This window comes from Rhineura floridana, chromosome 3 (genome assembly GCF_030035675.1).
Source record: "Rhineura floridana isolate rRhiFlo1 chromosome 3, rRhiFlo1.hap2, whole genome shotgun sequence".
NCBI lineage: Eukaryota > Metazoa > Chordata > Lepidosauria > Squamata > Rhineuridae > Rhineura > Rhineura floridana.
Genome location: NC_084482.1, coordinates 21,373,579 through 21,445,667, shown reverse-complemented (window position 1 = coordinate 21,445,667; position 72,089 = coordinate 21,373,579). Strand labels below are relative to the sequence as shown.

At 43.3% G+C, this 72,089-nt stretch overlaps 2 protein-coding genes across 2 annotated transcripts; one reads left to right on the top strand and one right to left on the bottom strand.

Annotated features, from left to right (window-relative positions):
* Positions 1-29,982: 29,982 nt before the first annotated feature.
* Positions 29,983-59,274, top strand: LOC133379508 (keratin, type II cytoskeletal cochleal-like). The gene is made up of 9 exons (XM_061614918.1): positions 29,983-30,858; positions 32,866-33,074; positions 42,257-42,317; positions 43,657-43,752; positions 47,117-47,281; positions 48,759-48,884; positions 51,545-51,765; positions 53,207-53,241; positions 57,331-59,274. Exons 1-9 carry the CDS (start codon positions 30,433-30,435, stop codon positions 57,519-57,521), a joined length of 1,530 nt encoding a protein of 509 aa, XP_061470902.1. The 5' UTR covers positions 29,983-30,432; the 3' UTR covers positions 57,522-59,274.
* Positions 59,275-63,305: 4,031 nt separating this feature from the next.
* Positions 63,306-71,582, bottom strand: LOC133382333 (keratin, type II cuticular Hb4-like). Its single transcript, XM_061622023.1, is given in 5 exon segments — positions 63,306-63,424; positions 65,400-65,431; positions 66,787-67,007; positions 69,270-69,395; positions 71,202-71,582. Coding segments are annotated over 5 exon segments (879 nt in total).
* Positions 71,583-72,089: the final 507 nt, after the last annotated feature.

The following is a 72,089-nucleotide window of genomic DNA, read 5'->3' as shown; positions in this document are numbered from 1 at the left end:
TATCTAATTAGGAAACTCAAATTCTGTAATCAGAATATGTTATGCACACTTAGTACTTTGCATAGTTTTTCATACTTTGTTCTATTTAAGCAAATCACACTTCCTCAAATCATGTTGGGAGGAGCAGGGGCAAGAATGAGAGAAAACAGTGAAGGGAAATGAAGATTGTTATATGGGTGAAAACTAATACCTGTAGGGGAGCATAACCTCTAGGGCTCTTGTTGCTTGTGCTTTCTGCAGTATTCAGTGTGACCGAGGAGATCTGGCTCAATGCTGTTTGGTTAGAGATGAGAGAGTGAGGAATATTCAGGTTTCCATTTTGTGTCACTTTTGTACGAGTTCAATCATGAGCTATTCCGTCCCATTTATTTAGGGTTTTAAAAAAATGCATTTAAATTGCAAATAATATTCCCTTAAAATACATATTTTGTCCATATGTCCCCTCTAAAATGCATATTTCATATATTTTTCTCTGCATTTCCTCATAGAATACTTATTTTTGTATATTATTTTTTTAAAAAACCTGCAGGACAGAGTTTTGTGAACTGCACAATGCAATTCTTAACTGTGTTCTGATCTGTGTATAAGTTCCAAGAACTGATACTTAGGTTAGTTTGTTTTAAAATGTGGACTGAGCAAAATTGTCCTCCATCCCTACCCTGATCCCATCTCCCAGCCAAAACTCTTTCTGCCATCCTTTCTAAAAATGAGCTAGATCTCCCTAGCCAATTTGATCCAGTTATTTATTTTCACATGCACACCACACCCTGAGTCTAGGAGCTACTGATAACCCTTTCCCCCAAATGTGTATACTGGTGTGTCCACAGCAGTAGGAACTTCTCAGCAATCATCCAAGCAAGTCTGAAGGGAAATGGTCCCAGTTATCCCTTCTTTGCACCACTTCTGACTCTCTGGTGGTTCCCCCCTTTTTTTACCCTAGTGATCTTTTTGTCCCCACAATTTAAGGAGCAGCCCTGTCCAGCTAGGAGAGTATCAGGGCAGACTGGGGATGCATGAAGTCTGTTGTGAATGGTATGTAAAAGACAGTCTATAGGACTAAACAATTTATGAGCCAATGTGGTGTAGTGGTTAAGGTGTTGGACTACGATCTGGGAGACCAGGGTTCAATTCCCTACATAGTCATGAAGCTCACTGGGTGACCTTGGGCCAGTCACTCCCTCTCAGCCTCAGAGGAAGGCAATGGTAAACCCCCTCTGAATACCGCTTCCCATGAAAACCCTATTCATAGGGTCGCCATAAGTTGCCATAAGCTCAGTCCGTTTCATTTTTCAAGCCCAGCACAGCCTGCCAACTGTGTACTGTAGCCAGCCAGGCATTTGACAACTTTCCTGTTTTGTAGTCCCAGGCAGGCAGCAAAACCAGGATGTTTATTGAGCCCACAGTGGGCTACCAAACATGTCTGGTGGGCCATGTTTGGCTTGATGGTTCACAAGTTAAATCAAGTAAGAAAGAGGCACAAATCAGATTCTGATTTATCATCTGTCAAATTCATGTGTCAAAGAACCTTAACAGGCTGCAATCTTCAAGAGGGAGAAGCCTCTCAAGGCAAACTGCATCCTTAACATGAATATTTTGGTTGGGAGGACACGGTGGTTTGAAATGAATTAACATGCTACGTTCCTGGGAGAGAATGGAGATGGAATGTTAAGTGGAACAAATGCACTGAATGGTCCTGGTGTCAAAGGCCTAAAAGGCAGGGCAGAGGATGGCAGGATTTACAGAGTTTTAATAAGTGCTCATGGACAGCAGTACAAAAGAGTCTCATAGGTGGTGTCCATTCTTCGATTGTCCATAGAAATGACAAATACTAGACTTTTCCTATACCATTTTAAGCGTTAGCTCTTGAGGCAAAACATCTAAGGAATTTTAAAAGAAGCAGAACAGTTTTGATAAAACTAGTGCATTTTTTGTGGGGTGGGGGGAGATATATTGGCAGGCAGAGTCCTGTATATGATTCCTTTTTTATATCACCGTTTTTCACCTAAAGAGAAATTAGAGGCATACAGGAATATCTCACTTTAACGTACTCAATGGGACCAGAGCGAGTACGTAAACCGAAAATGTCCTTAAAGTGAAGCACTACCTTTTAAAACTTTTTTTCCCTCTCCTTCATGCGGAGCCTCAAAGCCCCACGCTAAAGCCTCTGCTGCTGTGCTGCCGCGCCTCTCAGCTGATTGCGATCGCGCCTCCCAGCTGATTTGCGGTGGCGCAATCATGTCTATTTCCACCCCCATGCGCTAAAGCCTCTGCTGCTGCGCTGCATTTCTGGAGAAATACAGGCATATGGAGCATGTACGTTATAGCGAGGCGACGTTAAGTGAAGCGACGTTAAGCGGGGTATGCCTGTATTTGGAGGTTTCTCGTCATGAGAAACATCTGAAGATTTCCAAGTGAAACCAAAACAGTTTCATGAAAATTTTGCAGTAATCAAACTCCCACCAAACTCAAAAGGCCTTTGACAGGTTGAAACCTTTGAATAGGGTTGCCAGGTCAGAAGCATCCCAAACCCTGAGATTTCAGGGGTGGGCCCCAGTGATGTCACAGGGAAGGCCCTAGTGATGTCATTAATCATGATACATTAAGCATCAACCACAGTTGCTTGGAGCACACAATTCAAACAAAAACATTTCTCTGATTGGAAATTAAGAAAGAAATCTTAACTAAAAGATGGTGTTCCCAGGTCTATCTGAAGTGACGGAATTATACCTTCTCACCTGCTTAGGAAGCCTGGATAGGGAACATTAAATCTAGCCTACTTGCTTCTGGCAAGAAGGGTTTAAGTGCCCTCAGGCCAGGCCAGTCACCAGAAGGCCATTGTAGGAAGAAAGGAGCCTAGGGCTGTCGAGATGTTAGAAGGGAGCACTCAGGAGTAAAGATGGATGGCAATGAAGGCTGCAATTCTAAACACACTTACTAAGGCACTAAGCCCCATAGAACTAGATAGGACTTCTGAGTAGATATGGTTTGGATTATGCTGTTGGTAAAGTTTGACTAGGGATCCTCTGCAAACATATCCATATCCAAGCAGGGTTGGCAACCTCCTGACTGGAGTGCCCTGCCCCTGCCCTTTAACATGGCTGCTACAAACTTCTTTACAGACTTGACCCTTCACTTCAGAAAGAGGTTTGAGAAATGAGTAAGAGTAAGAAGATGCTCTACCCTTTCCTGCCTACCCTGTAAACTCACTTTGACAGCAAACCCAATTCCAGTGAGTAATAATTGACAGAGAGAAAGCACACATGGTTTGGTCTACCTTCACAGACAGTAGCTTGGGAATAATAGCAATTGTAGTCACACTTCCCAGTATGTGAATTCTCTTTTACTACTATTGGGCAAGAAATAAAGCATCGTGCAACCAACAAGGTACATCATCAGTGGGTTTAAGGGGGTTGAGCTGAGTGCATGGAACCATTGTTGTGCTTCTGTGGGTGGAAGGGAGTGAGGTTAATGGTAAAAGAAATGCAAACAGAAAAAGAAGAACAAAAGACAGTGATGATTTCCTAAATGCAATACTATACCAACCACAACAAGACTCCTGTGAATAAGGCAGAAAACTCAACATCCCACAACCAGTCAGTTTTCTTAACCAAAGGCCAAAACTAAGAAAATCCTGGCAGCCAGTCAGCCAAGGTCACAGAAATCCCCATGCAGCACAACCTGACCCAGGGGCTGCAGTTAGTGCAGAATGCTGTGGCAAGATTGCTGACATGAGTGAGACCCTAGCAGCGCATAATACTTCTGCTCTGAAATCTGTACTGGTTGCTGATTTGCTACCAGGCCGTTCAAGGTGTGTTTTCCATGTTATGGGTGCCACATACTGCTTGTTCTGCTCTTGTAAACAATCAGTCCTTTAGTGTGGCAGCACCTACGTTTTGGAACTTCCTGCCTATTGACATTAGGCAGACGCCTTCACTGTACTCTTTTCGGCACCTGCCGAACAAAATTTTTGTTTAAGCAAGTCTACCCAGACATTTTATATCTGTTTTTAATTCATTGTTGGTTTTATTATTTTGAATTTTTAAAAATACCTGTCTTTAACTGTTTTTGCCAATACTTTTATAGCTTCAATTCCTGCTGTAAACTGCTTTGAGGTTTTTTACAATAAAGTCGTATATAAATGTTGTAAATAAAATACATAAATAAATTTTGGAGTTACTGTGGCCCTTGGGTCTCCTTCCACTTTTAGAAACAAAGGAATCTGCCTTATACCGACACAAGCCATTTGGTACCATCTAGCTCAGTACTGATGACATGGACTAGCATTTCCTCTCCAGGATTCCAGGCGATAGCCTTTTCCAGAGATTGAAGTTTGAACCTTTGCATGCAAAGCATATGCCCTACCACTGAGCTACAGCCCTTCCCGTTTAAAAAAGTATATTTAAAAATTGTTCTTTTCAATTAACTAATGAATGCACAGGGTATTTGGGGCAGATCCACACCATTCATTTAAAGCACATTCAACACACATTTGAAGCACATGAATCCTACCACAGAATCATGGGAACTGTGGTTTGTTAAGGGTGGTGGGAACTATAACTATGAAGGGGAGACTACACTTCCCAAGATTATTTAGGTGAAATCATGCACTTTAAATTTGAATTGGATGTGCTTTAATTGTATTATGTGGATCTACTTCATAAACTTTGCCTGGAGATGTAAAATACATACAACCAATATAATAGTTTATTGTCAAAATCAGTTGGTTATTGCAGAACATTTTTAAAAAAATAAAATCAGTGTTAGTTTCCTACAAAATCAAAGCAGTGACACCTAAGTAAATAAATAAATAAGTAAGCCCTGCTTAATTGCTTTAAAAGTAGGATTGGAGGGACAGAGAAAGATTTACAACAAAAACACAATCCTTTGCTGTGTTCACTCAAAAGTCCCATTAACTTATAGCAGAATCCTAACCATGTCTACTAAAAAGTAAGTTCTACTGAATTCAATGGGGTTTACTTCCGGTTTGTGGGATTAGCATGGCATCTTTACTCCTAGAAAAACAAGTACAGGTTTAAAGCTTAATATTGGGAATGTTTTCAAAACAGTGTCCTCTTCAACAGCCCAGGAAAATTTAAACTTGTTTGACTCCTCATAATTAGAAAAGCATAACACATGGTGATGGCATTTAGATCTTCTGCACACACAGAGAGATTTTTGCTACTGTTGAAAGCTATACACTTACTCAGTTTATGAGATTTTCAGACAAGCAGGAAAAAAACAAGTTTTTTGCAATGGGGTCTAGCTATTGACTGGAGGTCAACAAATCCCTTGTCAGTCACAACCCTGAGTTCACTTATTGGCTACAAACCTGAAAGTGTGGCATTAGAGCAGCCAGCTATGAGCTCATTTAACAGAAGTTACGGGGGGTAACACGTTTTGATGTATATCTCTTGAACCAGACCACCTAGAAACTTAATTTTTTTAAAATGAAAGCTGAGAGTTCAGAGATTGAGGTGACTCGCCCTGAGACCTGGAGAGGACCCCAAAAACCCACAATCTCTGGGCAAAAACCAGAGCCCTGGCAACCCTACCTTTGAGGATTTCAACAACAATTCTGCTTAGTCACTGGCTCTTATGTGTAAATACATCTGTGCACCACCAGTTATAGCTCCAGAAGTGCCTTTCTAAGATTGTCTGTCCATATTGATTCATCTATATAATCTGATTTATAATCTTCATGCATTTCTTCAAGCCCTGGGGCCAAATTAATTTTAGGCTAGCCAGTCATGCCTTGAGCAACTGTGCAGAAAACAAAGCCTCATCTACTCTCAAGAGTGCCATTTCACATTTCAGTGGTGGAGTTGGGAAGCAAAGAGATTTCAGCAGAGAGGTTTCTAGGCCTACTCTTGAATATATTCCAGAATAAATTGAAGAAAGAAAGAAAGAAAGAAAGAAAGAAAGAAAGAAAGAAAGAAAGAAAGAAAGAAAGAAAGAAAGAAAGAAAAAGAAAGTATATTTTTAAGAGATTTGTTGTTGCTTTTTTTTATATCTCAGAAAAAATATATAGAAATGATATCAACATCCCTAACTCTGCTACAAGAACTCTGGGAATTGGGAATTGTGATTCTCAGTGTATTAACATGTCTAACAGAGGGCACTTCCAGACAATTACTGTTTTCAGATAGGAGTCAATCACATACTAGCAAATTCAGGTTGCACAGTTAAAGTTGATTTGAAGCTGTTGTATAGCAAACCCATCCCCCCCTCCAATCAGATGTTTTGCAATAAAGAAAATGACAGGAAAATGTACTGGAAAGTGTGGAATGTCATTTATTTATTATTTGATTTATATCCAGCCCTTCCTCCCATTAGGAGCCCAGGGCGGCAAACGAAAGCACTCAAAACATTTGGAAACATGATAAAAACAGACTTTAATATATATTAAAACAAAACATCTTTAAAAACATTTTTAAAAGCTTTCAAAACATCTTTAAAAAAAGGTTTAAAAATATATTTTTTAAAAAGAAGGTTTAAAAACATATTAAAATTTGTTTGACTCAATGTTGTTTAACCTTCCCGCGAATAAATCAGAATGAATGTTCCATGAACAGCTATTGTCATCTAACCTCCCCACAACCTTTGTGGAAAGGAATCAGGATAAATGCTCAATAAAAATGTTGTATGGGAGCTGCTAGAGAATGCTTTGCAACTTGACATTAGTTTCTTATGGATCCCTACATGTCCTTGTGGGAAACCATGGCAAATAAAATGGCTAAATGTCAGTTTACATTTGTAGTGTCACTATCACTTGATCATGAAGATTAGAAACAGCAAATTGTCACTGCCATAAGGGGTACAAACTTGCCTTTACAAAAAAAAGATATAAAAGGGGAACTTCTCAGAATGCTTGCCTCTGTGCTCAAGAGCATGGGGGAACTTGTCAATTTCAGTTTCTCTCAATTTCTCCTGCTTTCCAATATTGAGGTTCAGTTCTCCACATTTCCACAGCAGTTTGATTTTTTTTAAAGTGTACATGAAAATTCAACAGCATTTTAGTACAAATGTCTCCTAATATGCACATGCTTGTATGCAAATTTGCCTAATATACACATCTGCAAAGCAATTCCCCCTATATCTAATGCATTTTGTATGTTATCATGCATAAATATATTTTAATGCACACTTCATCTCAGTATATACTAGGGTTAGGGTTCGCTGCCTACTTCCAATCCGCTTGTATTCCAACAGTCTGTTGTTCCATCCTGATCCAACCTTTTTTTGTTCCCTCTTGCTTCGGTGCTTGCCGATTCGATCTGCTGGGTGTTTGGGTTTTTTTGATGGTGGGAAAAAAGGCATATTTTTTAACTTAAATAGCTATGTAAATGATCACAGTGTTCCACGTGGGTTTGTTCCCCTATTTATCACTCCTATACACTGACATAAATGCATCAATGTAGATGAAATTACAAAGATAATTACGTAAAATTGGGGGGAAATTTTAAAAAAGCCTGTACTGATTACAGCTGCAGCCCACTACAAGAAATCAGTGCCAGTTTGAAAAGACAGCCAACTGTCAAATTCAGTGGGAATCTGGTACAAAGTCCGATTTAGCGGATATTCTCCTCCATCCCTAGTATATACATTTTTGTATACATTCCTTGGCTGGAGAACTGGATTGCAAAATTCATAGAACTGTGAGTTTTAAGAGAAGGCTGTGCTTCGGTTCTCTCATTGTTTCGGAAGGTGCAGATCAGGTACCTTTGCATTTAAAATTCAAAATGAATCAAATTTCCCCATCATCCCTAGTGCCCAACACCAAATACCATGCTTGTGCAGGGTAGTTGTAGAATACGCACAATACTGCTACATCAATGTATCAAACATTGCTCTGAATGAGTATTACACAGGATGTGTGCATCCAGATTTTTTTTGCAGGGGGGCCTTTTTAAACAAAACAAAACAGAAAACACAATGCAGCCTCTGAGGTTCTAGTTTGAAATGTAAGACAGCACAGTGGGAGAAGGGCTTCTTTAATATCTCCCTGTTTTTATTTCTTGCTAAAAAATATCTCCCAAACCTGCTTTTTTACCTATGTGTGCTGGTTTTGACCTTTAAAGCCCTAAATGGCCTTGGACCAGTGTACCTGAGGGACCGCTTACGCCCATATGTACCTGTCTGGGATTTAAGATCATCTGCCTCTGGTCTTCTCTGCGTGCCTGGAGTGAAAGATGTTAGAGTGACAGGCATGCGGGAGGGAGCCTTTTCAGCTGTGGCCCCCAAGCTTTGGAATACCCTACCCCAAGAAGCCCGCTCTGCTCCCTCCCTGATGGTTTTCCAGAGACTTTTGAAAACCATCTTGTTCCGGAGAGCCTTTGGGAGGGACTGATGGGAGAGCCTGAGACTGTTTTTATGCTTTTTATTTTAACTTTTTACCTTTTAATCCCTTTAGTACCTCTCACCTATGTATGCATGTATATATAGGTATATATATATATTTGTGTGTGTGTATTGTATTTTATGTATTTTAATTGTATTTTATGTATTTTAATTGTATTTTATGTATTTTAATTTAATGTTTTTGTGTTCTTTATTGTGTACAATTTTATTATGTATGTGTGCGATTTTATTGTAAGCTGCCCTGAGTGCCCTATTACATGGTAGAAAGGTGGGATAGAAATATTTTAAATAAATAAATAATAATAAACATACGTATCCATAATAGCTGGTATAGCACAGTGGGGAGGAGAACCTGGCTGGGAGTCCAGAATCTGTGAGTTCAAATCCCTGCTCGTGTCTCCTGGGCATCAAGGGCCAGCTAAAGATCACCCCCACAGTGAGTGGCTCGGGGGTTACGTGCCCTGCCACCTGTGCAGCTGTGGGCAAGCTGCATAGTCCCCAGGAGCCCAGTTGCCCCCCAGCTGGCAGTTGCGGACAAGGAAGGGGCTAGCTTGTGTAGCTGTGGCAAGCTGAGCAGCCCCTAGCCAGCTGGGGAGGACTAGCCTCAGAGGGAGGCAATGGTAAACCCCCTCTGAATACTGCTTACCATGAAAACCCTATTCATAGGGTCACCATAAGTCAGGATTGACTTGAAGGCAGTCCATTTCCATTTTACGTATCCATATCTTTTCCGTGGGGGAAAAAGCAGCTGGGAACATGTGATCTTCAGCAGAAACATTGCAAAGGGAAAGGGTTTCAGCACATCCTTCTCACTGTGCTGGTTTCCATTTGTAGCAGGGCTGGCTCCAAAGGGCAGCCAGGTGGGGCACTGGCTGAGGGCCCCTGGGGATACAGGGCCCCTGAGGGACCCCTCTGCTCCCCTTTCACGATTCGCAGCAGGATCGCTGCCACGGATTGCACAGCGAGAGTTTTGGGGCTTCGCTGTTCCCTTGCTTAACCTACCTTGTTCTACGGTTGCACATGCAGTGCTGCCCTTAACAAAGATGGCGGCTGAGGTTTCCCTAAGGGGCTGAAGCCTCTGCCACCATCTTGGCTGATGGCACGCATGCGTGCTGTGTGCGTGCATCCCTGCCATGAGCCAAGGTGGCGGCAGAGGCTTCAGTCCGTTAGGGAAACCTTGGCTGCCATTTTTGTTAAGCGCTGTGTGTGCAACCGCAGAACAGCTGAGAAAGGTAGGTTAAACAAGGGAATGGTGGGGCGTGCGATCCATGGCAGTGATCCTGCCACGAATCACAGAAGGGGAGCGCCCAGGCAGGCTTGTGCCCAAGGGCCATGGCATGCCTGGGGCCGGCCCTGAATTGTAGCCTCAGAATCACAGTGCTAAACCTACCTAACACATTGCTTTGCCCTCATGAGGCTGAGCCATGGGTGAATTTAGAGAAGGGAGTTTCATTGTGGGTCAGCTACAAAGGACACCTGTGCTGTCAACATGTACTTTCTCAATTGATTGACTAGATCTTGATGGAAGATGGTATAATAGTAGCAGATTGTGTTGAGCTAAATGTGAGTATTCAGTGATTCCGCCATTCTGTAGTCCAAAGCTGGTAACCAAAATGGGGAACTGAACAACTACTTGGTGGCTATCATATGTATTTGTTGGGTTGCATTTGGTTTCGTGAGTCCTCAGTTATGCAGACCTGTCCCAACAGTCTTTGCACATGCTTGCTTAGAACAAATTCACCAGGGTACAAAAGTGAACCAGTCCCATATACGTTACAGCGAAATCAACCTGTATGCATGACTTTTCTCAAACATGCTTTGCTCATTCATGTTTGTAGGTACAAAGCAGAGATATTTCCTTGCATTCTTCTTCAGTTGTTGTGGTTGCAAAATCTGGTGCTGGACTGGACAGGCGAGGACAGAGGAAGGGAGGTTGCTGCTGGTTTTCCTTCATTCATTTCCCAGTAGCATTCTATTGAGCTAGTCTTCAGCTGGTGGAAACTGGTGTACCTCTGCTTCATCAATAGTGCTAGTCATTTGGGCAAAACACAATGAAGCTGAAATATCCATTCACATTTTTTCTGAGTGTTACATAGGACCATAAACATTGCCTTGCTGTGTCTCACTAATGGTCTGGCTAGACAAGTCCAGTATTTTTTACCAACAATCAATAGCTAGACTGCTCAAGTAGGGTTCAGACAAGGCATATATCCTTCTCCTTTGTTAAATACCACAATCAGGTTGTCAGTGATATACTGCCTATCACTACAGGTGGAGGTGGTACTTTTGGCTTTCTCATTCATGCAGCTGTGTCATTCATACACTCATCTCACCCTTTTTAGAAGCCTTTCTATGCTGATGGTCATTGAAGCTCTACATCCATGCGGTATGTTAAAAGGTGCTCTCCCTAGGCTTGGTACAGGGGATTGCTGCTGAAATTCTGCATTAAGTGAATGCAGAAGTCATGGGGAGGGGATTCTTCTCAGGAGGATTTTTAGTAGAATTTTGTAGTAGGGGCAGCCCACATGTCTCTAGGCATCTTGAGCCTTGATAACACCAATACTCTAAAAGCCATTGTGCTGTTCTTTGTTTTTGTTTGGATATTTGGAGATCTTTAGGAAATAAAACTTTTCCCAGGCTTTTCTGTCCAAGTGGAACTGTTGAAGTTTTTGGGATCGCAGGGGGTTGCTACAGTTTTGGGACTTGTTCTTCATGCTTGCTCCTGCAGTTCTCTATTGCCCATCTTTCATACTTTGCTTTAAAAAATACTAGCAGTCTCTAGTGTTGTTTTGCTAAAAAGGAAACTCACCCTGTAAAAATTGGTCCAGAAATTCCTTCTGTCTGAGAAATAAGAGTGCAAAACAACAGCATCCGGTGGCAGTTATGAATTCCATCATTTAATGCTGCACATAGCACAATCTCTACCTCGCCAAACCAGTATATGTAAATTGCAAACCTTTGCAATTATGGGGTTAGCAGCATACAAGTAATTGTGTACAGGATTGAAGGCAAAAGCATGTGCCATCTGAGTCATTTTGGGGGGGGGTTGTTGTTGTATGCCGTTCAAGTCGATTACAACTTATGGCGACCCTATGAATCTTTTTTTGGATATATTCATAGGGTTTTAATGGTAAGAGGCCCTGGTATTCCCAGGTGGTCTCCCATCCAATTACTAACCAGGCCTGACCCTGCTTAGTTTCTGAGATCAGACAAGATCGGGCGTATTCAGGGTAGCATGGCTATAGCCCTTTTGTTTGGGTAAAAGCCCTAAATCTTTCCCAAGGGTTCAGACTAGAATTGCTCACACCAAATAGATTTCAAGCATGTATCAGGTGGACCAAGCAAGGTTGGGGACAGAAGAGGGGGAAGAGGTTAGCATGAAAAGGAGTGGCTGGGATGGAGAGAATCCGATAGCAGAGCGCACCTGCTTTCTCCTTATGGGCATCCTATGGTATGGGCTGTATGTGATGCCCTGTCAAGAAGGCTAAGGGATTCTGACACAGTGAGGATAACATTAAAGAGGATAGAGGGCATTGTGGGGGCCCTGGGAGTGAGTTATCAGCCCCTCTTCAGCCTTGATTCACCATGTCATTTTGAAAAATACCATTAAAAATAAACTGCCAAAGCAATATGACACAAACAAACAAACGAAAACAATAAATGAAATAAATAAATAAAGCCTCAACTTAAAATGCCTGGGAAAAGAAAACATTTTTCACCTAGCACTGCATAAAGACGGCATTCAGCCTGCCTCTCTGAGGAGGGAGTTTGACAAAGGAGGCACCACAGCTGGGAAGGCCTCGTCTCCCATCACCACTTGTCTAATGACAGATTGGGGAGGTACACAGAGTAGGTGGCCAGTTGAAATGATTAGGCAGATTCATCATGGAGCAGATGGTCATTTCGATACCCTGATCCCAAGCCACTTTTCCCTGTGTGATAATCTGAGGCCTCCTACAGCAGGATCGATATAAAGAAAGCAGGGTGGCCATGTGTCATATTTTACAGAGGAAAGGACTATCCAGTCTAAGTCCAGTTTACAGGTAAAAGACCCAGAAGAAGGAAGAGCAAAGGGCCCTTGAGGTTGCCCATCAACAGATAGTTAGCAGCCACCTGGATAGCAGAATGAGTAGGCACACAAGTCACCTTGTCCCAGTCTTCCCCGCTATGGTGAAACATATTGTGTTTCTATTCAAATTATTTCTAATTTTTCATCTCTACACACATACATTTGCAAGTGAAACTTTTAAGCAACTCAAGTGTCCTCTTTTGTGGTGAAATATTTCCTCTTTTTTCATAATGTGTAAGTGGCTACCCTACAAGAAAAGGAAGGAGACAACACACCCCAAATGCCCAAAGTCTTGTCCAGACGAGGAGCTAGGATGATACTGATGAGGAAGTCAGGAAACGCAAGAGAGGTAGACAGGAAAGACCTTAGGCTTGTTTACAGTTTACAGAAGAAATGTCAGGATGAACGGATGTGATGCATGGGCAGTGGTAACCGAGCTGAAGCTTGAAGGATATGGAGCAGAGCAGAGCCTGAAGGTCAGCAGGCATTCTGCCTGCCAATTACAAGGGCTGATATGACAAATCCCTTGTTCCTTCTGCACTTGAAGAAGGTGCTGAGGTTTAAACCCACACAGCCCCAGATAGCTCATCACACTAGGACCCAGCTTCAAACCATGATGTTTGTGGTTCAAGATCAGAGTTCCTGACATAAGGCTATAGTAAGAACTGTAAACAAAGTGACAAGGACTGGAAATAGACTATCTGTTTCTAATTATTAACACTTGCGTGAGTAGTAGAAAATTCCAGGAGTGGTCTCTTACAGGCCCTGTTTCCTTACAGTGAACAAGAGCACCAGAGGCTTATAGTGTCTTTGCAGAATCTGTGGAAAGTTGATAAATTAAAAAGGCTTGTCTTGCAACTTTTTTAATGAGAGTATGCACTGAGACTATACCACTGTGCCCTAATGAGAAGCCTTCTTTGCATATGCATAAATGGAAATGTACTGCCTTCAAGTCGATTCTGACTTACGGCAACCCTATGAATAGGGTTTTCATGAGGCTAAGAGGCAGTGACTGGCCCAAGGTCACCCAGTGAGCTTCATGGCTAGGTGGGGATAGCATAAGCAAGCAGAATATTTGGGGGAGCATCTTCTTTTCAAAAAGTACCAGTATGAACAATGCAGACGTCACATTCCATCTGTTTCATGTTTAACTAGCTTGAGCTAATTTCCTACCTCTGTGTCTGACATATTGTCTGTCTAAATTCAAGCTGCTTCCAGCTGTCTCTCGGGGTCTCCCCCAATATCTGATGGGGGTGTTATTGCAAAGGCTGGATAGAAAGTAGTAGTCATAGAATCATAGAATTGCAGAGTTGGAAGGGGCCTATAAGGCCATTGAGTCCAACCCCTGCACAATGCAAGAATCCAAGTTAAAGCACACCTGACAGGTGGCTGTGCAGCTGCCTCTTGAATGCCTCCAGTGTTGAAGAGCCCACCACCTCCCTAAGTAACTGGTTCCATTGTCGTACCACTCTAACAGGTAGGAAGTTTTTCCTGACGTTCAGCTGAAATCTGGTTTCCTCTATTGAACCCATTATTCCTTGTACTGCACTCTGGGACGATCAGGAAGAGATCCTGGCCCTCCTCTTTGTGAGAACCTTTCAAGTACTTAAAGAGTGCTATCATATCTCCCTTCAGACTTCTCTTTTCACAGCTAAACATGCCCAGTTCTTTCAGTCTCTCCTTGTAGGGCTTTGTTTGCAGTCCCCTGATCATCCTTGTTGCCCTCCTCTGAACCTATTCCAGTTTGTCTGCATTCTTCTTAAAGACTATGCTCATATTGTTTACCATAAAGTGCAAGGTTACGCATAGTGATTAAGTTAATTCACAAAAATCTAGAAAGCCAAACTCATAACAGGATATTTGTGACAAGGTTGACACCTAAAGAGATGAAGAGATGTGGGTTTTATCACCTCAACTATTGCTACAGGCACCTGTGAGGAGACTGTGGTACAGTGTTAATGAAGACCTTCCATTCTCATTTTACAATGAAAGAAAACAACTGATCCCAGGTCAAACGGTAAAAAATGGAGCAGAGCTGTAAACATAACCCAGACCTTCTGGTCTGTCACATTCCAGAGCCTCTCCCTCTGTACCACACACTGTGCTTGTTATGTCCCTACAATACTTGGGAAAACATCTTGAGATCCAAACACCCCTACATCCACCCATTTGCACAGGAAATCCACCATGTAAACTTGCAGCACGCAAGAGGTTGTGCCTCCGGCTCCAAGGAAAAGAAGTGATCAAGCCACTCCTATAAAAACAAAAACAAAAGAAGAGTGCTGGGTAAAGAAGAGCAGCATGGGGGAGTGGGATGGCACAAACCTGGGTTCGCTGTTCTCGAATTTGGAGTTTACTTTGGAGAAAAGGGTAGTGCATTCTTATGATAATGTTATTAGTGGCTATTTACAGATTGAGTAGGCATTCAGAGTAGATATTTTGAGGGTGACCTCATCGTTCTGCTTACCTTTTCTGCCAAAATGATAACCAGCAAAGGCGTGACTGCTTAGGGTTCTGGGTCAAAATCTCTTGGTCCCTTATGCCAAGGATGGGTAAAGCTTCAGGGTTGTAAGTGCAGTGCTAGTCCTACTCAAAGGAGACCTGTAGACGTGGCTAATTTAGGTGCATTAATATTTATGGGTCTACTCTGAGTAGAATTTAGTTGGAGACAACTCTCAGTGTTTTGCAAACACAAAAGTAGTGTGTGGAAAAACATGGGTGATAGAATTGTGTATGTCTGTTCTGCTGACCTGAAAGGAGGATATGGAGATTTCCACTCCTTTATTATTCTGGGGGTTTGCTCAACCTTATAATCCATGTTTTTTATTAAGAGAATTTCTGAAATTAATTCTGGAATTGTAGCATGCAGTTAAGTGCAGGTTTTAAGGTACAACATCTGGGTCTTCCTCCATTAGTTAAGCACATGTGCACACTGATTAAAACTTTGCATGAAAAACAACCGAGATGTATCAGATGTATACAGGGCCGGCGCCAGGCATGACTGGGACATTGCGCACCAGCCTGCCCTGGGCCTGCGGCGCCATAGCCCAACTCCCACATGCAGGTGATGTAGGGCTAACCCTGCCATGGATCACAGACAGGGAGCTCCCAGGGACTCCCCCCAATACAAACAATGTGCTTCAATAAGCCCACTTGCACACCCCATCTACCTGTTGTGTTGCGTGAATGATGTTATCAACCAAGATGACAGCGGGAGCGTCAGCCCCTTAGGGAAGCCCCCGCTGCTATCTTAGGTGATGGCAGGCAGGCATGCACAGTGCGCACAGCATTCACACTGATTGGAGAGGTAGGTGGGGCGTGTATGCAGGCTTATTGAAGCCCACACTGTCTGTATGGGGGGATGCCTGGGACCTCCCTCTCCACGACCTGCAGCAGGGTTGGGTTCCAGGACCTGATGCTGCCACAGATTGCAGAACTGGACTGCCAACCTTCCACTCTAAAGAGGGGCCCATCAGGGGTCTCTCTGGGCCATAGGGGCCCTCAGCCAGGGTCCAACCTGGCCACCTTCTGATGCCAGCCCTGGATGTATAACTATATCTGCATTCTTTTTGTGAGGTTCTTTAGTGATGTCACATGCTCCTGAGTATCGGTGAATGTTATTTCTTGATCACTCAGCAGCAGGGCTGTGGAGTCAAGAGTCGGAAGCAATTTTGGGTGGAGTCGAAGTTGGTCGGTAGAAATGTACCGACTCCGGCTTCAAAATAAATTTTGATTGACAATTTTTTAAAAATATAAATTCAAAATGTCAAAGAAGCTTCCCATGAAGTCAGCTGTAGTTGAGCATTTCACCATAACTCAAGATGGAAAACATTTTGTGTGTCAGTGTATGACACAGGACCCAGATGAAGACAAATGCTGTGATGCCAAGATCAGTGCATATTCAGGCAGCGATAAAAATGCTCCTATGAGAGCTTCCAATTTAAAAAGACATTTACAGCCCGAGTTGGAAGCAATTTTGGGTGCAGTCGGAGTCGGACAGTAGAAAAATAGAGGAGTCGGAGTCGAAGGTTTGGCGTACCAGCTCCACAGCCCTGCTCAGCAGCTTTCAATACCATTGACCATGGTATCCTCCTGAATAGTTTTGATGAGACAGGCACTGGGGACATCGTTTTACAGTGGGGTAGCTGTCAGGTATCTTTAAGCTGGATTCCTCATTGAGCAGGGGATTGGACTTGATGGCCTTATAGGCAGAGCTTGGAAAAGTTACTTTTTTGAACTACAACTCCCATCAGCCCAATCCAGTGGCCATGCTGGCTGGGGCTGATGGGAGTTGTAGTTTAAAAAAATAACTTTTCAAAGCTCTGCTTATAGGCCCCTTCCAACTTACTATTCTATGATTCCAATCCTATTTCTAGGGTCAGTTTCAGAAGTTAGCATTGTGTGATTATCTTTTGGTCCCTTGGCAGTTGTGTTGTGGGGTGCCACAGGGTACTATTTTGTCCCAAATGTGTTTATATGTTCTATATGAAGCTGTCATTAGATCTGGGGAGAGATGTCATCACTACACTGATGATACCCAACTTTGTTTCTTTGTAACATATGAACTGGGAGAGGCTGTGCAAATCCTGGACCAGTGCTTAGACTTAGTGGTGGCTGTGGGCTTTTAAGAGGTTTGAGAAACGGAGTCTGAATCCTGGCAAGATGGAGGTGCTGTGGCTGGGTAGTCCTGAGTCCAGATAATTGGTCAATTAACTTCTTTGGGTGGGTCATAGAGCTTGGAAATTTTACTTTTTTAAACTACAACTCCCATCAGCCCCAGCCAGCATGGCCACTGGATTGGGCTGATGGGAGTTGTAGTTCAAAAAAGTAACTTTTCCAAGCTCTGGTCATACTCCCCCTGAAGGAGCAGGTTTGTTGTCTGGGGGTGCTCCTGGATCTATCTCTATTACTAGAGGCCCGGGTGACCTCAGTAGCTAGGAGTGCCTTTTACCAGCTTAAGCTCGTAAGACAGCTACCTGTGGTCACCTGACTGGTATTGTCCATGCTCGGGTAACTTCCAGTTTGTTCCACTGCCATGCACACTATGTGGCACTGCCCTTGAGGCTGACCTGAAAGCTACAGCAGCTTACCTGCTTTGGGGCAGGCTATCACCATCATGTTACGTCACTGCTGAACAAATTGCACTGGCTGCCAACTAGCTACTAGGCTAAGTCCAAGGTGTATTGGTGTACATTGCCCTATACAGCTTGGGACAGGGATACCTAAAAAAATGTCTTGCCTCTTATATACCCAACTGGTCACTGTGCTCTGTGGGAGAGGGCCTCCTGCAGACACCAACTTATCGGGAGGTCCATTCTCTACAATGTAGGTATTGGGCCTTTGCAATGGTGACACCTACCCTTTGGAACTCCCTCCCATTACATATCAGACACGTGCTGCCTCTATTGACTTTTAAGTTCCTATTGGAGACCGTCCTCGTTCAACAGTGGAGATCTTTATCCCAGTCTGTATCTAATATTGTTTTAATATATGAAGTTGTTTTAATTTCTTTTACATATGGAATTGCTTGTTTTTATTCTTGATATTTTTATTGTTAAATTGATTTGAGATATTTTATAGGAGGTGATCCATAAATGGAAGGCAAATAAATCAATAAAACATCATATCATGACAATAACGTTAATACAACCATACACACAACCACATTAAGATAACCTTTTTTGGGTGGTGTTTTATCAATGTATACAGGCGCACCCATTAATCTGTTAGAATAGAAACTATTGCTTCACACAAAAAGATTCTTGATACAACCATGCATTCCAACATCGAGTTTGCTTCCCACCCGCCCCAACACTTTTTTTTTGTACACACGCATGTACATCAGTAATGTAGAGAGGGGGAAAGACATGAAGGAACTGTAAGCTGCAGCAAAAGGTACATGCACAATGTTTTCTACAAAATTCAGGAATTAGACTAGATTAATGGGAAGAATTCCTAATATATTCATTCCACTTTGGAAACAGAATCAGGTATTTATTTCTGTTATATAGGCATGTCTTATATCTTAACTCATTTTGTGTTAGAAATTGTATGATTTGGGGTTTTTATCTTGCTTGTAACAGGTCAGTGATTATATAATACAACTTGATTGGATTTGCAACTAGGAGCTGCAAAATCTGGGAAGAAATTAAGATAAGAAGAATTTCAGAAGTATCCCTAAAAGAAATACAGCAAAGGTTACTTTTTGGGCTCACTTCTTCCCATCTTTACTTGCTTCTTCTGGTGTTTGGCAGACAGGAATCAAAATCCCTGTATGTGAGAGGAATGGAAATCCATCTCTCTCTCTCTCTCTCTCTCTCTCTCTCTCTCTCTCTCCTTGTATGATATATATATTTTTTAACAAATATATACAACATATGCTAAGAGTAAATTCATTCCCCATTGCACCATATCCACATGAGAGGGGAGATTTCAGCAGGCTTGTGGGACTCCTAAGGTTTGCAACAGTACTAAAAATATTTAGGAAAAAAACTACAGGGCACTACCCCTCCCCATATCAGCCCAATGAAGACGAAGCAGGCATGCTGGACACAGAATGTGGCTGACTGACTTTTGTGTGTGTGGAGGGAAACAGAAAACCATGGGGAGGGAGATGAAACGGACCATCCTGGAACTCTGAGCAGAAGTACTCCATGTTTCAGATCCCCGTTGTATTTTTAAAGAACCATCAATCTTCTACAGCAGGGTTGGGGAATCTTTGGCCTTCCACATATTGCTAAGCTGTAACTCCCATCATCCCTGGCTATTGGCCATGTTTGCTTAGGGCTGATGGGAGTTGTAGTTCAGCAATGTTTAGAGGGTCAAAGGTTTCCCTCTGGTCTACAGGTAGCCTTCTCCTGCTTGTGAGAAACAGAGAAATGTCCTCACAGAATGACAGCACTATACCACACATACTCTTGTCTAACCAGTTTCTCCCCGAGCCCATCTGTGGTTTCCTTCCAGGCAAGGAAGCCTCCATTTTGTTGCCCATCTCTGAGTCGTTTATTGTATACCAGAGGTAGGTGTGCTTCTGGGAGGGGAGTTTCTCTTGCAGACTCCTCTGAGGGTGTCATTAGCTTGTTTTCAGAATTTGCTGTACAGGAAATGCTGTACAGGTTTTCTACTTGGTTAAGACATCTAGAGGCCCTGAGGCCTGGGTGTCCATATATTAAAATTTATTATATCTTATTACTGCCTTTGCTATCCTAATAGTAAATAGATGCACACGGTTTCTTTTTCTATCATATTTCACCTTGTGCAGAGGCATATCACACCCACGTTGTCCAGGAAGAAATATCATTCCAATGAAGAATCAACCATGTAGGGATCCACCTGAATACACTCACAAATTGCCTTGGATAGAGATACCAGACCAGATTGTCCACATGGCACATAATTAGCTTATAGAATTCAGTAACCACAAGATGTGGAGTTGGTTAGGAAAGAGTTTGACAAATTCACAGAGAGAAGATCTATCATCAGCTACTATCCATAATCAGGGCTGGTGCCAGAGGGTGGCCAGGTTGAGGGCCCAGGGACCTCTGTGGCCCAGAAGGGCCCCTGAAGAGCCGCTCCTTAGGGTGGGAGGGTGGCACTCCCATTCCATTATCTGCGGCAGGGTCGGAGAGGGAGCTCCCAGGCATTGCCCCCAATACAGACAGGATGGGCTTGATAAGCTTGCAAGCACACCCCACCTACCTCTCCCGTCAGTTTGAATGCTGTGTGTGCATGCCTGCCATCACCCAAAATGGCGATGGGGGCTTTTCTAAGGAGCTGGCACCCCTGTCGCCATCTTGGTTGATGGCAGGCATGAGCTTTATGCATACACATCATTCACGAGAGATAGGTGGCACGTGCAGGTGGGCTTAATAGCCCCATGCTGCCTGTATGGGGAGGCGTTGGACTATGGCACCGTGAACCCAGGGCAGGCTGGTGCCCAAGAGCCCAACCATGCCTGGTGCCAGCCCTGTCCATGATAACTAAATGGGAGCTCTAAATTTAGAGGCAGTACGCCACTGAATGCCAATTGCCATGGACAAAAACCGGAGAGGAGCATCAACCATGCCATGCATATGAGCCTTCCCAGAGGCATCTTGCTGCCAGTAATGAAAACAGACTGACTTGATAGAACCTTTGTTCTAATGCAGCAGGGCTGTTTTTATTCTAGGGTTGCCAGTGTGGTGCTCATGGGCACAATGATGTCCTTGAGAGCTTCCCCTGGCACCTACAATGCCTTTTAACTAGATAAGTGAAAGCCTGGGAAAAAAAGGAAAATAGCAGGAAAAAACCCAGGGTTTTCTCATACTTCCCTGAAAAATTGAAAAAAGGGGACACACAGACACAGAGAATTTTCCTCCCTCCCCTCCCCTCCCCTCCCCTCCCCCCCCCCCGGCCTTCACATCTCTATTCTCTATACTCCCTTTCATTTGAGGTGGTGATGGTGGGTACTTTTGCACCCTTGAAAAATACACAGGGCTGAAGAAGGAAGCTGAAAGAGTGATGCTCTTTCCCACCTCCTGTTTCAGCTCTATGGGGTTTTCAAGACCTAGGGTAGAAACACAATCACTGTACTGCTGGTTCCATCTCTTTCTTCTCAAAACTGGAGCACACTATGCTAGTCAAACTCTGCCCCTTTTTACTGTAAAACTTGGTAGGAGCAGCTTGAGTGCTTTAAAAAAAAATCAGCTTCAAAGAGATTTTGCAACTGATCAGCAGATCAACCTGTTCCCCCTCCAGGTGTGGCTAAAGGAAAGGCTTTGAGGTAGGCGACTAGTTTGTTTACAGCAGCTGAACAGAGAGTGGAGTGATCAAGGGGGTAGCAGAGAGAGGGGAGAGGTCTGGAAGACTGGCAAGGAGGAAGACTGAGTGGCCAGGGGGGGGAAGTGGGGTGCCTCAGGAGTCAGAAAAGAGGGAATTGTGTGTCTGTGTGTGTGAGTGAATGAGAATGAGAATGAGAGAGAGAGAGAGAGAGAGAGAGAGAGAGAGAGAGAGAGAGAGAGAGAGATGAGGTAAATGGATCATCTTGAAATTACATAATTTTCTCATGGGTCCCATCCCCCCCAAAACACCATCAAATCACAAATTACATCTGTCTCCATTGAACAAACTTTAAAAAAACAAACATATCGGGTGCTTATCAGCACAGTCATAGCATGAAAACATGGTTTCTTATGGATCCTCATTATTTTTTATTGGTCCCCTCAAAACCACCATCCAGTCATAGGCTTCGGCTGTTGGCTTTGTTGCTATTCTATGTAGAATCATGAAGATGCATGAAAATCCATGCCTTTGATCAATGGGCTATATTCAACTAAATTTTACTCAGAGTAGAGCCACTGAAATTAATGAACATCAGTTAGTCAACTCCATTAATGGGTCTGCAGAGCTTGGAACAGTTACTTTTTTGAACTACAACTCCCATCAGCCCCAGCCAGCATGGCCACTGGATTGGGCTGATGGGAGTTGTAGTTCAAAAAAGTAACTTTTCCAAGCTCTGCTCTGAGCACTGAATACTACCCAGTGTTTTTGTGGTGCTGGCAAGCACTGGACCTGGGATTTTTACTGTGCAGTCTACCTGTGTAACCTTTAATTCTTCTGGATCTGAATTTTACCCAGGCCCCTTGGAAAAGCAAATAATTTGATTCTCTGTGTGCGCACACATGCACTTGTGTACTTTGTCTGTTGGGGATGGGAGGGGTACTGCCCCAAGGAGGGGGGGGAAGCAACGAAAGGGAGTGGTGACCATGTCATTCTCAAACTTCCAAATATGCCACAGACCCTAGAAGGTTGGCAACCCTAATTCCAATGTAGCACACATACAGCAGTCTAGCACCATCATTTTAAAGCAAATTATAATGCAGAAAATTGGAACAGGGCTGCAGTATTTGAATCCTCTCATTGGGCTCTGCTGTCATTTTTCCATAGTAGCATTGCTCATTCTGGTCTTCAAGCTCCACCTATCTGCAATGATGCCATAGTATCAAGGCACTGCAGCTACACTTACAGACCTCATAAAACTGCAGGAACAAGTTTTGCCATTGAGCATGGACACCACTCTAGCAGACTTTGGCAATGAGGTAACCTCACCTGGACCATAAACAGACAATGTTAGGGTACTGTACTTGCACATGAGCTAGAGACCTAAGAACAAGATTCCTGATGGCTAGGTAAACTGGAGTCTCCAAACTGGGAGACTCAAAGTGCACCTCAAAATGGTTAAGGTACTTCCAGGGCCCAGGCCACTGAGAAATCAGAAGAAGCTCTACGTGCACAGGGTGCAGAATTACAGCTGAAATATATTCTTTCTTTCTTCGTCTTCATTCTTTTTCCATTCCCCTTTATTACCTGTTTTAAAATCTGTTGTTGTTGTTGTTGTTTTTAAAACAAATGATATTAGAAATGATTCCCAGCATGTTAGAAAGGAAATGACCGGCTGCTATCCAAGGCTACTTATTTTTCCCATCTGCCTTCCGCAGCACTCTGGGGTCACATTTCAACTAGTTGTCTTTAGCTTCTAGGTTCATGGTAGAGCCTTGGCTTTCATTTCAAAAACAAAGCACTTGTTATTATAGATGTGTAGAAAAGCTTGAAAATAGAAAAGCAGGATGCCTTAGCACTTTCAGGCATGTCTTTCTTGACCACTTCCAACATATCATTTATCACTTTTTGTACTCTAGTTTGAATAGGTATCCGGTAGGGATCGTTGTGAGTGATAAAAGTTGCCACTGAATTTTGCCTAAAGTGAAGTTTCCAGGTGAATGTATAGTCCCTGTGCTGGTGAAATGTCCAAGGAGAGCCAGTGTAATGTGGTGGTTAGAATGTTGGAACAGCGTCAGGAAGACCAGGGTTCAAATCCTCACAGAACCATTAAACTCCCAGGATGATCTTGGGCCAGTTTCTACGGTATATCTATTACGTATTAGATTTCTTATTTGCCCTGCCCCATGAGGTCCCTGGGCGGGTTATAATTTAAAAATACAATATTAAAATCAGTTTGAAACAAAGTACAGACCATTTCTTGCTCTCTAACATCAAGGATTAGGCTGCGGCTGGCAATGACAGATGTGCTGCAAGGTTAGAGGGAACCCCAAGCCAAGTGCCCTCTGCCCTCTGCCCCATCTCCTTAGACTGCTCTGGTCTTCTCCCTGCTGCCCTGCCTTGGTTTTTTAAAATGTTTTTGTTGTCACCAGGCTCAGCGACAGGCACTCTTCTTCCTCCCTCCCTGGCTGGCTAGCGGGTCACTGGCAGGCAGACAGGTAAGGGCACGCCTGCTGGCCAGCATACGCCGCAAAGCCCTGCACCAACCAGCTTCTCTGAGGCTCCAGCTACCTACCATTTTAATTTTAAATATTGCTAACCTAGGCCTAGGGTGAGACTGGCAGTGTGCTGTGCCAATCAAACACCAGCTTTGGGAATCACAGGGCCAACGAGACCACTGGAGTAACAAGGGCTAGGCCAGTCCCCCTCAGCCCACCGTGTCATTGCTTTCATTGGCCCCGTGACCCCAAAGCTGGCACCAGATTGGTTTAGTTCACTGCCAGTCTTACCCTGGGATCAGATAATTTTAAAACTTAAAATGGTGGACACCTAGAGCATTAAATTCCTCATGTCCCTGCTGCTGCTTTGCTGCAGTGTTGTTGGGGCATCTTTGAGATTGCTGGGCAGGGGTCTGGGTTGTGCTGGGCGCTTTGGATTGCATCATAGGCCCTGAAGCTGCACCCATTAGTCTGCCTCTAGAGTCACCACTGTTACAGAGCTATGCTCCTTAAGGAGAAGAAAGAAAGAAAGAAAGAAAGAAAGAAAGAAAGAAAGAAAGAAGGAAAGAAAGAAAGAAAAGGAGGTTAGATCCACACCATACATCTAAAGCACTCTTATATCACTGTAACAGTCATGGCTGTCCCAAAAGAATAATGGAAAATATGGTTTGTTAAGGACACTGGGAATTGTAGGTCTGTGAGGGGTCTGTTAACAGGCCCTTAACAAACAATAGTTTTCAGGTTTCTTTGGTGGAAGCCATGACTATTAAAGTGGCGCAAGAGTGCTTTAAACATATGGTATGGATGTGACCAAAGAAGGAAAGACATTGTTTCAAAAGAGAATTTGCCTGTTTGGCAAGAATCCTGGGTAGTGTTGCCTAAGCCATCAATAAACACTGCATAGAACAGTTTTTTTACAAAACTTTCTGCCTTCAGGGAACATTTTCTACACCAACTTGTTGCCCAGAAACTTTTACTGTCTGCCATTGAACCTGTCAGTGTTGCAGAGGATTCTGGGACATTTAGTGTACACATTCAGTTCATACTGAGAGTTGATTAGGCCTGTTAGACTTCACAAGTGATCCATCTGAACTGAAAGCAAAGTATAAAACACACCCAGTACAGCCTTCCATTTCTCCACTGCAGGGGAAAGTAAGTTGCGGTGTGGAAAAGCTATCTTTCAAGAGAAGTTTGTCTGCCTTTACTGGATTTCTTACTCAGGAACCTTGGACCACAGATAAGCTTCCACAGTTCCCCTTAAGAGAAGGTGTGGTCCAGAGGAATAGGGGATTTTCTGTATCAAAATTCTTAGTGAATCACAGGAGTGTCTTGGTGTTTGCTTATTAATGGCCAATTGCAAATCTTTAGTGACTTTCTGCCATAAGGCAACTGCCACGCAGCAGGCTTTGTTTTTACCAGCCTATTAACTGTAAGCACTGTTATGGATCATGTTTGATTATTTCACAGTTTGACAATGATTTACTTCCAACAGTTTCTGCTCAGATGCCTTCCTTTCTTTGCTCTCTCCTGCCTTATTTTTTTCTTTAACAACTACAGCACAGCAGGTGTGCAAAGGAGCTTAGGAGCTTCACACATGCCAAAGGGCTACACCTACCTCCTAACCAGATTTTGCTCCTAGATAAAACTCCTATTTTGCAATGTCAAATGTGGGGCCGCCTCGTACTGGGCTGTATTATGCAGAGTTCTGCAGTGCACAGCCTTCAGCCTGCGTGCCTGGATGTTTGCTTTACGCAAGGCCTTATTGTCTTGGAGAGATTTCCTGTTTTCTTACATCCCCTTCCCCCAAATCCTCCTGTCACAGAAGGAATTAGGACTATCCTTGGTATGTATGATAACACTGGGAAAGATGAACCTTTGCAAGAGATGTCCAGAAAGTTCTTCCTGCGCCTTTGATATCTTATCAAAGGAAGCACTGCTGTCTTTGCAGGAGGCAGGGCCAGCAAGGGTCAAATTCATGGAGTAGAAGGTTGCTCATCAAATAACTCTCCTGCACATGAGAGTTACCATGGTATCAAACAACACAAAGAAGCTTTGCTTGTGATAAGGAGATTGGCCTGAGCCATCCCAGGGCAAATTCCTGTCCTGTTGATTTATGGTAGAAACAAATTGCTACCACAATCTACCTAAAGCAGGCCCACGCAACTTGTGACTCAAGGTGCCTCTGGAGTGGCACAATTTCACAGGAAAGATTCAGGTGTGTACCAGAACTTTGGATTTATGCAGTTAAGATAGATTAAAGGGCTCTATCACCCTAGCACTTTTTAAAAAAAAATCATTTTGTGGTTTGAAAAGTGCTAGGAGGAAAAGCATTGAAAACACATTACTCCAGCCTTTGATACATAAGAAGCATATTTTTAGAATCCCCCCCCATTTTTGTGATTTTGTTGTTTTAAATTGGTGTTAAGGATATATTTCAAACTGTTGTGACCTGACCTGGGACCTCAGGGTGAAGGGTGGGTAATAAATAAAATAATAATTAATAATAAAAGCGTGGGATGAATGAATGTTTAACAGGAATATGTGTAAACACCCCACAAGCCCAGCCTCCAAGAGGTCTTCTGTATCTTTAAAAGTTGTGCAGGGGGAAGGGGGAATTCCACTTTGTGGTTTTTCTCATTACAGTGTTGCAAGAACACCTGCACTTGGCTGACTTTCTCTTCTCCTAAAGATACAGGATCAGTCTCAGGCCCTGAACCTGGCAACCCTACTGGAAACTGTAACTCTGTGAGGGATAGACAACAGTTCTCAGGATTCTTTGGGGGAAGCCATGCAGTAGTGTAGTGGCAAATTCAGAAGAGCAGGGTCCCTTGATGATAGTCACGGCATGCCCCCCTCACAACCATGCCTGTTACTTCATTTCCACATTCCTCAGTCCTTACCCTGTGCACCTTCTCCCACAATAGCAGATGTCCCTAGGAGCCAATCAGCATGAAAGGGGAATGTGTTAGCTGCTAAGAAGAGTCTTAATGGTTAACTCACCTCCTTTCACTCTCATTGGCTCCAATCAGCAAGAAAGGGCGAGGAAGCATGTTAGAAAATTTTTCTCAATGGCTAGTACACTACCCTTTCATGTTGATTGGCTTGTAGGATGCTGGAGACACAGGGCTCTTATTGGGACCCTGCTCCCCAAAAATAAAGGGGTGTAAGTCTCCCTGAGACCCTGGATGACTACATCCCTGAAGCCATGTGCTTTAAATGTATGGCATATACCAAAACTAAGAGTGCTGTAGAATCAACTTGATATGAAGGAAACAGCAGGTGAAGATTTTCACAGCATGGAAGCACTATTATGCTATTGTCAAGCTGCTGTTAAAAGCACAGAAACACAGGCTAGTACAAGAAGAAGAAGCCGACTATCCTGTGCATCATAATTCCCCCATACACTAATTTTACAGTATCAGTAAGTGACAAAATATTATAATAATAAAATGTAATTATTATTATGGAGTTTTCTTTATAGCATCTTGTTCCGCCATCACCCTATTATTAGGGGGATTGTTTGCAAACATTGGCTTTATAGGAGGGCAGAATGTGGCCTGTAATTCCTTTGCTTTGACCTAGCACTCTGCTTAAAAGACAGTTTGCTTGTTGGTATTCTTGTTTACATCTTGCAAATGGGAGATTTGGGATGCGCTGCTGGGGTGTAAGCCTCAAAAAGCCTCTTGCAAGTTGAAATGCAAGGCCTCCAGTTCAGCTGCACTGAAGACTTTTGTCTGCTGCTTTTTTCTCAGCACAGATTAGATACAAAGCTCCATTGTTCCTCTCGAGTGCCTCTCTTGGCCAGCATGGTACAGTAGACCGGGTTTGGCATTTGGAGGCCCAGGTTCAAATCTTACTTGACGGCTGTTGGCAAGTAAAAATCTCTCAGCCTAACTTGCAGTGAGCAAAATGAAACAGACATGCTGACATCTGCCCACGGAAAATGGCAGGGACAACCTCAAAACTATTAACTATGAAGGTGGTAGATAAAAGAGATGGCGAGCTAAGGAGAACCTACTACATCAGCCGTGATGTCACGTGTGTTCAGATTGCACCCATTTTTGCATATGCATGCTAATTATTCTTCAACATAGGGCTGGGAAACCTGTGGCCCTCCACATGTTGCTGAACTACAACTCCCATCATCCCTGACCATTGGCTGTGCTGGCTGGGGTTGATAAGAGCTGGAGTGTGGAGGGCCACACAGGTTCCCTGTTCAGCAAATAGTGTCTAAAAAAGAGACAGGCTAGGCCTCCATAGAGAAATTAAGGAGCAACATGTTTGTGCTGCCAACAAGTGCCTTCCTTCCTTCTAAAAGCTGGTGCTCTAGTCCAGTCATCTGTTGTTTGTGGGTATGGGTGAATGCACATGTACCACTAAACTCTGGTTTTAGGGTGGGGATAATTAAAGATTTCTTATTCCCTGTCAAACTACTGGTGAATGAAGAAAAGAATGCAGAATCCAAGATTTTCATCTCAACAAGAATACAGGATCCCGTATCAGATTTTTTTTTAGAGAGAAACAAAATCAACAGGGACGGCCCTACTATTAGACAGAGTGAGATAGATGCTTCAGGCAGCTGATTTTGGGAACTGTAAAACGGCATCAAATTATACGTCATTATTTTGTGCGTGTGTGTGCTAGGGTTGCCAGGTTCATGGCCTGAGACTGATCCTGTATCTTTAGGAGAAGAGAAAGTCAGCCAAGTGCAGGTGTTCTTGCAACATTATAATGAGAAAAACCACAAAGTGGGATTCTCCCTTCTCCCTGCACAACTTTTAAAGATACAGAAGACTTCTTGGTTGCCAGGCCCGGTCTCCAAGAGGTCTTCTGTATCTTTAAAAGTTGGGGAGGGGGGAGGGAGAATTCCACCTTGTGGTTGTTCCCATTACAGGGTTGCAAGAACACCTGCACTTGGCTGACTTTCTCTTCTCCTAAAGATACAGGATCAGTTTCAGGCCAAGAACCTGGCAACCCTAGCGTATGCATGTGCACTTCTTTGGTAAAAAAAAAATGAGGTGCTAGTATTCATATCTCGATAAAACTGCTGCGGGTGCCAGCACAAAAAGACTGCTATGGGCAGCAAAAAATAAAGGTGCCAGTACTCTGTTTACTGTCGGGAAGGGGAGAGGTGCTTGTAAGATTTACTGCCTCAAGTGCCAAAATAACTGGGGAGAGACTGTGGCTCAGTGGCAGAGCATCTCTTTGCATCCAGAAGGTCCCAGGTTCGATCCCCAGTAGCTCCGGGTATTGCTGAGAGAGACTGTGCCTGAAACTCTGGCCAGCCACTGCCAGTCAGCATAGACAGTACTGGACTAGATGGACCAATGTTCTGACTCAGCATAAGAAGGCAGCTTCCTATTATTCCTACCTAGACTGGTCGGTCTTGGATACTGTATGCACCTTGACATGGAGCAGGGCGCCATTTGCTGCTCCACCTTAGGCAGCATGACATCTTGGACCAGCCTTGCTCAGGAGTAAAACCCCACCGAGTTCAGTGCAGCTAAGGCTGAAATCTGAAACTAAGCTAAGGAACGAGCCCCACTGAAAATAGTAATTCTCAGTAAACATGTATATAATTCTGCTGCATGGCTAGGTCCGTGCAACGAAATCAGGCGACAGAAGTCGAAAGTGAAATATTTTATCATGTCGGAATCCAAGTAAGGCTTCACAATCCTGAATGTTTTCCTCCATATAAGTACACACATTTAAAGCAACCCCCCCAAGAATCTTGGGAACTGTGGATTACAGAGCTACAATTCCCAGCACTCTTAACAAACTAGTTCCCAGGATTGCGGGGGCGGGGGAGAGAATGTGCTTTAAATGTATGATGTGTATGCAGCCATAGTCTGCTTGTGAGTAGAAAACTAATATAGCAGGAGATGGCAGAGCCAGAAAATGTCTCCTAGATGTGCTAATTTTCTACCTGTAGAGTGGTTTGTTTTGTTTTGAACGGGAGGAAGCATTCAGAAAGACAATCCCCTTACTTTCCAGAATGGTATGTTCCAGAATTCCACCACCTCACTGCTTCCTTCTTCTGCTTTAGTGTGTATGCTGGCTCTTGCTTCCTGGTAATTGTGCATGGAATGGCTAGTAACCCCCCTGTGAACTCTACAAGATACATTAATCTTCTTAATAAGAATTTTAAAAAGCCTCAGAAAAATAGCACATAATTTGTAAGGAATGAGAACGATCCTAATGACACACAACTCAACACAGCTCCCACCCCCATGATCATTTTATTGATCTTTTGTTGTAGTTTCCCCCTCCCCCTTTAAAAAAAAATCTTTTTGCTTGCTGCAGGAGGCTGAAAAGTGTGTGATGACTGTGGCCCCTTTCCCTGACTCCTATCTAAACATGGAGAAATAAAGGAGGGAAAGGGAGAATACACCAAGTGAGCCTCTCTCTCTCTCTGTCTCTCTGCACAGCAACAGAGGAAGGGGAAGAGAAAAGTGCAAGGTGCAGGGAGTGGAGGTGGTAGCATTTCTTTATCTGGTTGTGTTGCTTCTCCGCTCTGCACTCAGCAGGTTGAAGGCAGTGGTGGGACGGCTGCCAGACACACCCAGTCCAGGCAGTAAAACGATCCCTGCTCTGCCCCCAAGCTCTTTCTAACGGATAAAAGGAGAGGAAGTGCTACTCTGAAGGTTCAGAGGAACTCTTCTCTCTTTAACTCCACTGAGCCTCACTTACTCTTGCTTCCCATCTATATTCTCCCCCCCTGCAAATAATAAAAGCCCTGCTTGAAGAGCCATGTCACAGTTTGGTTACAGCTCTCGCTCAGCAGCTGGGCCCAGTGGCTTCAACCAGGTCAGAGTCAGCTCCGTCTCGTCGTCTCGTGGAGTCGGAGGGGGCAGCAGCTTTAGGAGGCCGGGTGGCTTTGGCAGCTCCAGTCTCTACAATTTGGGCTCTGGCAACAGGAGGATTGCCCCGGGTGGTGGAGGCAGCTCTTTCAGTGTCCAGTCTTCATATGGATATGGCGGTGGCCTTGGCGCTGGCAGGTATGGTGGAGGGTTTGGCGGTGGGCTTCCATCGCCAGGCATTCAAGAGGTCACCATCAACCAGAGCCTCTTGAGCCCCCTCAATCTGGAAATCGACCCCACCATCCAGAAGGTACGCAAGGAAGAGAAGGAACAGATCAAGACCCTCAACAACAAATTTGCATCCTTCATTGATAAGGTGAGATGTGTGGTTTATCCTGATCCTTCTCTAACATCACAACAGTCAACAGGAGTTTCTCTGTAGGCCTCAGTCAGTGGGTTACAGCTGTGCTTCTCTTAGAACTGTGATATTTCATTGTTAGATAGAAAAGAGCCAGCGGCTCCAACAAACATTTCATATGTTTTCTTTGAGGCAGCGGCTGGCCTTCGTTGTTATAGGCCTAGACTTGGAACACAGTGGCCGATGTGGCTTGGCCATTGTTCTTGGTGACCTTCTTTATTAACTAATAATGGGATGTGTGGGTGTCATACCTTCAACATGCTGGCCTTGCCTCTGTCTGTAGACTATCTGTTGCCTACCAGATATGGAGTGCCTCACTTCATTCCCTCATGTTGTGAAGATGGTGGCCAGCACATCGCACATTGGGAAAGGGGATGGAAGGGATCCAAACTACAGTGCGCTTTTGTATGGTGTAGCTTCCAAGTTCAGTTTTCTGAACCCACATCTGAAACCAAAGGAATTGAGGGATTAGATAGGTTCTATAATATTTTCTTTCTTTCTTTGGCCCATTGTGTAGCCAAAGTGGCTGGTTTTTAAATTAATGAATCTGCAGTTGCACCTGTTTTACTAATTAATTAATTAATTAGAGCTCCATTAATGTGCATGGCACTTTTTAAGATAAAAGAGGGTAGGTTGCAAGCCCAAGGGGGCGGTATATGCTATTATTTATATATATATTTATATAAAAGTTTTATTACGCTTGCTTCCATCTCCTGGACTACTTTTTTCGGTCTCTCAGATGCCTTTGAGTATCTTATCTGTTACCCTGCTATGAGCCTTCGTTACCAGTAACTCTGACAGCGCACTGTGATATGGTTTGTGTTACTTACCCCAGAGGGGGTTTGTTGAGTTTGACAGTTAGTCCAAGCTAACCTCCTGTGAAATATTACATTCATGCACACATGGTAAGCCCAAGTAACGCTTATGTTTTCATGTCCTCCACCCTTCCCAGTGTGATGCAGTGAATGGGCTTTTGGTTTAAGCATGTGAGTCCTGGGGCAGGAGGTGGGTGGAATCTCTGACCACCCACAGTGCTCATGAGAGGGCCTTTGCTGTGTCACTATCCTTCCCACGATAACCTACCTCATGAGGTTGTTGTGAGGGGACAATGCACTAAAAGATACTATATGCAATCTTGATGTGGATCAAAATAAATACCAGAAGTCTGAAAGTTTTGCAAAACATGTACCTGAATTAGGGATGGAAAGATTTGTCAGTTTCCATTCTTTCAGTTTCCATTTGTTCAATCTTAAATTAAGTTCTCCATATTTCTGCAGCAATTTGTGATTTCTTTTTTTAAAATCCTCATGAAAGTTCTCTAGCATTTTAGTGCAATTTTTTCCTAAAGAAGACATTTTTAGGCAGATTTGACTAATGTAAACTTTTTTGTAAGCCATTTCTTGTCATATAATACATTTTTGCATGTTATTTTCCGTATATTCATTTTTATGCACACTTTCCCCTAGTATATGCATTTTTGTAAACACTGGTGGGAGAACTGCATAGCAAAATCCGAATAAGTGTGAATTTTGAAGGATAGGTGTGTTTCAGTTCTCATATTGTTTTGGAAAGTGAGAATTGGACAGATTTGGCTTGAAAGACAAACTGAGTCAAAAATTTTGCCCGGCCCTAACCTGAATCCAACCTTCGGTTGTTCACACTTAGCTTTGCGTCTGGGATTTACCCACCTGATAAATGCAAACAATGGCCACAATATCAAAAGCTGAGCACTTAGCATAGTTTTAGCTTTTCCTCCACTGCAAATTATTAGTGAATCTCTGTCCTGTCCCACCCTCTGCTATCTAACATTCCTCGGAGGATTTGTTCCCTTCCATCTACCATCTACATCTACGAGCTGAGGGCCATGCGGGTTCATAATTTTATCCTGTTTTTATGGCACTTCAAGTCATGCTGCAAGAATGACAGACTTTTGAAATTTGTCCGTGGGGGCTTTTTTTCCCCCAGGTCCGATTCCTTGAGCAGCAAAACAAGATGCTGGAGACCAAATGGAGCCTCCTGCAGGAGCAGAAGACCACACGGAGCAACATTGCACCCTTCTTTGAGACTTACATCAACAACCTGCGGAGGCAGCTAGATGGCCTTCTGAATGACAAGGGACGCTTGGAGGGAGAGCTGAAGAACATGCAGGATCTTGTTGAGGATTTCAAGAACAAGTAATGTACTCATAACGGGGTTTTTTTTGGCAGAGATGAGCAGGTTCAGGTGGCCTATTCACAAGGCATCTCAGGTTCTCCTTTAAGGGAACTGTGCTCAAAATCAGAGAACTGAAGGCTACAATCCTACACATGTTTCTTTTTAATAAATCTCATTTATTTCAGTGAGGCTGACTCCTAAACTACTAGATACAGCATTGCAGTTGTGCCGTGAGAGCCTATGCATGTGTACTCCAAAGTCTGTTCCACAGGAGGATTCCTGCACTTTTAATGGTTAATGCAGAAGAAGGAATTCCAGATAGTGTAGCTGGCATGACAAGCTCCGCATGTTGAAATTTCCTCTTCTAATACAACCTATAAAGGGTGCAAGAGCCCTGTCCTCTTTTTCACCCTGCCACCATAAGTCCCATTAAGTTTGGTAGGATTTACTGCCAAAAGAGCATGTGCAGAACTAGCCTCAGATTATTTGCACGCTGCCCACCATCACTGTATATGTGTCTGCTCAGAAGTAAGAACCACTGAGTTCAATGGGACCTACTCCCAGGTAAATAATTGGGTGTAGAATTGCAGCCTCAGTGTAATGGCTTGCTGGATCTTCCAGTGCAGGTAAGAGATGCATCAGCTTCATAAGGAACTGCATTGAATATCCAGAGGATTAGGGTAGAATAAAGCTAACACAGGTAACAACAGTTACTTAGAGACTTTTCAGGGGCCCAGTTAGGTTCACTTAGTGCAGGGGTTGAAGACACATGGCCCTCCAGATGTTGTTGGACTCCAACTCCCCTCATCTCTGACCATTGGTTATGCTGCCTGGGGCTCATTGGAGTTGAAGTTCGGCAACATCTGGAGGGCCACAAGATCCCCACCACTGACTTAGTGCATCCAAGATCTGGTACCCATTTAGTGTCTGAACATATCTGTTCCTGCCTGCACGGATGTCAGAAGTGTGTCTGCATGGAGTGGAAAATCCCCAGACTGAAAGCTGACAAGATGTTTCGATCATAGGGTTGTTACAGTGTTACGGTCGGAAACCACACATGGCATTGTCCATTGCTGTCCCTGCTCCTGTCCTTCCTGTTTTGTGGTAGAGCATGACCTCAGAGTGTGGGAACTGTCCACGTAGAGCAAGGATCTAGAATAAACGTTAAAGGAATAGAGACTTAACAGTATGGAAGAAAATAGCAAGTGGATATAAAGCAGAATGGCTGTGCTTCAGCCAGTGTTTGGGAACTCAGACATTTCTGGACTCCATAATCTCTGGCCATAGGCCATGCTGGCCAGAGCTGATGGGAGCTGGAGTTCAACAATATCTGGAGGAGTCCCCGTCTGACATATATGCTACAGACGTTTGCTATCTAGACTGCTTCTCCATCATTCCAGGTTTTGTGTGAAAGGTGCATTGTACACAGAAGTATGGGAGAGCCACTCGCATGTTCTCTAGCACTGCTTCCTTGTGGCTCTACTGTAACGAGATTATTCTTTTTATGAAAAAAGTCAAGAAGCTCGGGCTTGGGGGAAATCCACACAAAACTTTTTCTGTATGACATTGCTATCCCAAACATCTCTGCAATGGAAAATGTAATATGTGGAGCAAGTAATTGGGGACAGATGTACAATTCCAGTGATGGTAGCTGCTGTAAAAAGTGTGACTGTGGAAGTGAGGAACCTCAGAGCCTAATGTGGCCCTCCAGCTCTCTCTGTTTGGCGTTTTGAGATGCTCCCCAGGTCACGTTCTATTTCTAGCCACATCCTTCACTGCCCTTGCTTCACACTCTCCTTAAGTGTTTTTGGTTGGCTGGGACATGTCTTTGAACTCTGATAATCCTGCTGGCTTATCTGGGTGGAGGATAGAGAATGGGGTGCGAGAGTGCATAGAACTGGGATGGAATGATCTCTCCATTTCAGTTCTCTCACTTTCTAACTTTTCTAAATCTTAATTTCGGTTCTCTTCATTTCTGCAGCAATTTGCAATTTTTTGGGGGGGGTACTTCATGAAAATTCTCCAGCATTTTAGTGCAATTCCCCCCCCCCAATAAACACATCTTTGTAGGGAGTTTTGACTACATTTTTGAAATCATTTTATCCAAATATAATGTGTTTTTGTATGTTATTCATTTTGTGCATACTTCCCCTAATACAGTATATGCATTTGTGTAAACATTGCTTGGTTGGAGAACCACATCACAAAATGTGGATAAGTGCAAATTTCAAAGGATGGCTGTGTTTCAGTTCTCATATTGTTTCCGAAAGTGCAAATTTGATAAATTCAGCTTTAAATGTGAACTGAACTGTTTTTCTCCCCCTTCCCTAGTGTAGAAACTAGGCAGTTGGTACAAAGATCAAATTTTCATTCACTGTTCTGCTCACTTTTGCCTCTGGCCCCATCTACCACTGGCATATGGCCCCTGGACGGCTACCCAGAAGGGAATGTGGCCCTCCAGCTGAAAAAGATTTGACACCCTTGTACTGTTGTGATCATGGGAATTCCTGATCGCCATATCCATTATTTTTATCTATACAAGTTCAAGCGAGGATGGTTGGAGATGGCTCTTACTTGGAAAGTATTGTAGTCCCTAGTCTAGTTGAATTTTAGTTAAGAATGGAATGCAGCAATGTTGGCAATTGCAACATAAAATATGAGGAAAACATGTGAACTGTAGAAGACAAGAATGGGGAATATGTGACCTTTCAGATGTTGTTGGACTACAGCTCCAATCTTTGGCCAATGGCCACAAATGCTGGGGCTGGTGGCCAGTTGGTAATTCAACATCTGAAGGGCCACAGGCTCCCCGTCCCTGGTGTAACAGATCATTGGTTGTTTAAAGGAAAGAAGACAAAGGGCTTCTTGCTAAAAAGCCAGCTTTCAAGTTGCCTGGAACTAGCTGTGGAAACCTTCAGGAGTCAATCAAGGATTGTCAGATTTTATTCAATATTTGTCTAAGTGGCTTCAAGGAAGGCAGTAGGACTGTGCTGATAAAAATGTGTTTGTGGTGTCAAGTTAAGAGGTATTTCTGGGGGAGTATTTAGTTTCTTGTTACAGTTGCGGTCTGTAGATTGTTATGTGTGTAGCGGTAGTGGAAATGGTTTGCTTTCTTTTGCATGGTGTGGGCCTTGTGCAGTTGTGTGGTTGTTCTGGAGCTCTTGGTGCAGGTGCACTTTCTCCCTTCGTGGTTTGGATCATGAAGGTCAGGTGTCATCTGTGAGGTCATGGATCCCAGGGGTTCTCCTCATGGATCCCAGGGGTTTGCCTCACAGTCACAGCACAGAATTGGACTGGATAGTTGTTTGCCCCTCCTGCTTCCATCTCAGATGATTTCTCAGTTATTTATAGCATATATGTAAAATCCCACCTCCACCCCTTTTTGCCCCCTCAACAATCATGCAAGGTTGTCTTAAGTTGTGAGAGAGTGACTGACCAAGGTCACCCAGCCAACTTCATGACTGAATGAGGATTTTGATCCAGATCCCCCTAGATGAAGTCTAACACTCTTCAATACTACACCACCCTGATTCTACAGACCTCGAACTGAGGTCCTGTTGTTTCACATATGCAGTGCTCTAAAGCCAGGGTACATTACATTGCAGTTGTTACACTTTTGCTATGTATACTGTTTTTATGCATGGTACACACTTTAAAAAAGCAAGCTGTGCCATGTACCATTGAGATTACCTCCTTTGTGCAGTCAATTCAAGGAGCAAAATGCTAGTGAGTGAAAGGTAACCCCCCCTTTTCCCTCCCTTGTCAAAGAACTGCTAAGAGGAAGGGGGGAAATAATGAAAACACTGCATCTATCGACAGCTCTGCATTTCACAAAGGAACACACCTGGTGTTATTAAAAAGAGTTCCATGGAGACGAGCAGAGCAAAGGTTGGCAGTTGATCTTGTACAAGAAGTCCTTTGGTCTCCTAGAGAAAGTCCGACGGGGAGTAATTCCCCACCCGAACCCCCACTCACCCACCCTGCCACGCCTATAGAGCTTAAAAAAATATATGAGTTGGCAAGCCGGCTCAGACAGGAACAGAAAGCAAACAGTAACTGATAAAGCCTCAGGGTGTGTCCCCCATAGAGGAGAAAAGTCAATAGCTAGTAATTCTTCTCCAGGTGCAGTCGTATTATGCATAGCTGGAATAACTGGGGGAGGGGAGCATGGGAGACAGTGACACTGGGTAGGGCTTGGTTAGGGTTGCTATATCATTAATCAGTTTATTTACCCTTTTTAAACAGGTGTCGATGCTTTACAATCAAAGTTTTCCTGTGTGACACCAAGGGCATATCTATACTGCATATTTAAACTGGTTTAAAAGTCACTCTGTTTCCCCAGAGAACTCCGCTGGTAGTCATAGTCCTGTGAGAAGGGTGCACGTAAATATTTCCTTCTGGGAGGAAGGGTGGGATATAAATTTAATAAATAAACAAACGAGAGAGCTCCTGGGCCAAACTACAGTTCTTTTGGGGAGGGAAGACAGAGTCATGACAATGAAAATCATATAAAACTGATACAGGTTTGTAGAGTAGATTTTGTCAGAGAAGCGTCTTTAAGACAGTCTCATACTTCTCAGATCACATCCAAGTGCTGTTAATGTGGGAGGCAATTCAGAAGAGAAATGGCATGCACACTGCCGCCAGTGAGGCTTTACATCAACTGATTTATATCAAAGATGATTCAAGATTTAGTGTGGAAACAACTTTAGCTGTGCTCATACTCTAACAGTATTTTCCTGGCAGGATGAGGTGTTGGTCGCTGTTCACAGTTGTGGTCGACTTGGCAGCTTGGAAAACACTGAAAACCTGAGCCCTCCCACTTGAAAGTCCCACTTTTCCCTTCATGATCTCACTTTGAGGGAGTGGATCATCACTGCTTCTCAGCTCTGATCCTCCATCTGCAAATAGGAACTCTGCTGTACATTTATTTGTAACATGGGTTACAATCTGTATGAAATTCATTTTCACACTGCCTGTGAGATCAGCCATTGTTAGACCTGTTTTACAGATAGGTAACTGAGGTCTTGGCAGTAAGCCTGTGTCTTGACTGTACTGCAGGAGAGGGCTTACAAGAAGAATTGCTTCTCTATGAAAAAAAAAATCCTATGCATGGGGGGGAACAGGGACTCTCAGTATGTCAATGAGAAGGCTTGACTAGAATTCTTCTTCCTGAAATCTAATTGTCTATAGGACAGGGGTGGGAAGGAATGATGAACGTTCATGTGAGCCCCACCTACAATCTGAAATAGTATAGTCCAGGAACAGACAAGAGTTTGTGAAAATTAGGGCTAAGGCTGAGGAAGTAGATCCTCTTGAAGATTTACAGAGATCCCAGTCAGTTCATGACTGAAGTGGGATATGAGCCAAGAAGAAAATACATATTGCACTGGATTGAGATTGTTGCCTTCTTCAGTTCACAAAAGTTTTTTGATCCAGCACAGGGATGCTGCTGGCAGAGGAGGAAGACGACTTTTGTTTTTCATTCCTCCTGTAACCATTGCCCACATTGTCCTAGAGGATCCCCCAACCCCCAGAACAGTATGGGAGGCAATACATTTTTCTTTCTTTCTAAAGTCATCTTTCCCCCTTCCTTTCACTGGTGGAATGTCCCTAGGCACTCCTGCTACTGGGAATGAAGTCAGAATCCAACTAGGGATGGGGGAGAAATTCAATTCAGTTCGCATTTAAAGACAAATGTAGCGATTTCACAGCCAAATGTAGCGATTTCATGCTTTCCAAACAGAAACACACAGCCATCCTTTGAAATCTGCAGCTATGCAAATTTCGTGATGCATTTCTCCAACCAATGTTTACAACAATGCATATATGAGGAGGAAATGCATAAAATGAACGCATTATAGCATACAAAATGCATTTTACTAGGAGAAATTGCTTGTAAAAAGTTACGCTAGTCATACAAAAATGTGTTCCAAGAGAAATTCACACTAAAATGCTGAAGAATTTTCATGAGGATTTTTTTAAAATAAGCAAATGAGCTGCAAATTGCTGCAGAAATGTGGAGAACAGAATCTGAGACTAGAAAAATGAGAAACTGAGAGAGCCGAAACTAACAGATCCTTCCATCCCTAAATCCAACCCATTAATTGTGTTACATTTTTAATATCTTGCCCTTCCTCCAAGGAGGGCAGCCTATTTTATTCTGGAAATAGCTTAAACTGATAGTGTTTGGCTCAGGACTGAGCTTCATGTCTTCATGCCCCCAGTCCTAGTCCATCACACATGGAATATCTGTGCACTCCCCCCCACCCCCAATTTACTTACTTACTTAGTTATTCTTTATTTATATCCCACCATCCTTCCAATACTGGAACTTGCGGCGGCTTCCAGATAAAAGCACATATAATTAAAACATTCAGAATTTACTTATGTTTGCTTTGAAAGGCTGTGGGTGGGTGTTGGGGAGTTCAAACTGCTCAGGATTAATGAATCCATTCTAAAGGATCTTACCCTTAATATGTGCCCTAGATCAGGGATGGGCAGACTTCAAGCTTGTGGGATCTACTATTGCTATTTGCTAGAGCCTGAGGCCTCCAGTTACACTAGACACAACAGCTGTTTTAGGTCCACTTTCAGAGGCACTATGATATTCAGTTGCTGGGCACTCAGTGGGGAGAGTGCTGTTGCACTTGCGTCCTGCTTGTGGGTTTCCCATAGACATCTAGTTTACCACTGTGAGACCAGGAGGCAGGACTAGATAGACCTTTGTCCTGAACCAGTAGGGCTCTTCTTATGTTCTAACCAATGGCACAGAGTTGTTGTGAGGCTAAAGAGAACAGCCCCACTCTGAGCTCCTTTGAGGAAGGGCAATATATGAGTCTAATTTTTTTAATTTAAAAATCAGTTCTCAATTTCTGTGATTTATGATGGATCAGATTTTTAGAAAAATTATTATGGCACCAAAAAAAAAAAAAGCAGAAGTACTAATTTTATTTATTTATTTCATTTATGAATCACTTCCTATGAGGCATCCCAAAGTGATTTACAAATACAGTAAAAACATATGTAAAACAATTACACATATATAAACAGTTGATACAATTGCATGTATAAAAACTTTCTTTTTAAAAAAATTGCATAGAAAACCATTAACTACAACAGCAACAATTACATGTATCAAACCAATTCAATACAGATACTAACTGGGATAACAATCTCCACTTAGAAGAAGGCTTGTTGAAAGAGGAAGGTCTTCAACAAGCGTTGGCAAGACAATAGAGATGGTGTTTGTCTGATATAAAGGACCACTTTGAAGTCATGATGCCTGGAATAAGGGCAAAGCCCATTAAAAGGAGTGCTGTAAATAACACAGAGGAAGCCCTGCCCTGCCTTTTACTGTCTTTGGGCACTGCCCTTTGAACTCTTTTTTGTTGTTGTTGTTGCTTGTTTGTTTGGCCTGCTGATAGCCTCATGAAAGGATACTGGCAGGCACCCAGGATGCAAGCCGGAACAGCATTGAAGTGAGGAAACAAATAATGGGAACTGTAGTTTGGTAAGGGTGCTGGGAATGGTAGTTTACCTCTCACAGAGCTACATTTCCCAAGACTCGGGGGGTGTCTTTAAATGCGTGGTGTGTATGCAGGCGGTATTAGCAAATATTGAAATTGAGATCCCTTACAGTCCTCTGGTATTTATGCTTAGGGGCTGTTGCCAAACCAGCTATTCATCATAAGAAAGGGAGAGAAAGAGAGAGAGAGCGAAACTGTGTTTTTTCCCCACTTTGAAACAGTATCACTTTCTTGGCTCTTATCAGATTTGAAGATCAGCTCTAATCCTCAGATCCTTCTAAGCAATAATTTGCTATTGTCCATTTTATACGTGTTCATTGTTGTGTTTGTCAGTCTGTACTTTGGGTAGCTTTCTTTCTTGTTCACAAACTGGAGGTAAGGATTAGGGCTGCTGCAGATCTCAGTACTATTTCCATGATTTCTTTTGCCTCGCTGTAAAGTTGCACCAGTTCAGGAAAGAGTATGTAATTTTCATAAAGGGTGTTTATAACTCATCACGCTTTCCCCATTGAAATAGCACTGATCAGCCTGCTCTTCCATCTGGCGCTGGCTATTTTGCATTCTTTCTCCATGCTGTGAAACTGGCCTAGCTATGCAAAATAATTTGCAATGGTACCTATCTTTCTCTTTCCCCCACCCTCTCCACTCTCAGAATCCACAATAAGTATTGGAATTGGTTTCGGACCCTTATCTGTAATGACAAGCATACACGCTTCGCTCCTGAAAATGAAAATGACAGATATATGTTGCATTCCTATTTGGTAAGGTTTCTGAAAATGTGCAAACAGGCAGATTTTGCGCATAGCAAATAGGGGCCTTGTTTAGTTATCTTGGCAGCCAAATGCCAATAACTGGATCAGAATACAATATTCGTGTTGCATAGTGCAGGTTATCAGTGTGTAGCTTATATTCATTTATTTGATTAACAATGCAATCTTAAGACTGGTTGGGGGAGAAATCTAAAGGCGATTTAACCGCCCATTCTAAACCCTGTTTGGACTCTCACTGGCATGGTAGAAGTGACATCAGAGGGCCGCTCTTCCACTTTTGTCCATTTCACAGTGTTTTTTTTTCTTTTTTATTCCATTGGGAACAATAGGAGGGAAATTAACAGGAGAGATTTGGGCCAACTCCTTTGGAACCAAGCTGTTTCCTGGTCCTTCCCACAAGAACACACCCCTGGCACAGCTCACGTTTGGCCCTACAGACGTCAGAGTTCTGATGTTGGTTGGACCAGGTTGTTTCCCGTTTCCATGGTGGCGGATTCAACACTGGATCTTCCTCTCCAAAATTTAGACCTCTATCTCCAACACTGAAAAGGGAGGGCTCGTGTTTCCCTTTATCCTTGGGATGCCTTCCCAGAAGCTATCGGATTATCCCAGTAAAATTTAAAATCTGTAGCCCATCTTATTTAGTAGCTTCCAACACTTGGGAATCTGATATGAAGAATTGTTTTACAAGGTATGATTATTTTTCTGCAAGCAGAAAAAAATGAGGGAAAATTGATTGGCATTGAAAAAGAGCTGGGGGGGGGAAGGGAGAACAACCGTACAATATTAATACTGTTGATTTCCTAGGGAACAGAATTTCACTCTGGAGGTTATGTGCTAGGATTTTATGACCAACCTGCAAGTACATCTAAATGCTGTGCTTTTATATCCCTTCCCTAACAGATATGAAGATGAAATCAACAAGCGCACAACGGCAGAAAATGACTTTGTTGTGCTCAAGAAGGTGAAAAGCACTGTTTTCTATTCATACTGCCATTGAGAATTAAACACATTCTGACTCCCACAACTAGCTGGTTGAGTGCATTGATTGCCAGGCTCAAGATTCTAGTGCTGCAAGATTTTTCAAGTAGTATTACTGCAAGTACTATATGATCAGGCTCTGCTAGATTTGGTCAGTCAGCAACAGATAAGATTAGATTTTGATACTGTTATTTTAAATTGCCCAGCACGAAATTTTCTATAAAGTTTCATTCCGATGATGATTTACAAATTCATTTAAGAGTGAATGCTAGTTGTGTGAACTGCAGTGCAGAATTATGCAGTGTGAGGCCTGGTCTACACAAACAGCAAAAGAGTTGGTAAATCTGTTTGGGGGCAGTGCCACTGCAGACTGTAGATGAGGGGGTCACAAAGCTGAATGATGGTCCATATTAAAAAAAAAAACCTTCATGGACATAGAAAATTAGATGTCATGGAAAATGGTTCTAGACTTGCTTTCTCCCTGATATGCTAGTTTTCTATGTACAGGGACTTTTTCCCCTCATGGTAAGCTTTCAGTCACATAATCCCCCACCTGCAACATAAAGTGGTACAGTTTTTGCATCACAACTCCCATCTGCTCTTTGTGGGAGCTAGAACTAAACTCAGTAAAGATTCTGAAAGAAAAACCTTCATAAAGATTAGACCCACTTTTACAGAGAGTGGGGGAGATGGGAAGATCAGAGGATTGTTTAAAGTTATCCATATTGGGCACCTCTGATGATATTAATTACTCTGACTATTGCACACACTTCCTTATTATTTGGGTTGGGCACGCAAAGTTTTCCATTGTGCAGACATGGTCTTTCTCTTCCCTTGTTTACAAATCAAACAGATAGGGCAGAAAAGGATAAAAGACACACAGGAAAGACAGGTGACTTATCCAAGGTCAGACAGGTCAGTGGCAATGTTGGGAACAGAGCGCTATCATGGCAACCATGGGTGCACATGTGCCTCCAGTGCCCCCCTCCTCCCACTAAAATTAGGCTTTAAAAAGCAAGCATTCTGCTGTAGCCAAAAAAATAGATGGCAGTGTGTGCTTGGTTGCAATATGATATGGGTGGGGCCTATGGCAGTTTCTGTGGCTTGCAAATGTCCCAATGGTCCCCAAAAGGTTGGCAACTCCTGCACTAGGACAAGTTCATTGTAGGAGCAGGGCACAATGGTTTTCATCATGATGGTGAATAACTCTTGGAACATGGAAGTGGAATTCTCCTTTAGTTGCACAAGGTAGCAAACATTTTCTCTTCATCTTAGCTCTCACACCATTGAAATCTCACTTGGTTCCCTGGTTATGCTTTTAGGACGTTGATGCCTCCTACATGAATAAGGTGGAGCTAGAGGCCAGGGTAGATGGACTGACGGATGAGATAAACTTCCTGAGAGCGCTCTATGAAGCTGTAAGTAAACGTCTCTATGCTATCTCCACCCTTTAGCACAACCTTCCCCAACATGTTGCCCTCCAAATGTTGTTGGACTCCGACTCCCATCAGCCCCCGGCCAGCCTCGCCAATGGTCAGGGGTGACAGGAGTTGTAGTCCAGAATAGCTGGAGGGCACCAGGCTGGGGAAGCGTGCTGCAGCTTTCCAGGATTTTAGCTGGTGGTCCTTCCCAGCCCTGTCTGGGGTTGCCATGAATTGGACACTTTTTCATATAAAACATGTGCTCTACAACTGAGCTGTGGCCCCGTCTCACATGAAGGTCCCAAAGTGGGAGGGAGTATTTTCGCTGTGCACTAACTTAACTATTCAGATGTAACCTTAACCTTGGTTAAAGAAAAAAAAGAACATGGTTAACGGTTGTGTTAGGTTATGGCCTTTGAGGGCACTGATTTTTTCTCATAATGAAATAATGTTTGCAGTCATTAATGATATGGAAGATCACTGCCCTTAAAGGCCATATGCAGCCATAAATGCTTATAGGTGGGTGACTGGATGGGTTTACTTACTGAAATTTTCACGAGAAGCTTTGCTTGTTGTTAATTCAGCAGAAAACTGCCTTTTAGACTTGGGTCATTCAGATTCGAGTCCAATGTGGCAGGGACCATATTTCACATTGTATATTAGACAATGATTAATCCCATCCTTTGGATAGGTAGACTAATGTTCCATTTGAATGGAGCTACATAAAAAGACATATAGAGGATTAAGACTGAAAGGCGTTGGTGAGAAGCAACACTTTGCTCCAAAAGAGAATGGGTCACGTCTAAAGAAGTTTCATTTGAAAATCCAGTTCCCATATAAGCCATTGAATGCAAAGGATGATTGCTTATTCTTTGTAATGAAAGCAACAAATACTGAAGATATATAATTTTAGCTGTCTGCATTTCGTTTTTGTTGCACTTGCTTCCCTTTGACTCATAGCCTTCAGGCTATTTGCCATCCTTGGCCTTGGCACTGTAAAATGTACAAAAGCCTTCATGGCTGACTTTAGGTTTGGTAGTGAAGCCAGTAAGCCCTTGATTAGCATACCCGGTTGTTGTCTCATATGATTCTTGTGTGCAATAGATAAAAGTCAAAAGGAGTTTACAAAGGCTGCTGATTTAATGAGTTAATATTGATATTCTTGTGGCAGGATGAGCTCAGTATTGGCCACGTTGCAGGAACTGGAGGAAAGATTGCCTCCAAACCTGGACCAGTTAATCATTGATACTGATGTCTGCGTTTCAGTGGGACATTTGTCCACATGATTATTTAACTATATGCATGGTAAATCACATAGCAGATAAAACTGCAATAAGGGTTGATCTGGATGTTATAACCCCATGGTGTATGTATGTATGGATTTCCCCACAAATGCCCCAGATGAAAAGTTCAAGTTGGTGTGATGAAACTGGCACTGTGGCATATGTTTTGAGTTATAATTTGGGCCATGGAGAAAGCTTTACCCCATGAAGTGCATTCCCACACCCATTTGAACCAAAGGTCTATCTACAGATTGGAGGCTGTCTTTCCCACAAAAGCCTTGAAAAAAGCACTGATGCTTGGGCAAGGAAACGTTAAGGCAAATAGGCATCGTTGTATAGTCATGGGCAAATAAATTAAAAAATAAATTTATTTATATAATATATACATTTAATAAATAAATAAATAAAATAATAATGAAGGTAGAGATGATGACCATCTCTACCTTCCCAATTTTTTAGTCCATAAGCAGTGGATGAGGGCTTGTAAAAAGATGCAGGAGATGAGGCTGTTGATGTCCCATATTCTTTAAGGCAGGGATGGGAAGCCTGTGGCCTTCCAGATGTTGCTGGACTTTAATTCCAATCAGGTTCAGCTGGCATGGCATTTCTCCCAAGGGACCAAATGCAACATGCAGGGGGGAGATGATTTATTTCTTTAAAAGTATTTCTGAATGGTTTGATTTTTAAAAAGCCAGGAGTTCCCAAACTGTGGTCCACAGCCCACCAGTGGTCCATGAGCTTTATTCAGGTGGTCTGTGGGTTTGTGGTTGAAGATGGGAAACGGTACATCCATCACATTAAATAATGCCTTTAATTGTATTTGCTTGCTTATTTTATTTCTTATATTGTGTTTTATTGTATTTACAATTTGAATTCTATGGATTACCACAACAGGCAGAAAAATGATGAAATGGTCCACTAAGACCCTCCGCAACTTTCAAATGGTCCATGGGGGGGGGATTTTGGGGATCACTGCCCTAAGCAGTATACATTCATAGACCACATAAACAATAAAACAATATAATAAAAACAAAGATAAAAATATAAAAAAACCTGTAAAGCAGGATTATAAAAACAGAAATTCCGTAATGGCCAGGTCCAATCTTGTGGTTCAAGGAGAGACTGTGCAAAAAGATATATCTTGACAAAATATCTGAAGAAGCTGAGGGATGTACTTCATGTATGGCAGAATGAAGGGCCTTCCAGAGTACAGGGGCAGTGGCAGATTTGGAAGTACAAAACTAGTAGAGAAGGAAGGATCAAGTTATCCCCCCCCCCAACCAGTCTCCAATGGAGGTTGCATCTGGCATTAGATAAAATGAAAGAGAGAGAGAGTTGGGGACAGGATACAAAACTACATATGATTAATTCCATGCATTGTTTGAGCCTCAGCATCACACACTATTTTGGAGAGTTTAGAACAGCCTTCCCCAGCCTGGTGCCCTCCAGCTGTTTTGGATTACAACTCCCATCAGCTCTGCTGACTGCGGTTGATGGAAGCTGCAGTCCAAGACATCTGGTTGAGGAAGGCTGGTTTAGAGAGATTCTGGTGCTTTCAGCCTACTAATCCTGCATATCAGTTCTAAAAGTGAATTCCAGTGGCCATTTTAATCAGCTGATATGCTGAGACCCCAAAACTTCCTCTTAGTATTCCACCCACCCACTGCTGATATAGGAGATTAAATTGGTACTTGGCTGGGTCAGGAAACTTGGCATCAGGAGCTAAGGCCATCTTGCTCCTCTCTGTATCCCGAAATGTTATAAATCCTACTAGTTCCTGATCTGAAGGAAAGACAAGATGTTAAGAAGGATGAAAAAAATGGAAATGGACTGCCTTCAAGTCGATCCCGACTTATGGTGACCCTATGAATAGGGTTTTCATGGGAAGCGGTATTCAGAGGTGGTTTACCATTGCCTTCCTCTGAGGCTGAGAGGCAGTGACTGGCCCAAGGTCATCCAGTGAGCTTCATGGCTGTGTGTGGATTCGAATCCTGGTCTCCGAGATCATAGTCCAACACCTTAACCACTATAGCACACTGGCTAATAGACAGCAAATGCATATCTCTTAAATTTTCCAGGAACTGAGTGAGCTGCAGAACCAGGTCTCCGATACTTCTGTGGTCCTTCAAATGGACAATAACCGAAACCTGGACTTGGACAGCATCATTGCTGAAGTCAAAGCTCAATATGAGGAGATTGCCAATAAGAGCAGGATTGAAGCGGAAAGTTGGTATCAAAGCAAGGTGAGCGACTGTGGCAACAATGAACTCATAAGGAAATAAAGGGTTGGCGATACTGATAGTATCTTTCCATAATGAACTGGTCACCAGTTACGGTCTTGACTAATAAGATGTCTGTGACATTTCAGACTTTTACATTCCCTAATTCTAGGTAGTTGCTTTTGTTGAGGAGTTGTGTTACCCATGAAGGATACCCCCACTCCACCTCCCCCATGATGATTATTTTGTTATGTGCCTTCAAGTCGGTCATGACTTATGGCGACCCTATGAATCAGCGACCCCCAATAGCATCTGTTGTGAACTATCCTGTTCAGATCTTGTATGTTCAGGTCTGTGGCTTCCTTTATGGAATCAATCCATCTCTTGTTTGGCCTTTTTCTACAGCATTATTGTCTTTTCTAGTGAACCATGTCTTCTCACTGTGTCCAAAGTATGACAACCTCAGTTTCATCATTTTGGCTCCTAGAGATGATGGTCAGAGATAGTTCTGGTTTAATTTGTTCAAACACCCTATTATTTGTCTTTTTTGCAGTCCATGGTATTCGCAAAGCTCTCCTCCAACACCACGTTTCAAATGAGTTGTTTTTTCTCTTATCCACTTTTTTCACTGTCCAATTTTCACATCCATACATAGAGATCGGGAATACCATGGTCTGAATGATCCTGACTTTGGTGTCTTTGCATTTGAGGACCTTTTCTAGTTCTCTCATAGCTGCCCTCCCCAGTCCTAGCCTTCTTCTGATTTCTTGACTATTGTCTCCATTTTGGTTAATGACTGTGCTGAGGTAGTGATAATCCTTGACAAGTTCAATGTCCTCATTGTCAACTTTAAAGTTACATAAATCTTCTGTTGTCATTACTTTAGTCTTCTTGACGTTCAGCTGTAGTCCTGCTTTTGTGCTTTCCTCTTTAACTTTCATCAGCATTTGTTTCAAATCATTACTGGTTTCTGCGAGTAGTAGGGTATCATCTGCATATCTTCAATTATTGATACTTCTCCCTCCAAGTTTCACACCTCCTTCCTCTTGGTCCAATCCCGCTTTCCGTATGACATTATGATTATACCTACCTTTCACTGCCCTCAGAACTCCCATAATGGAAATGTATAGCTCCAAGCTCTTTGATCTACCCATTGTGACATCATCATCAGTTTAACCAATTGTTCCTCTCGCTCTTCTACTTTGCTTTGTTCTGTGATGATGCCTCTTAGATAAAGCGCTCAGCATGCTTCACACAGATAAGCAAAGAGAAGGTGAATAAATGAACGTTTGCGGGCAGGGTGGGGTTATTTTTGCAATGCCTTCTTCTGTACTCATCTTCCTCTTTCCACCAGTATACTACCTCCTCCATGGTGCAAGCGATATATACTGAGTGGCCCTGCCACCAGAAACAAAAGCCCAAGGTGAGGAAAAGAGGTTGTTTTGCTGCAATAAATCCCCCACGCACCTTAAACAGCATCTTTCTCCTGTGTTAATCTCAGTATGAGGCCCTGCAAGTCAGCGCTGGGAAGCATGGAGATGACCTGCGGAGCACAAAGAATGAGATTGCTGAGATTAACCGCACAATCCAGAGGCTGCAGGCTGAGATTGATAATGTGAAAAATCAGGTGAGTGACAGGAAGGAGCCCATCATGGTGTTTTCTATGCTGCAAAGCAGGTGCTGGCTTAAAGGAATGATGGGGAGGCCCATGCACAGACCAGACAGGCCCCACTCCCCCACGCCTCTCGTGACTTTGCGCTGCAGCCGAATGCCAAATTGCTATCTGCTGTTGTGTGAATTTACCGGCATCGATTTATGGAATCTTTTTGAAAGCCACGCAACTGTCCATCATTACATGGTATGACAATATGCTCCCAAGAAACGCAGACTGGGATTCTGTTCCAAACCTGGCTGGGGAGTAAGGATGGGAGAAGAAATTCAGTTTGGTTTTAAAGTAAACTTCCCTAGCTCGCACTTCATGAAACAGTAAGTGAACTGAAACACAGTCATCCTTCAAAAAATTCACACTTCTCCAAATTTTTCAGTGTAGTTCTTGAGCTAAATAGTGTGTACAAAAATGCATATTCTCTAGCATGTGTTAATATGCATGTATCAGTGAAAATAATATACAAATGTACATTATATTAGGGGGAAATCCTTGAGGAAACGGATATATTAGCCAAAAGTGCCTACAAAAATCTGTGTATTAGGGTAAATTTCCACAAAAATGCTGATGAATTTTCATGAAGACTTAAAAAAAAAATATATTACAAACTGGTGTAAAAATGTGGAGAACTGAATTTAAGTTTGGAAAAATGAGGAACTGAGATTGAAAGATTTGTTCATCCCTCCTGGACAGAAGAAGATGGAACTGATGAGCTATCACCATTTGCCAGCTCTGCCTGCTTTCAGTTGAGTTCCTCCTTCCATGCAATATGTGTCATGCCTGCAGTATGGATATTTTGGTGGGACTATTGGCAATTTTGGGAGGAATTATTTAGATTGGGAAAATGGGAGGGGGATTAAACACCCCTTTCTTCCACTCCTTGAAGAAATGGATGCTTCCTGCAGCTGTTTTAAAATAAACAGTTACAAAGTCAAGAGATCTGATCACCAGTCTCTTGCATTATGTTTGTTTTGACCCTTAGGAACTATAATTTGGGCTTATAGTTGTGGGTTTCCCTTAGGCATTGGGTTGGCCACTGTGAGAACAGAATGCTAGATGAAGGTAGGTTTTTGGGCTGATCCCACAGAACTCTTCTTAATATTGGTTCCATGACAGTTAAGGCCAAAGACTTTTTCATCTCTGGCAAGCTTTGTCCTCTGGCAAGCTTTGGCAATTTGTTGAGTGAATGGCATATTAAAAAAAAGTAGTAGTAGTAATTGTGCTGATGAGTGCCCGTGAGGACTGGATATTTCATGATGAATTAACCGGAAAGCTTGCTTGCACAAAAGCAGGGAGATAAGTCATTGTGAATCATTCACCATAGTGTTTGTTTGGCTTTAGGGCAGGGTGGTTTCAGCAAACATCCACACCGAAGCAAACAGTGTGACCCCGGGAAACTCACATCTGAATAATGAATGGAAGTTTTGAAGCCCAGATGTTCAACAACACACCCTTCCTCCTTGATATTTGCATTGCAGACTTGCATTGCATTACAGGAGAGTCTAGTACCAATAACAGAGCACTGGGAGCGCAAGAAATAAATGACGGGCACCAGTGGCAAACGGCTAGTCCTCTTTGCCTCATATGATCAGCAATCTGGTAGTAAGCAGCTATTGCAGCATGGACAAAGTGCAATATAAGAAGCCGCAGTATATTGTCAGACCTTAGGTCCTTCTAGGCCAGTGCTGTCTATTCTGCCTGACATTTAGAGTGGCTGTATGTCCTACATCATAGAGGACCAGTAGTGTAGTGGAAAATTCAAAACTGCAGGGTCCTTTCATGATAGTCATGCCACACCCCCTCACAGTCATGCCCCCTTTTCCAGTTTCCCTCGTCTCCCTTGCTCTCCCAGTCATCTTGCAAGTGTACACCCCACAACAGACGACCCTAGGAGCCAGTCAGCATGAAAGAGAAGGCTGTGTGTTAGCTACTGAGAAAAGTCTTCTCAGTGGCTGGCTCCCCTCCTTTCACTCTGATTGGCTCCAATTAGTACGAAAGGACAAGAAGCCTTTTCAGTGGCTAACACACTCCCTTTTCATGCTGATTGGCCATACGTAGGGATCTGGCTGGGACCCTGCTCCCAAAAAAGTACCAGGTCTACGACCCCCCACAACCCTGGATGACTACACCCCTGCAGAGGACAGTTCTCTGTTTGAAGAACTGCCTGTTCCAAGTCCAGCTTAAAGATAAAGAACCCTGAGCAGGGGGTGATGGGGCCTTGAAATTGCCCATCAACAGCTAGTTAGCACCTGGACAGGAGGTTGAGCAGGCACACACAGGTCACCTGGTCACAGTTTTCCCCACTGGAGAGATGGATTGTATTTCAATTTAGAATACAATAAGTAATTCTAAATTTGCATCTGTACAAATTTTAATGCCATTCTGTGCCCTCCTTTTTCCTCTTTTTATGGAGATGTTTATGTGGCCGTGTACCCCACTGGCAGCGGCTGTCCACGGTCTCTGGCAGGGGTCTTTCTCATTACCTGGTTCCTGACCCTTTTACCTGGAGGTGCCAGGGACTGAGCCACGTGTGTCACTCAGCTGTCCCCCCCCCACCTCTCAGGATAGAGAGATGGAGAGACAGAACCTCTGGACAAGCTTTATGTCTTGGTTTTTTCCAGCGTGCCAAGTTGGAAGTGGCCATTGCCGAGGCAGAGGAACGTGGGGAGCTGGCTGTCAAAGATGCCAAGGGAAAACTAGATGAGCTGGAGGCTGCTCTCAACAAAGCCAAGCAAGAGATGGCCCGCCAGCTACGAGAGTACCAGGAGTTGATGAACGTCAAGCTGGCCCTGGATATTGAGATCGCCACCTACAGGAAGCTGCTGGAAGGGGAGGAGAGCCGGTGAGTGTCAGATGCAGTGCTCTGGTCATCTTGATTTGGTCTGCAGTGTTTCATCCATTGACTCGTTAGCTTGATTGTTTATTTTAAATATAATTGACTAAAGAGGTGCTCCCAAGCAGCAGATTTTTAAGATGGATAATTGTTTTTTAAACAAGTACTCTTAAAACATTGCAGATGGTGAGAACTGTGTTAAGGGGAACATTTGTCCTTGATGTCTCACATTGCCTCTTTTAAGATGCTGCCTGCTTCTTGCTTCAGAACTATTTTTTTTACCTATTTGCAAATTCATACCAATGATCAATTAGTCTATAAAAACTTATATGGCTGAGTCTCATGCGGCTGAGATTTCTCGAATCAGGACAGGCCTTTACACACTGTGCTTATGCAGTTCACACATTGCCAATTGGCAGCAGTGTAAGCAGGGGGGTGGAAGCTCCAGCAGGCATTAGCAGTTCTGGCCTTGTGGCTCCACTCTCCTCCTTTAACCACACCCATTTGTCACCATCCCCTCCCATATCTGGCCCTACTCCCTTATTTAAGGAAATATAGAGAGTTGTATCCAATCCTAGTTCTACTCAGAATAGACCCACTGAAATCAATGGGCCTAAGTTACTCTGAGTGGAACTAGCCTTGGATACAACTCATAAATTATAAATAACAGTGCCTCTGTGCATGGACAATGCTTTTCCCCTCCCTGCTGTTGCTTTTCTTTACACACATACAATTAAAGAGCAGGGCGGCAGATGGCAGGGCTTTTATAAGGGCTTGAATGCTGGCTCTTTTCCTCTTAAGAAACAAGCACTTTGCATGGACCACGAAAGATAGGACCGGCTGCAGGCAAAAAAGGCTGCTGTTGTAGTCAAGGCCAACTGATGTTCTGAGCTATTAAAATTTGTTATGCTATTAATATTTTTACTTTGATCAGTTATTAGTTTTTAGTTTTCATTCTTTGTTATTAATTGTGTATGTATTGATTGTGACAAACTAATTTCAACAATATTGAATGTGACAAATTCACAACTTTATTATTTACTCATTAAATAAGCAGATGTAAAAATGTATACAAAAAGTAGCTCAGGGTTCATTATAGCCTGACTTTCTTGAGCCCTCCACCCTTAAAAAAAACTTCTGGAAGTTTGTGGTTCCCAGCCCAGGGGTTGTACCCAATGTTGGACCTGCTTGGAGTAGACCTGTTGAAATGAACTAACATGACTAATTTTGGTCTATTAATTTCATTGGATCTACTCTGAGTATAACTGCAATCCATGTCTTCTCTGAAGTAAACTCCATTGGGTTCAATGGGACTTACTCCCAGGTAAGTGTTTATTGGATTGGCAACAATTTCTTCTGTGTTCCCTTTCTGTCATCAACAGCTATAATCCTCTGGGCAGCATTAGAAAAATAAGAACTAACCAGATCTCTTTATTTATTTTCTCAATAGGCTGGCTGGTGATGGAGCTGGTTCTGTGAGCATGAGTAAGTTTGCTTTTTTCATCCCACCCCCACCCCTCTTTGGCTCCCTTTCTACTACCACAAATTTTCACAGTACATCAAAACCTGACAAACACAGCCCACTAAGCACCACTTAGGGTATGGACAAAAGATAAAGTCTACTGCTTGTAGTGAGATCATATATTATACAGCCACAAGAATGGCTGTATGCTATAGCCAGCATGGATTTTTTTGCATTCTGCCATGTTAAATTGAAAATAACCCCCATGCCATTCTGTTGCTTCCCATAAGCTCATTTCAAAACAAAACCTTACAAAACTTATAATGCTGAATTGAGAAATGCTTGCTTCACAACCCAAGTTTTAATGGCGATACACAAAACACTTACAGAGAATAATCAGTTTAAAGTCCAAAATGAGTAAAAAAAATCCAGACTCGTGTTGGACTTTTTTCTGTCAGTGGTCTCATAATTTGTTGAAATCAATTAAAAATCAGCCATGTTCACAGAGTATTTGTAATCCTGTTACTGACCTTGCTCCATACTCTGACCCTCAATTTCCCCAGATTAAATTTTTTAAAAAGGCATGGCTGATTTTTAATTAATTTAAGAAAATTAACATTGGAGTCAATAATAAGTGCAGGCTTACTCAGTAAAAATCAACTGTCAATGTTCTAAAAACCTCACAGCTGCTTGGCTTGGCTAATCAGGAGATTCCTATTCTCCTGATAGAGCTCCAATGGCCAGAGTGGTTTAACACTCAGCCCCTCTTCCCAGTGAAGTCTGGGAATTGGAGCTCTGTGAGGGAAATAACGGTCTCCTAAACAACTCTCAGCACCCTTCACAAATTACATTTCCCAGGATTCTTTGAGGGTAGCCATGACTGTTTAAAGTGGAATAAATGTCTGGATATGGATATGGTCAGGGTCAGCCTTGGTTTAAATTTGGGTGGGAGACTACATGTGTCTGCCGTAGAATAAAAAGTTGGTGAAAACCCTGAAAAATAATGATACTGTTTACAATGTTTTCCTTTTGGAAAGGAAAGGAGCTTTCCCTCTGCCTGGTGTCTACCCACCTAGTCTCCTCCCCTCCCTACCTCTACCCCCTCTACCCTCAACCTTCCTCCCTATCCATACCCTTCCTCTTCTCCTCCTGCCCCTTCGTCTCCTCCTCCTGCCCCTCCCTGCCCCTCCCTGCCCCTCCCTCACATGTTTCACCTTTCCTTAGCATGATTGCATAGGAGTAAATCCCATTGGACTCAGTAAGCATGCAAATGATCAAATGTGCCCTCCCTCTCCCCTCCTCTCCCTCCCTCCTACCCTCTTTCCCCTCCCTGCCCTACCCTCCCTCTCCTCTTCTCCCCTCTCTTCCTACTCCTTCCCTCTCCCCTCCCTCTCCCTCCCTTTCTCTTCCCCTCCTCCTCTCCACTCCAAGTCTCCCTCCCCCCTCCATACCTCCCTCCCCCTTTTCCTCCTCCTTTTCCTCCTCCTTTATGGTCAGTTTCACCTTTTCTAAGCATGATTGCATGGGAGTAAATCTCACTGAACTCAATAAGCATGCAAATGATCTATCCATTCTCAGCAAACATGCACAGGATCCCATTTCTTATGCCCAGATTAAAAAGCAGAGAAATTCACTTATAAGCAAAAAAGACTTGCAGTTTAAGAATGTACCTATAGCCAACAGATATTTCTATCAAATTTTTAAAGCAGGGAAATTGGGTGGCTGTAGTGAATGCACCAGGGGAGCGGAGACCTCCTACCTGAGATATTGTACTGTCCTACAAATTTGTAAAAATGCAAAAAAAAAGTGGGTTGGTCTTTCACAGTCTAATCTACTTCCTGTATAGCTTGGAAGAATTTGGTAACATGTACCTCTGAGCATATGGTGAGTGGTAGCAACAACTGTAATCAGGACTGCATCTCCAGTGATGGAGAATTACATTTTTGGTATGTTTGTGTTCTTCTTACTTTGCTTCTTTCCTGTGTTACTACCATTTGTACAGAGAATCTAACCTAGAAAATTATATTTCACTCATTATTCCTCTTAGAACTCTGTGTCAAATGTATATTTATTATTTCCATATGATGGTGAAGATAGCCCTTTGTGTTTCAAACTAGAGATTATATTCTATTTCTATTTAGGGTGCATTAAACAGTTGAACCTGAAACTGCAGTTTGATGTAAAATCAGACTGATTACAATATGTTGCTACTTAAGCAATGACTCTAGCTGCTGGGAAAAAAAAACTTGGCCTGCCCAAGATGCATGTGTTCAGCCTGCTATGCTTAAACCACTCCATTTAAGGAAGGATGGGCATGGTCAATTAAAAACATAGAGCAAACCTAGAAATTTGCTAGAGTATATTTCACTTCCTATTGTTTAATCTTTACGAACTAAGACACTCCTCATGTCCACTGGAGATTATTCTGCAGAAGAGTCAGTACCATTATTCCACAATTGTTTTTGGAGTTTTTTTAGTGTAAATTATGTGAAATGTTGCTGTACTTCACATATTCACAGAAACAGAAGCAAAGGAAAATAAAACTTCACTAAAATTGCAAACATATTTAAAGTGAATATCTGAAGTACATCAGCTATCTTAGTATTGTTGCTTCCTCCCTGCTAAATGAAGATCAGCACAGCCATGTCTTGTTTCTATTATTTGGGCTGATTGCAAGTGTTGCCACCACTCACCATATGCTCAGAAGTCCATGTTACCAAATTCTTCCAAACTACACAGCAAGTGAATTGGACTGTGAAAGTCCAACCCAAATTGTGTTTGCATTTTGACAAATTTGTAGGGTAGCATACTATCTCAGAGTGGAGGTCAGATCTCTTGCTCCCCTGGTACATTCAGTATAGCTGCCCAATTTCCCTGCTTTTTAAAGTTTGCTAGAAATATCTCTTGGCTATAGGTACGTTCTTAAACTGCAAGGGTTTTTTGCCTATGACAAGGATAGCCAATTTCTATATTAGAATTGCAGAGTTGGAAGTGATCTCAAAGGTCATCTCGCCCAATCCCCTGCTGATGAGAGAAACAGACTAGTACAGCATCCCTGCTAGGTGACCAATGAAGGTCCAGCACTTCTGAGACTTTTGACAGTAGAACAGGCTTACCATCAGGAAGTTCTCAGGGGCTACTTTTTTATTCAGCCAGTGATGCAAACACTGAATTTGGCCACACATATAGGCCTTCTCATGTGTGTTCAAACTCTAGGATAAGGTTTATTTAGTTTCTATCCTGTTCTCACTCAAGGGCTCAGGATTGGTAGCTATAGTTACAAATAAAACAAAACAAACATAGAAGACAAACAAATGTCAGAGTAGTCAGTTAAGGAGATCCATGGCTGCTTAATACCGGCCATTGAACATTGTTTGAGAAAACTTATAGGCTTGGATTTTGGTGGCTGAGAAAGAAGTATGGATTAGGGTTGTGCACTGGATTCGCCCAAGACTCGAGGCCCAAGCCAAATTGGATCTCTTCAGAAGTACTCCGGCATCAGACAATTTGGGTACAGACAGCCACAGATCACTACAGGTCAGGTTAGATGACCCAGAGCGCGATCCATAGCTATCAGGGCAGGGCATCAGGTAAGAGTGGGAAAACCCAGTGAAAAGGCCAAGACCTATCACTGATCCCTGGCTGTGTCTTCTGGGAAAAGGTTGGCCCAGCTTCCTGCCTGCCTGCCTGAAGCCTTCCTCCCCTGCCACCCCCATGATTGATTCTTCAATGATTCTCCATGGTGCAGGTGATATTCTGCAAGTGACTTTCCTAAACAAAAGAAGTGTTTTTCCTTTGGTGGGCAATTCTAGTCAATCAGGGATCACACAGTGAATCAGGTGACACTGCGGTGCTATGTAGCCAGTCAGATTTGGCAAGATGATGCTATCTCTTAGAACAAGTGAAATCAATTGAAGGAGAGAGCAAGAGAGGGCAATTTAAACATTTTTGCAAAAAGTATCCAAAAATGTCATAGAAAAGGTGGCGAAAAGTTTCGGCTGGCCCCTAGTGTTATTGGTAACAGTCCCTTGTTGTTGGAAATGCATTTCCAAAAAGAGGCTACCCTGCTATGGTATTTCAGTAAAACACACTGTGATGCTTATGTCCTACAGCTGTGCTCAACTCCAGTTCTGGTGGAGCATATGGCAGCGGAGGTGGTTTCGGCTACGGAGGAGGAATCAGCTTTGGAAGTGGCATGGGCAGCGGTGGAGGCCTCAGCTTTTCCCCTGGAGGTGGCTCGAGCGGCGTGAAATCGGCATACAGTATGACAACAAGCACATCCAGAAGAAGTGTCAGAAACTAAGCCCAGAAAACCAAGATCATCACTGCCTGAACACATCTCTATTTCTTCCCCTCTTTCCCTCACAACAGAGAAAGCAAAAAAGTGGGGTAGATCATTATTTCCCAACAACCAAACCTGCTACAAAATCCAGCCGTAATGAATGAAATGATGATGCTATATTCTGCAAAGACATTATGCCTCCTCCCTCATATACAGCCTAAGTCAGGGGTGGGGAATCAAATTTGGCCTGGCAGGCTGCCTCCATCTGCCCAACATCTGACATCATATGTGATGTCAAGTGTGAGGCACATAGAGATGCAGCTCAATCAGCTGCTCATGCAGCCAATCCCTGCAGGAAACAGGATTGAACTCCCCTGCATCAGCTGATGCACAGGGAGTTCAATCCTGCTTGGCTACTGTCTTTCCCCTACCACCATGGACCAACTTTGACAGTGGGACTGCCTGCTTGTCAATCACCTGTGGCATTATTATGTCAGCTGATGCGGGCCCACTTACCTGTCCAAGTTGCCCTATGGTGGCGGTGAGGATAAAGGTCTGGCCCACCAGGCCAAAATGTTTCCCCACCCCTGGCTTCAGTCCAGGGATTTACATGGCCCTCTAGATGTTGTGGACTGTAACTCCCATCAGCCCCAGCAAGTGTGGCCAGTGGTTAGGGACGATGGGAATTGTAGTCTGACAACATCTGGAGGGTTCCCCATCCCCACACTTATCGTATAAGTATATCTATGGTGTGCTGGTGGTGGTGTGGGGAAAGATTCCCTGGTCCTGGCCTAAACATGTGGTGCTGCTCCCATTGAGATCAAAGGGAGTTCTGCTGTTTATTTAACTGACAGCGAGGTTCAACTGGAAAACAAAATTCTAAACTATCCAGGCAGTTTTTATGTTGTCTCTTTTTGATGCAGAAATTGATTGCCCACTCCCAATTTTCCTGGAAGGAAAAAAATGGTGAAAGGCAAAAAAAGAAAAGAAAAATGAAATCAGAGCAAACTTCTACTCAGAATGGTCTTCTGATGCCTTTACCTCCTATTCTGCACTGTAGCGATGTACGAAATTAAGAAGCATGCAATTCTCACATGGTGCCACATTTATCACATCCTGCTTTTTTGTTTGTAATCATGGTATTGAACAGGCAGTACAGAACCACAGATCCAAGGAGAAATTTGGCAGATGAGGAGGGTTTCATAAGCAGCCTTAGTCATGATGTCACTGCAGCTCCCTACCTTCACAAATTCTAACTGGAGTTGATTTTTTTCTTTGCTCCTTTAGCATAGAAGGTGGGGTCTAAAAGTATTTAATTCCCCCTTTGGAATTAATATGAATACACCTGAATCTTAAAATCCACCCATTTAATACTCTGAAATTTCTCCAGCTCCTGCTAGATGTTAGGAGGAGGAAGGGACCCAGTCTCAACACATTCTCAGTTACAATTCACATTCTGCTTTGAACTCTGCGGTTTCTGAAGCTAACTCTTGCCATCCTATTCTGCCCCAAGGGTCACTTTCAGATGGAATAAACCCACTGAAACAGCTAACCCTAGACAGCACCATTGTTTCATTATGCATGATGTGAATGACTTGGAGTGAATGACTGACAGCTGACACTATGACCAGCTACACTGTTCTGTATCTATATCACATCAGAAGTGCTTCTCTGTCATGTAGCAATGAATGTAGGTACCTGGATTTGTGAGATGGAATGAACATTAATTCTCTCTTTTTTATCTTTTTTAAATAAAGTTTACTCATTGCCCCCATTGAAGGTTCCTATTATTTGTCAGCCTTTGGAATTCTGCTGGTCAAAGAGAGGAAACGATAACAAAGTTGGTCAGCTTTGAACCCCTTTGACTACAATGGAATTTGAGCAACACATGCACAATACTTATACACTTCCTCTAAGGATCTCAAGACAGTGTCTTCACTGTAATCCTGTGAATTAGGCTGACACGCTAAGACAGGGGCGGTTAGCAAAGTCAAATAATACAGTCGAAGCTCAGAGAGAAAAGATCCTGATAACACTTTACTGGATAAAGTGAACAAATGCAGTGTATAATTTAAGGAGAAATAAACAGAGAGGTTTTGTCTTTCTTAGTTCAGGCCTTGTACCAAGCAGGGAAACATACAACCAGACATCCATGGGGGAACCCCTCCCCTTAAATCTACACAGCTAATCAGAGCATGTGCTACCCAGCATAAATAATCCACTCTGCCTGGTTGCTAAGGAACACCACCACTGCCCTTTTAGTTGGCTGACTTATTCAGATCAGAATTAACCCTTAAGTTACAAACTGATGTTCCCTGCTGTTGCACTTCCAACAGGTGTAGCCAATGTGGTGCCCTCCAGATTGTTTTGACTAAAACTCTCATAATCCCTGTCCATTGGCCATGTTACTAGATCTTGTGGGAGTTGTAGTCCAAAAGACCTGGAAGGCACCATGTTGGCTATCCCTGCTCTAACCACTACATCATGCTGACTCTTGATGGCAGCTTTATATTCCAGAAAAAGTAACTCTGTTGGTCATGTTAGAGCCACTTCTCACATAATTTTTTCTATATGGTCCATTTCACACATGCATATTCAATGGTGGACCACATACGTGAATGGGGCATCCCATCACTTTTCAACCAAGTTAGTTCACACATTCACTTGCCACTCATCAAGTGTAGAGAAATCACATAAGGGAGCATGTGTGAAACAGGCCAAAAGTTTGCATCAATAAGATTTTTTAGTACTTGGGGATTTGCGGATCATATTTCTCCTTGTGAGTGGGAATCCTTGGTCGTGAAGGAAGTGCACCCTACAGCTGCTGAAGGACACTAATTCCCAATTCAAGTATTTCATATGCTCTTTGCTCCACTGATGCGGCTAAGACAACCAGAACCAGCTCTGACATCAATGAGGAAGGAGCACTGTTTCTGGCAGGATTCCAAAAGAGGTCAAAATAGCTATCTGTGGAAATACTCCATGACAGGAGCAGCCCTGACCTTCTGGGGTCAATCGCCATTGCATCTAGTGAGTCCATAGCTGTTACCAAAAGTCAGATGCACTTGATATTGCTACCTCACATATTTGATGGATGACTCCTAGAACTGAAAACATTTTTTCCACCTGAGGATGAGCCATAATCTGCTGTGATTCAGGCTCTTTCTGAATAGGCATGTATTTCCCGATCTAACTTTCTGAAGCCCCCGTTTTTAAGTGCATCTGTTCATCTGGTCCCAGGCTATGGTCTGAAGGCACAGGAGGCCACCACCTTGCTGAAGCTAAGCAGGTCTGCGTCTGGTCAGTGCCTGGATGGGAAACCATCTGGGAACCACATGTATGCCGCCTTGGGTTCCATGGTGAAAGAAAGGTGGGGTATAAATGTAATAATTAATTAATCATGTTAAACTAAACAAATAGAATTTCAGCAGTGATTTCTCTTAGCTGCACTTTGAATCAAGAAGCTGCATGACGTCACATAAAATTCTTCTACTACTACTTTATTGTTGTTGTTGTTATTGCATTTGCTAGGGCCTCAAACCCCTAAATTGGTACTATTTTTATTTTGCACAGAGCACTCAAAGAAGTCCAAAGCAGCATGACAGAATTGTTGTTTTGTATCCTCAATCTCTTTCAAGTTAAACAGGACCACTGAGGAGGTCTCAGTTACAGAATTTTGGAGCTGACATTTCACGTATGTCATCTCAGTAATCCTTACCACATCCCTGCAAAGTAGGCCAAGGTTATTATTATTATCCCCTCTTTTCAGAAGGGGGACTGAGACAAGAGGGTAGTGGCTTGCCAATTGTCTCCTAATGAGTTTGAGACTGATCCCAGATTTGAGCCAGGGACTTGCCCCCCCCTCCACCCAATTAGGCTACAGTGGGATTCTAACTCAAGCTAACTAGCATGAAAAACCCGCAAACTGTGAAATACCTGGCAATCTGTTTGCAAGCCCTTTTTTGCCAAGCTGGAAGGCAATTCATATCAAACTTGCTACAGAATGTGAGAAGGATGTGAGGCTAGAACATCCCAGCTATTAGAACATAATTTTGCAGGCTCTTACTTGCAAGCATTACTTCATCATCCTTACTCGTACTACTTGCCTCCCCCGGGGGGAGAAATTTTACTAATTCTAATGATGATGCAATTCCTATTTTAAAAAATGTGGGAAAGCTGGGGAAAGCAAGCGAGAGGATTTTTTGTTGTCCCCCTGCTTCACCTGCCCCCACCCCTCTTGGCTACCATCTGAGTGGTGGCAGGGGTGGAGAACCTGGTGCCCTCTGAATGTTGCTGGACTACAACTCCCATCATCCTCTAACCAACTGCCAAGCTAGCTGGGGCTGATGGGAGGTGAAGTCCAATTACACCTGTAGGGGGGCACACAGCCCACTACCACATCCCTGGCATATGGCCACTGTGATCCCCACCACAGAACTGGCTAGCTCTCATCCAGCTATGATTTGGGGGCAGCAAGCTAACTTTGAGCAGCAGCTGGAAATAATCTCATGAATAACAAATTGCTTTTTGAACCCCTGGAGTTAGACATTTTGGGGCTTGGGCAGATGTCTTTCCCTGTTCCCCATTCGCTCAAAACAAAACAGGGCAGCTAGCAAGGACAGTCGATGGCAGCAGTGTCAGGAACCACTGGATGAGACTTTTAAAGGCCAATGTACACAATACATGGGGAACTTGCAAACAGTTGCCCCTTGTTTAAAAATGCAAAGCAGCTGTGGCAGGCAGTCTGCCCATTTCAGCACAGCAATGGCAACGGGGTGGCTGTTCAAACCCCTCTCCCTTCCACATCCCGTCTTCTCAAAACCATCCTCTCTAAACCGCTTTTCTCTAAGTTGAAAAGAAAGGGGGTCCTCTCTCTCTTAATTAGGAAAGAAGCTCTTATGATCCTGTCCTACCAGGATATTGCCTCAAAGGAAGAGGTGTGGGACCCAGTAGGGAACTTCAGCATAGCTGGGGACTGGAAGAATCTGCTTTAGTCCTAAATTAGCCCGAAGTACCTCATGGATACCTTTCCGGGGTCCCTTGACAATCTCTCCAACCATTTCCTGAGTCCTGTCTCAATTCCCAATTCTCCTTTGTTCCCTGGGCTTCAAGATGGAATATGGCTGTGGGATGCCTTGAGTAGAGATGAGGGAGGAATCTGCAGAAGTCAGATTCCAAAGCAGACTCACCTGATCTCATCTGGACCCGAATCAGATCATTCTAGATTTTGCACTCAGGTGGATTCCCGCTACCTGCACAAGGTGGCCCATGCCTGCCTCTGCTGCTCTGTCCCACAAACTTCTATTTTTAAAAGCTCCGTATAGAGACAAGTCTTTCCTCCTGCCACTCACAGGCTCTGTAACATAATTCGAAGTCTTTGTGAACTTTGACTTATGTTGCAGAGCAATAAGGATGAGTGAATCTGTCCATTTTGGTTTCTCTGAGTTTTTCATTTTTCCAGTCTTAAGTTCAGTTCTCCACATTTCCACATCAGTTTGTGGATTTTTTTTTTAAGTCCTCATGAAAATTCTTTAGTATTTTACTGCGTATTTCTCCTAATGCACCCACATTTGTGTGTGTTTTGGCTGGTATACATGTTTTTGCAAGCAATTTTCCCTAACAATGCATTTTTGTTATTTTAACTAATATACAGATTTATACACATTTTCCCAACTATATGTGTTGTTGTACACATTATTTGGTTGAAGAACTTCACTGCAAAATTCAGAGAAGTGAAATGTTTGGAGGATGGCCATGTTTCAGTTTGTGTATTGTTTGAGGAACTGAATTTCTTCTCTATCCTTCTCATCCGTTGGGATGATGAGCCTTAATGATGTTCTGTTGCTCCCAGAGTTCTGTCGCACAGTTCCGCTGTTGACCCAGTGTGTGGTGGTTGTGCAAAATACAGGTTCCTTGATAGGGATCTTTAAGAAAGGGATAGGAGTGGGAAACTACCAATATCATAATGCCTTTATAGCAAATCCACGGTGCAACTGAACTACTGTATACTATACAATTCTGTTCACCGCACCTCAAAAAGGATAATGAAAATGTAGAAAAGGTATAGAAAAGGGTAATTAAAATGATAAAGGGCCTGGAGCAACTTCCTTGTGGGGAAAGGTTACAACATTTAGGGCTTTTTAGTTTAGAGAAAAAAGGCGAGCCAGAGGAGACATGACAGAGGAATATGAATGGTGTGGAGAAAGTGGTCAGAGAAAAACTTTTCTCCCTCTCTCATAATGCTAGAACCTGGGCTCATCCAATGAAGCTGAACAGTGGGAGATCCAAGATAGACACAAGGAGGCTTTTCTTCACACAGCAGTGCGCACAGCTTAACTCTGGAATTGGCTGCCATGAGATGTGGTGGTGGTGACACCACCAACCTGGACATCTTTAAAGGGGTTTAAATAAATTCATAGGAGATAAAGCTGTCCAGTGGCTCCTAAGCCATGACGGTCATGTGCTGCCTCCATAGTCAGAGGTGGTATGACTTGGAGCACCAGTCGTTCGGAAACACAAGTGATTAGTGTGCTCTTGCACTCAGGTCCTGCTTGTGGGTTTCCCATGGACATCTGGCCACTGGGAGGAGAAGGTGCTGGATTAGATGGGCCTTTGGTTGGATTCAGCTGGGCACTTATATTTAGTACTAGCTGCATTTTTCCTGGTTATTCTGCGCTGCTTCTGTCTCCAGGATATATCTCCCTTCCCAATCCAAGTACCAGTATCAAGACTGTGTGTGGGATTTGGGTAAAAAAAACATGGTAATTGCTATATGCATCTGCATGAATATCTGCTTGGCACAATAACTGTGTCCTTACTTGTTTTCTTTCTATTCCTGCCAAGAAAGTCTACAAGACGCAAAGTCAAAGGAAAATGAGAACATCCCTTGGACAACTGCTGCTGAGAGACCATAAGTCTTCTTCCCCTCAGACAGTTTCATTCCCACGGATTTAGCATAAGAGATTCTGCTTTGGGCATGATGCAGGCAATTGCTTAATAACGTAAGCAGAAGCGTCTACAGATGAACCACTGCTCTGCCAGTCATTTTGGCTTCAGTATTTTGAGTCCCAGACAGGTAGATGTTGTACAGTGCATATCAATATGAACACTATCAAGCTGAATGTTTTTGTGCTGCTCCAGTGTTTTGCAGCACATAAACAACGCTGTCCCCACTGCACGGGAAGCCCCACATGACAAGCAAGGATTCATTTTGTGGCACTATCACACCAAACCTTTGAGAGGCTTCCACTTTATTCTCTGGGTGATAGCATGATACAGTGTGTCCTCTATCCGAAGACATCAAATGCCTTAGGGCAGGGGCAGGGAACCTGTGGCCCTCTAGGTGCTGTTGAACTCCAACTCCCATCAGCCCCAGCCAGTACGGTCAATGGTGAGGGAATTACGGCAATCGCAGTCATTGGTGAGTGCCTTCTCTGCCCAGATGGTGGATGTTCATCCTGTTCTTGATGGGGTTACACTCCCCTTGAAGGAACAGGTTCGTAGCTTGGGAGTTCTTTTCGATCCTTCCTTGTCTCTTGAGGCCCAGGTGGCCTCGGTGGCACGGAATGCTTTTTACCATCTTCGATTGGTAGCCAGGTCCAGGATTGCCGATCCCCTTGTTCCTTCTTCTACTTTTTGAAAGAGGAAATTATCAGCAAGGCCCCTCAGGAATTTGTTGGAGGCTTTGTGCTTCGCAGAGTTTGTCTCCCACCAGATATCCGGGTAGTTGAAGTCCCCCATCACTACTAATTCCTGCCTCATTGAGATTTCAGAGATTTGTTTGAGAAAGGCCTCGTCTACCACCTCTTCTTGGCCAGGGGGTCTGTAGTAGACACCTACGACCATAATAATAATAATAATAATGGCAGAGAAAAATGAAGAGAATATCAGAATACTTACAGAAGTTCACACCACATTCTCCTTCACCCAATCTAATAAGAAGTTAAAAAAAGTTGTTCACTAATTGTTCTTTGCTACAAAATCACCATTATTGCTATAAACAGTTCACAGATTCATCCACTGAAAAATCTTGGCCCAACATCAGGCCTGAAGCATGTCAAATTGACCTGCCAGTTTCTTTCTCACCCCATAACTTCTCTCTGAGGCTTTCTGACCATGGTGGTCAATTATGCACCTAGAGCTGCTTCTTATAATTTCTAAGGCACCATGAATGGGGTTGTAGTTCAATGGTGGAGCATGTGCTTTGTGTACAGAAGGTTCCAGGTTCGATCCCTGGCATCTCCATTTCTGAGTAGCAGGTAATGGGAAAGACATCCTCTGCCTTTGCTGCCAGTCAGAGTAGACAATACTGGACTAAATGGGCAAACAGTCTGGTCTAGTTCAAGGCAGCTACCTATTGCCACTGTCCCTGTTTCCTAGAGTCCCATTGTTCATGGGGAACAGAATCTAAACATTTTCTGTCTTCAGCTTTTGAAATAGTGTGGCAAACATTTCTTTTACTGACCTCTGGTGCGTTGAACAGCAATCTAAAACACACAGTGGTGGTTGGCGCCCATTGGGACTGATAGAGAGGAAGGCAGAGAGGCCAACAATAGGTGGAACTGGCACCAATGACAGGCGGATCCAACTGATTCAAGTTTTGCCCCCATCCTCATCCCTGTCCTGAGATTAAGAAGGAAGGAGCTGACAGCCGGTGCTTCCTGTTGAACGGGTTGTAAGTAAGAAGGCAGGCTGACAGGGGCTGGCTGAGGCCTGACTGAGGTTGCTTGGCCAGTGCCCCATTTGCCCTCATGGACCAGCCTCCAGTGGACAGACACATACATCTAGCAGGTGAAATGATAGGAAAATTGTGCCTGCTATATTTCTGCACTGGAGGCTGCAGTTAAAGCCACTAAAAACACCTTTAAAAGGAAAAAAAGCACCTACAACTACTTAGACAAATCCACACAGCTAAAATAATGCTTTGCTATTTCATTTGTTTCCTTCTTCCATGGGGACTTAACAGCAGTACTGAAAAAGTGTGACTCATTGAGCCAAGCATGTCCCAGAGAAGAATGTTTTATATCTGTTTGTTTACTGTATAGATATAGATTGCTCAATAACGTATATTCACCGAGCACCATCTTTTTACGTTCTGCCAGGTGCTTGATATCCTCCTGTTTTTGCAGTCCTTGGCAGGCACTAAAACAGGCGATTTATCAAGCCTCTGGCAGGCAATACGTAACTGGTGTGTATATTATGTTTGGTGGGCCACAAACAGTGCTACAGCATAGCAAGCTTACTGATTAATCCAGTCCTAGCCAGTCTTGCTTATTATGGTGCTCACCTGCATTCCTCCCCTTCCAGCACCTTCCTGTAGGTGGCGATCTCAATATCCAGGGCAAGCTTGCCATTCATTACCTCCTGGTACTCTCGCCGTTGGCATGCCATATCTTGCTTCGCCTTGTGCAGGGCATCTTCTAGCTCAGCCAGTTTGCATTTGGCATCTTTCACAGCCATCTCCCCACGGTCATCAGCCGCAGCTACCTCCTCTTCCAGTTTCGCTTGCTGCGATGACAAGGCGCAGCATCACAACAGCACATAAACTCAGTGATGTTGGTCGCTTAACTGTGATTTTTCTAGTTATTGCAATGTCTCATCTGTTTCAGTTCAAACTCTAAAGAACTAAGGAGTGGGTGGTAAGAATTTATCTGAACACTCCACAACAATTCAGGAAATCCCCAGGAGATTTTGTGGGCTGACATAGGCTCATTATTCTTTCATATATTCTTTCCCACACTGTAATCATTCAGTTTCAAAATGGTGTAACATAAGAACATAAGAAGAGTCATGCTGGATCAGGCCAAAGGTCCATCTAGTCCAACATCCTGTTTTCACAGTGGCCAACCACATGCCCCATTGGGAAGCCCCCAAGCAGGATCTGAGCACAAAAGCATTCTCCCCACTTGTGATTTATGTGGCAAATGGTATTCAGAGGCACACTGCCCCAAAAAATAGCCATCATGGCTGGTAATCAAAAGCTTTATCTTTGTTATAATTATTATTTATGAATTTGTCTAATTACCTTTTAAAGCCATCCGAGTTGGTGGCCATCATCACTACATATTATAAGAGCAAATCCCATAGTTTAACTATGCACCGTGTGAAGAAGTACTTTCTTTTGTCTGTCCTGCATCTTCCAACATTCAGCTTTGTTGGATGTTCATGAGTTCCAGCGTTATGAGAGAGGTTTGAGAGATGGTCACTGGAACGATCTAATTGTATGATGGGGGAAACCAAGTCTGAGCAAGGGGATGACTTCGGACCAGAGCACATTCAAAGAAAAAGGAGATGCCACCAGACTCACAACTTCTCTTTGGTGAGCAATTCCCATCCACCCGGCAGTAATATTTGTAAGCGTTCGCCATTCAACTCACTTCCTCCCACCATAAATCTCCATGCAATCGTATGGCAATACTTGCATACATGATGGGACAGGCAAGGGTTGCTTAACAAGGGGAGGGCATTATTAATGGCATTCACATACCTAGAGACAGGTCAGTCTATCCAATTTCATGTGTGTTCATTTATAAGTCTATTGCATCCTGTTTCTACATTCATTTGTTTTATATATATATATAATTAAAAATCTCTACAACATTCATATTTAAATATTATTTTATCACAAAATAAATACATATTTTTCTCAATGTACATATTTTATCCTAAGATATGTATTTTTAATATCTTTTGCCTCTTTTTTTGGTCGAGAACTGTATCGCAAAATTCAGAGAGGTGTGAAATTGGAAAGATAATTATGTTCCACTCTATGTGCTAGCCCAGGGGGTGCAAATCATATTACTATGCTTAAAAATGTGGGCTAGAAGGAATTTTCTGCCATCCCTAGTAGGGTTGCCAGGTTCATGGCCTGAGACTGATCCTTTATCTTTAGGAGAAGAGAAAGTCAGCCAAGTGCAGGTGTTCTTGCAACACTGTAATGAGAAAAACCACAAGGTGGAATTCTCCCTTCCCCCTGCACAACTTTTAAAGATATAGAAGTCCTCTTGGTTGCCAGGCCCTGCCTCCAAGAGGTCTTCTGTATCTTTAAAAGTTGTGCAGGGGGGAGGGAGAATTCCACCTTGTGGTTTTTCCCATCACCGTGTTGCAAGAACATCTGCACTTGGCTGACTTTCTCTTCTCCTAAAGATACAGGATCAGTCTCAGGCCCTGAACCTGGCAACTCTAATCCCTAGCTCTGCTCCTCATCAAAGAACAATGGCTGAATTCAGATCTATGCTTCCTAATTGCACAAGTAAAAGGTCACATCCACTTTAACAGTCATGGAGAATCCTGGGAGCTGTGCTGACCTCACAGAATTCTCAGGAGTCTCCATGATTGTTAAAGTGGTATAATAGCGCTTTAAATGTATGGTGTGGATTTGACCTAACAGTCTTATTTGCAATAATTCCACCACTCCACCTTCAATATTATTTATTCACCTCAGGTCTTCAAATATTTAAAAAGGAATTGTTTTCAAGCAGCATTAAGGACTAGAAATTACACACACACACACACACACAGAGAGAGAGAGAGAGAGAGAGAGAGAGAGAGAGAGAGAGAGAGAGAGAGAGAGAGAGGTATTTGTCCAGGATGCTGAACTCTGTGCCCAAGAGTGATCTGTTGTGTGATCACAGAACATGCAAAGCCCTGGCCTACAAAACCTGATTTCTTCATAAGCATACAGTAGCTATGATTCCTCTGAAGCCCTCTTCCAATCTGCAGCTAACCTCACAGTTGTGGCTCCAAGAAGTCAACCTTCTCCCGTCTCACCTGGCATTTGACATTTGAAACTTCTACCTCCAGCCTATGGACTGCTCTTGTCAGCTTGCTAAGTTATTCCTTGACGCTGCGCAGGTTGTCACAGTGTTTGGCTGCAGTCGTTCTCAACTCCTGGTACTAAAGCGAAAGAGAAGATAAGTTGCTTGAACCACTGGTGGCTGGGGAGGAAGGGGTGTCATGTAAATTGTCCCCACTGACCCACTGACTGTGCAGCTCTAGCCATTGCATGCCACCTCCACTGGGAAGGAATACAAGCAAAGGGGAAAGGGGGCACACCCCAAAACAAACTAGAGGGGAGGTTGCGGTTAAAGATCAGGACAAACAGCTTCTGCAAAGGGAGATGTTTCAAGACAATGGAAAATAAGAAGCACGCACACACCCTTTTAACATCCATTGGTATCCACCATCATTGAAGGAACTCCCTTCTCCTGATTACTTCCCATACTATCACCCACTTCTGTTTACACCCTCACTGAAAAAGAGGACACCACTTTGCATAAACTTTGCATGAGCTGATTTATTATGTATAGTTACAAATTGAGAAACAATTACTATAATTTCAGTAGCAATACAGTACATCTCACCATAGTGGGGAAGACTGGGACCAGGTGACCTGTATGCTCTGCCCTGTCTGCTGTCCTAGTGCTCATTGTGGATGGATTCTTTTATTTGTTTACTATATTTATATCCTGACTTTTCCTCCAGTGAACTTAAGGTGGCATACGTGGTCCTTCCCCCACTTTTAATCCTCACAATAACCCCGTGAGGCAGGTTAGGGTGAGAGATGGTTACTGGCCCAAGGTCATCCCAGTGAGCTTTGCGGCTGAGTGGAGATTTGAATCTGGGTCTCCCAAGTCTCAGTCCAACACTCTCATGGCTCTTCTTTATCTTTGCGCCTGACTTGGACTGGGCATCCCTTCAAACAGAGGACTCTTTCAAACAGAGGACTATCCTCTGACAGCCCTTCAGATAGAGAGACCTGTCCATATATATATGGCTCTTTTTAATAATAATAATAATAATAATAATAAGAAGAAGAAGAAGAAGAAGAAGAAGATGTGTTGTTGAGAATATGAGAAACTGGTGGATCAAGCAAGGGGACACCTAGTCTAGCATCCTGTTCTCAGAAGTGGTCAGCCATACGCTTCCAGAACCCTTACCCCCAAGCAGGGTGTTAAGGCAACAGCCCCCTGCAACATTTCAACAGTAAACTCCTCTGAGCATGGAGGTTTCATTTAGCTCTCATTATACCAGGGACGAGGAGTTGTGACTCTCCAGAAGTTGCTGGACTCCAGCTCCCATCAGCTGCAGCCAGAACAGCCAACAGGGGTGATAGGAGTTGCAGTCCAGCAACATCTGGAGAGCCACCGGCACCCTAGCCCTGTTCTATACATAAGAACATAAGAAGCACCCTGCTGGATCAGGCCAAAGTCCTGTTTGGTCCTGTATCCAGTTTCCCATAGTGGCCAGCTAGATGCCTCTGGGAAGCCTACAAGCGGGACATTAGCACAACAGCACTCCATTTTTTCACCTCCCTTTAAAAAGACATCTTGGTTAATCGTCATCACCACATCCTGTGGCACTGTATTCAGCGTGTAACAGGCTGGCTTTGATTCAGATCTCCTATGATGTGACTTGGGCTGCTTTTGAAATATAACCAAAGAGTGAAGCTTGATCATCCCATCTCAGGTCTGAGCATTTTGCACACATTTCCTGCCCAACTCCTAGGAACACACCTGCCTTATACTGAGTCAGACCATTGGCCTATCTAGCTCAGCACTGTCTACACTGACTGGCAGCATTCCTGTAGAGGTTCAAGGTGGATGTGCCTGTCCTACCTGGAGATGCCATGGATTGAACCTGGGACCTTCTGCATACAAAGCAAATGCTCTACCACTAAGCTACGGGCCTTCTGTAACTCACCTTGTCAATGAAACAGGCAAACTTGCTACTGAGGCACTGACTTTCATTCTTCTCTTGGCATTTCACCGCTTGGGCCATGGCGTTCATTCCGAGGTTGAGAGGTTGCAGTAATGTCTCATTGCATGCAATAGGGGTGATGCCAGGGGAACACGGTGTGCAGACCCCAGCACGCCTGAAACCATAGCCATATCTGAAGCCACAATAGCCATATCCACCGGTACCGATACCCTGATACCCATATCTGCACTTCGGTGGCAGGCAATTGCCGACAGCGATCCTGGAGCTGTAAGAGCTGGCACCACCCAGGCTCCTGCTACTAAAGCAGCCCACTCCTCTGTAGCCAAAGACCCTGGTAGAACAGGAAGTGCTGACCTGGGACATGTGCCCTGCGGGTTGTAGGACAGCCGAGCAAGAAATTAAATTCCTGGGGCCGCATGCCAGGTTTGATTGGCAAGACACAGTTTCACAGAAGAGTGGAAGCTGGAAGAGGATGGGGAGAAGTGAAAAGGCAGAGCGAAAAACGCAGAAGCGCTGTGGTTACGTGTGGAGAAACCAGGCCTTTATATCCGCTTGGGGCAGCTGGGTTTGGCCAGCATTGAAATGGGGGACCAAAGAACTTCCCAGACTTTTATTACCTTGGTACATTTAGGTGATCAATTTCCCACGTGCTCAATGCATCGTTCAGCAGCTGTTCACCCGGCAGATAAAAAAGGGTTCAGGGGATTTCACAAACCCATTGTTTACCACACCGACAATGCAATATTAAACACACACACACAAGGGAGGAAGCAAGACTTGTAATTATGGCATGGATATCAAGAAGTCTGGATTTGGCTCAGCTCCCCTTCCTGGTTACGCTAGCAATCAGCTGTGTGACCATATCTGAGT

What these genes read in the sequence shown, in the direction of transcription:
- LOC133379508 (XM_061614918.1), top strand. Translation starts at nt 30,433, where the DNA reads ATGTCACAGTTTGGTTACAGCTCTCGCTCAGCAGCTGGGCCCAGTGGC. An exon ending in TTGATAATGTGAAAAATCAG is followed by an intron (nt 48,885 to 51,544) that starts GTGAGTGACAGG and finishes GGTTTTTTCCAG; the next exon opens with CGTGCCAAGTTGGAAGTGGC. An exon ending in AGCTGGTTCTGTGAGCATGA is followed by an intron (nt 53,242 to 57,330) that starts GTAAGTTTGCTT and finishes TATGTCCTACAG; the next exon opens with CTGTGCTCAACTCCAGTTCT.